The sequence below is a fragment of the Megascapheus bottae genome, chromosome 29 (genome assembly GCF_031878675.1).
Source record: "Megascapheus bottae isolate mThoBot1 chromosome 29, mThoBot2.hap1, whole genome shotgun sequence".
In the NCBI taxonomy this organism is placed as follows: Eukaryota; Metazoa; Chordata; class Mammalia; order Rodentia; family Geomyidae; genus Megascapheus; species Megascapheus bottae.
Genome location: NC_143537.1, coordinates 11,188,311 through 11,256,184, shown reverse-complemented (window position 1 = coordinate 11,256,184; position 67,874 = coordinate 11,188,311). Strand labels below are relative to the sequence as shown.

The 67,874-nt window shown below is 43.1% G+C and overlaps 1 protein-coding gene and 2 pseudogenes across 2 annotated transcripts; all 3 read right to left on the bottom strand.

Annotated features, from left to right (window-relative positions):
• Positions 1–30,247: 30,247 nt before the first annotated feature.
• LOC150044746 (uncharacterized) lies at positions 30,248–34,371 on the bottom strand (annotated as a pseudogene).
• Positions 34,372–54,480: 20,109 nt separating this feature from the next.
• On the bottom strand, positions 54,481–57,720 carry LOC150044745 (uncharacterized). 2 transcript variants are annotated; one of them, XM_090320970.1, is made up of 4 exons: positions 57,591–57,720; positions 56,657–56,698; positions 55,539–55,714; positions 54,481–55,218 (listed from the first exon to the last, which is right to left on the bottom strand). In XM_090320970.1, exons 1-4 carry the CDS (start codon positions 57,620–57,622, stop codon positions 54,548–54,550), a joined length of 921 nt encoding a protein of 306 aa, XP_090177096.1. In that variant the 5' UTR covers positions 57,623–57,720; the 3' UTR covers positions 54,481–54,547. The 2 variants fall into 2 exon arrangements, with proteins under 2 accessions (XP_090177096.1, XP_090177095.1); XM_090320969.1 differs by having other exon boundaries at positions 54,483–55,218; positions 55,494–55,714.
• A 4,705-nt stretch (positions 57,721–62,425) lies between these two features.
• LOC150044744 (uncharacterized) lies at positions 62,426–65,515 on the bottom strand (annotated as a pseudogene).
• Between the last annotated feature and the right edge of the window lie 2,359 nt (positions 65,516–67,874).

Sequence of the window (67,874 nt, the reverse complement as noted above, 5' to 3'; positions counted from 1 at the left end):
TGCCATGTAACTAGGGCTACGGTGGGAGCATCTTCACCCCTGTGCTGCCGTCTGAATGGTAGACCTCTGTCTACCATGGCATGGGGTGTTCTGTTGGCTGAGCAGGTGCCCTCACCCTAGATGGAGAGCAGCCACTGACTGTGGTAGTTCTGGAGAGATCTTTCCACATCCATCAGGCCACCCAGCATGGGAGCCATAACCACCCCTCACCCAGGAAGAGGCCAGTGGTTCTCCAGGGGCTGATACCACCCCCCCTCACTGCCATGGCTCTGGGTACACGTGACATTCCCTCCACAAGGAGCATGACAACACGAGGGATCAGGAAGCTGCTTATGGGCTTCAGATGATGGCCAGGCTGGCACCACAGATGGCCTCACTCTGTCACCACCTTCCCCTGCCTCCATCTTTCCTTCATCAAGCCTCTCTGCCTCCCACCTATTAACCCTGGAAATCAATGCACTGGGCTCTCATCATTCCTCTCATGTCTTCACCCACCTTGCCATGTGTCCATCCCTCTGTCACTTCCACCCCACACATCCCACCACCAGCCACCCTGTAGCTTATGACGATCCCACAGGAAGCTTTTGGTGAAGGGCTTGGGTCCACACAGCAGAGTCCCTATCACCCCCTCCAGCTTGGTCTACCACAGAATAGAAACAGCCAAGCAGGCACACACTGCAGCAGAGTTGCTCTGCTGCCATCCTGATTTCTTCATGGCCAGGACTTGGCTCTCTTCAGCCTCTCAGCTCAGTAACCAGAACATAGGGCTTTCACAGAACCATGGCTTCCCGTCCCAAGGGCCACAATGAGCTCAAGGTGATGCCACCCTCCCGCCCCCATCTCTATATACTTCTAACTGGAGGATGGGAGCTGAGGTTCTCTTCTGGGACCCAGCTCCTCTCTGTCTCCTGGGTCTTGGAAACTGCTCTCTGAACCCTTAGCCACTGACTCTTATCCTTCCAGGCCTTTCTACCATCCATTTACCTGACCAACATCAAGGCCAGACAGTTCCACACCATTTTTTTTTTTCACATCAACTTTGCCCCAATCTCACTGTTGCTAAGCCCTGTGCTTCCCAACCTCCACAGGATTTCTGAGCTCCTTGGAAGGCTGTTAGAAGCTTCTAATGTTCTCCCGCCCCTCTGGTTTCCCCCTCCCTAGAGCCTGGGTACCATTCTTGCACTCTTGCTCAAGGAAAGTGCTCCACCAGGGCAGCCATAGCTCCACTTCTGGAATTTTCTGAGTAGTAAATTGGAGAGAAGAGTCTCACAGATATTCCTGCCCTGGCTAGCATTGAACCACAATCCTCAGATTCCAACCTCCCCATTAGCTAGGATGGCAGGCGTGAACCATGGGTGTTCACCTGTTGTCAATCACTTATGTCATCAAGAGTTTGTAGAACTGTTCTTAGCAGTTACTCTTTAGTAACCAGCTGGCAAAACGTTTGAAGTTTTCCCGATTGGCTCTCTAGTGGCAACTTTGTGTTCAACAGGGGGAGATATGGTAGCATTAGGGTTGAGTTCCACTCTCAGGAGTATCTGCAGCTCAAGCAATAGGGGTTTAAGTCTAGCTGAGCCCCACCCCAGTCTTCTGAGTCTTGTTCTTGCCTAGGGAAGAATGCTTCCTCCGGGCTGGACATTCACAGTGCCCTTAAAACAACTCTACAGAAAATTGGTGGGTTTATGGTCTCTTTTGTCTGGACAGGGAGAAAAGGCAGAATACTACACTGAGCTGAGTGTTGACATTGAAGCCTGCGCCATGGTCCCAGGATTTGACCCCATCCACTAGGATGGTCATGCAGATTTCTATCCTTTGCTCATCATGGTGACCCTGTGGTTAACAAGTCACTGCTGGGGCTTCCAGTTCACCACATACAGAACCCATACTCCATCACTTTTCTTCTTTTTTTTTTTTGCCAGTCCTGGGCTTGGGCTCAGGGCCTGAGCACTGTCCTTGGACTTTCTCAAGGCTAGAGCTCTACCACTTGAGCCTCAGCACCACTTCTGGCTTTTTGCTATGTATGTGGTACCAAGGAATCGAACCCGGGTCTTCGTGCATGCTAGACAAGCACTCTACCACTAGGCCAAACTCCCGGCCTCCATCACTTTTCTTAGGACTGATGACTTTTAAATATTCTCTAGCTTAAAATTTCTAGTTCCTTCTCTCTTTCCTTTCCATCTTTCCCTTCCTCCCTCCTACCTTCCCTTTTTTTCCTTCCTTCCTTCTTTTCCTTTCCTTCCTTCTTGTCCTGGCCTTGAACTCAAGACCTGGAGCTGTCTCTTAGCTTTCTTTGCTCAAGATAGCACTCTAGCCCTTGAGCCACAGCTCTACTTCAATCTTTGTTCTTGCTGTAACCTGGAAGTAAGAGTCTCATGCATTTTCCCCCTGTTGGTTTTACACCACAATTCTCAGATCTCAGCTTCCTGAGGATGCCTAGGATTACAAGCATTATCTAGTCATGACAAATTGCTGATTTCTTTTGACATACTTTGTTCTTTCAGGTGAGCCACCACCCACTCATGCCAGAGCATTGCAGCATCCCAGCATTCCTCTTGTCTCCAGTCTTATTGCATCCATCTCACAATGGCCGTCTAAAACAACCCGCAGCATGTTTGAAGTCCCAAGGAACGTTCTCAATGCCATGAGAAGCCCCCTTAACCTCTGCCTCAGATATGCCCAGCCCCAATCCCACTGCCACATGAGCATTTGTTTAGGAGAAATCTGCTGAGCACACCATCTTCTTTTCCTCACCATTCAAATCTCATCTTTGGAGTCATTTCTCCCAGACAAAGAGGAACATGACCCATGGTTCGACAGCAGCTCCAGCTTCATACTCCCAGCCACCAACACCCTCCACTCCCCTGCCAGACACCTGAACTCAAGAACAATGTTTTCACTACCCCTGACTCTTATCAACAGTAGGCTATAATGTGCAAATGTTTTAACTTATACAGTGCAATAAATTAATTTTACTAAATGGAATAAACACGTGACATTAAGCTTCAGAATCTTTGCACCTGACCTTTTAGTGGATAACAGACTCACCCGCATTTCTGTAGCTAACAGAAATTTTAGCATTATTTCAGCATTCCTGGTATCCAAGTTTGGATGTGCTAACACTGCTTTCAATGGGGCACTTCAATCCCACCATCCCACAACAATCAATGTCATCTGCCATTCACTAAACATCTCTATGTTAAGTGGTTCTAGGAAAAAGACTTATGTGCCAACTCCATGCTGGCTTGACCTTTGCCATCTTCAAACCTGGAGCAAGTGGTGCTACTATCTCCATACCACCAGGGGCTAAAACAATAGCCATTTCCTTTTGTCTACTACCCCAGGAGGACCTTTAGCTTGAGACAAAATTATGGAGACTATCTCTACCAGCATTTCAGTGAGATGTGCCTACATGGATAAAGCTAAAAATCTCACAAAAGGTGAGGTTGTTGGGCCAGTGCTGGGGCTTGAACTCAGGGCCTGGGCCCTAAGCATTTGTACTCAAGACTAGCCCTCTACCACTTGAGCCCAAGTTCCATTTCCAGCTGTTTTTTTTTTTTGGTAGTAAGAATCTATCATACTTTCCTGTTCCAGGTGACTTGGAACCTCCATACTCAGATCTCAGCCTCCTGACCAGCCTGGATTAAAGGTGTGGGTCAGCCATGTCCCACACCTGAAGACTTCTGCCAGCACATTTTTCTCCAAAAAGCAGAAGAGGAAGTTGAGGAAGGGTTGAGCTCATCCTGGCCTGCGTATAAAAGAGAGCATCAGGGCCTGAACTTCATTCCCTGTTGTAGGCTGCTGGAGGAAAAGGAGGCAAATAGGCACAGGCTGGCAGCAGATGCCACAGAACAACTTGTGACCAAGACTCCTAGAGCAGACCTCAGAATCGATGACAGAGAAGGAGCCACCCAGTAACAGAGGCAGTGGTGACAACTGAAACTGCAAGTTTGAGCCTTTGCTGCTAGTATACAGGGCCACCCATGTCTCAATGAGAAAGCTGAGATTTTGATGGAGAAGGTGAAATTAAACATTATGTATCGTGCAAGAAGCCAGACTATATGGGGTCTTTTATTATTCCACGTGAAATTTTGGATTGCCTCTTCTTTAAAGAATGACATTGGGATATTGATGAGTATTGCATTGAATTTGTAGATAGCCCTTGGCAAGATTGCCATTTTCACGATATTACTTCTTCCAATCCAGGAGCATAGCTTTTTCCATTTCCTCAGTTCTGCTTTAATTTCCTTTTCCAGGGTTTTAAAGTTTTCATTAAAAAGATCCTTTACATTCTTAATTCCTAGGTACTTTATTTTCTTTGAAGCTATTGCAAAATGAGTTGCTTTCCTGATTGTGGCCTGGTTCCTCTCGTTTGTTGGCATATAGGAAGGCAGTTGACTTTTAAGGGTTAATTTTTTTGAACTCTTTAAAAATTTTTGATTAATAGAAGGTTTACATTATAATTTGGTTATTTGAAATTGGATAGGGAAGGGGGAAAACAAGATGAGGGGTGGGGGTGGGAAATGGGGACCAAGACATGAGAAAGGCTATTAATGTATGTGAATTAATATACCTTCTATCTGCAAATACAATGTAACCCTTCTATTAATTACAATAAAATATATGAAAAAAGAAGGGTTACATTATATTCATCAGATAGAAGGAACATAACTTCACAAACATTGATACCCTTTCTCATGACATGCTCCCCATTTCCCTCCCACCCTCCTCCCACTTATCTTGATTTCCCCCTTCCCTATCCAATTTCAAATAACCAATTAAGCACATATAAAATATATCAGATAACAAGGTGAAATATTGTAACAATATGAGATAACCAAGGAATGGCAAGAGATGAGAAATAACATAGTACATTAAGAACAACACTCATTCATTATATGGCTTTTGTTTCCTTATCCTGGAGGTCCTTACATTTAGTGTCATACTATTTGGCCTAATGTCTCTACATTTTGTTCTATTGTAAAAATCTGCTAGGAGAGCCCAAGGTTTCTACTGATTATGACAAATGAGGGAGACTATTGGGCCTATGTTCCTTTGAGCCTGGCTTACTTCACTTAATATGATTTTTTCTAAGTCTTTCCATTTCCTTACAAATGGGGCGATGTCGTTCTTTCTCATTTGTTGGCATATAGAAAGGTAGTTGACTTTTGAGGGTTAATTTTATACCCTGCTACCTTGCCAAAGTTTTGAATCAGCTCAAGCAGCATGGGAGTGGAATCTATAGGGTTCTTTGAATACAGAATTCTGTCATCTGCAAAGAGGGAAAGTATCACTTCCTCTTTCCCTTTTCCACCTCACTCCAGTTAGAATGGCCATGATCAAGAAATCTAGTAACAGATCCTGGAGGGGATGTGGCCAGCAGGGATCACTACTACACTGCTGGTGGGAGTGCAAACTCTTTCAACCACTATGGAAAGCACTATGGCAGTGCCTCTAAAAGACTAAACATAGTGCTCCCCTATGACCTAGAAATTCCACTACTAGGCATTTACGCAATCCTCCAGAAATAAGGACATACTAAATCCACTAGGTCTACAATGTTCATTGCAGCACTATTTACCATAGCAAAGATATGGAACCAATCCAGATGCCCCTCAGTTGATGAGTGGATCAACAAGATGTATTTATACACAATGGAATTCTGCGCTTCTGTCAGAAAGAATGAGAAAGATGAGAAATAGGGGTGGGGTAGCAAAATGGGGACCAAGACATGAGAAAGGGTATCAATGTTTGTGAGTTGATGCACCTTCTGTCTAGTAAATATAACCTTTCTATTAATTACAATAAAAATATATAAAAAATGAAGCCAGACTATGCCACCATGGAATCTTCAGATGAGGATGATGAATTTCAGTTTATTAAGAAAGCCAAAGAACATGAAGCGGAATCAGAGCAACAGGAGGAGTCATCTAGGGACACTCATCTGTGTTGCTTACAACACTATCAGAGAAGAAGTGGAAGAGACTGGCTCAACATGGAAAAACAAAGGGAACCCGAAGTGTTAGGAGAAAGTAGAAGGAGATGAGTGGCAGATTGAACAAGTGAGCAGTCAAGAAGAGGAAATAGAAATGCATGTTTTATTTTGTGCGATTGCTCAATATCTTTCTGTACGTTAGCTTAATGTATTAAGACAAGACTGTCTTCATGACAAATAAACATGCAAACTGGCTTTGTATATGCAATCATTGCATAATGAAAACATGGAACATAATACTGTATGTACCTGTACTTCAAATACCTACCACATTTCTCCCTATATCTAGTTGTCTCTCTCATACCCTTGTACTTTTTTTTTTGCCAGTCCTGGAGCTTGAACTTAGGCCTTGAGTCTGTCCTTGGACTTTCTCAAGGCCAGAACTCTACCACTTGAGCCACCGCACCACTTCCAGCTTTTTCTATGTATGTGGCACTGAGTACTCAAATCTGGGTCTTTGTGTGTGCTAGGAAAACACTCCACTAGTAGGTTAAACGTCCAGTTCACATCCATTGGATTTCCACAATCATCTTCTAACTAGCTGCTGTTCCTCGTCTTTTCTAATTTTTTTTAGGGGGGAGGGGGTCATGGGACTTGATCTTGGCCTGGGCCCTGTCACTGAGGTTTTCAGCTCAAGGCTATCACCCTATTCTAGGCCTGGGGGTTGTCCCTGAAGTCTTTAGCTCAAGGAACCACCCTTCATCCAAGCCCCACTTCCCATTTTCTAGAGGTTAACTGGGGATAAGATTCTCAGGTCCTTTTGGGCCTGGGCTGGCTTTGAACCTTGATCCTCATCTCAGCCTGTTGAGTTGCCAGGATTACAGGTGTGAGCCACCACACCTGGCCATGCTTCTAATTTTTACACTACTGTAAGTTTAACAAATGTATGTCTTAGTTGTGTTTGGGTACAAAATTCTGAAGGGAACTATTTAAGGAATAATTAGTGGTGGTAGAAAGATATTCATCCTCCTGTTAACTTCATCTCCAGAACAGTGAGAAAACACAGGTCCTTCACTTTATGAATACTGGTGTTTTATTAAAACTCTTTCAGCAGAACAAAAGAACAGGCTAAGAGTCACCAAGTCACAAGTGACTCACCATCAGTGAGTGTTTAAATATAAAGGAAGCACTGAAGTCATTTTGGACTTACTCATCCAAAACCAAATACTTAAGACTCTTGTCTTTACCCACCAAAGAAACCAGGAGTAGAGCTGGAGCTCAAGTGGCAAGCATAAGCATTGAGCAAAGATGGTAAAGGAGTGCTTCTGCTGCAACTTCAAGCTAAACGACTTGTGTACACAGACATAGAGATACACCCCCCCCCACAACATATCCCCAAAAGTGTGTCCTTACATGTTTTCTGAATGTTTCATAAATAACTTGAGGCAAAAGGTGATGAGAAACATTTTCCTATTGTGCAAATTTTGCAATAAACAAGGAGTAGTATCTTCCACCCTACCTTCCATTCAAAAATTGAATTTGAAATAGTAAGTCATTTGTGTTTTAATGCATGAACCACACACAGCAGACTTTAAGGGAGCAGCGGAGAAATTGATGCTCTCAGGTCCTTGGTGCAAATTATGATGGTCTTTCCCCATCCATCACTCCCGAGACCATCGTGGAGATTATCTTAGTCCAGTCTCAGTGGGCCAGAGCTCTTATTACTGAGTTAATAAAATTAACTTCACAAACCATTCCCTATTATAAAGGCCACAAGTCAGCAACTTCACTCTCTAATTACTTGTAAAGCCGGAAGTAATTAATGCCCATCGTTTGTGTCTACTTCCTTTGGATAATATTCAGGGAATTCACCAGTAAACACAATGAGAAATGTTGGCTCAGTAAGTGCCCAAGCTGACTTACCTCTGCCATGAAGGATTTCTCTGTACTGTTTAGTAGTTTCTCTCTCCTTCCTCTCTCTCTCTCTTGCTCTCCCTCCCTCCCACTCTCTCTCTCTCCCACTCTCTCATCCTCAGGCTTGAACTCAGGGCCTGAGCTTCTTTTGCTCAAGGTTATCACTCTACCAATTGAGCTGCAGTGATGCTTTTGGCTTGCCCCCCCCTTTTTTTTTGGCCAGTCCTGGGTTTAAGCTCAGGGCCTGAGCACTGTCCTTGTACTTTCTCAAGGCTAGAGCTCTACCACTTGAGCCTCAGCACCACTCGCGGCTTTTTTCTCTGTATGTGGTACCGAGGAATCGAATCTGGTCTTCCTGCATGCTAGGCAAGTACACTACCACTAGGCCAAACTCCTGGCCCTGGCTTGTTCTTTTTATGTAGTACTGAGGAACTGAACCCAGTCCTTCATCCTTGCTAGGTAAGCACTCTACCACTAAGCCACAGTCAGCTCTTATAGAGGTTTCTGACAAAGGTTTTCCTATATAATATTTATTTCTTTTGTGAGTGCTCTTAACGCTTGCTGAAGGTTGACTTCTATTTTGAAGACTTCGCCTAATGCTTACATATACATAGGTTCTATATATAGCTAAATGCTTTTCATTACTCAGAATTTCTCTCTTGTGTATGTTCTAAAATGTACCAAAGACTGACTTCTGGTTAAAAGTCATAGCACATTTGTTGTATTCATTACTTTTCTTTTCTTCCATGTGAATCAGGTTTGTGATGAACATAGAGGTATGCCTTCCAGGCCACATTTGTAATATTCATACGTCCACATTTGTAATATTTATATGTCTTTTTTTCCTATGTACATTCTACACTTAGCCATGCCTTTGTGATGGACTTTTAACATTTCTTATATTCATACGGTTTTTATTCTGTGTGTGTGGTCTCATGCAAACTCAAGTATGACTTCTTGAAAATCTTTCCCTTTTATTTTATTCATAGGATTTTCTCTTGTGGTTGTTTAGTGACAAAGCCTGAGTTGTGACATCTGGGTTAAAGAATGAACATTTGCTACATTCATTAAGAGTTTTTTGGTTTTTTTTTTTTGCCAGTGGTGGGCTTGATCTTAGGGCCTAACCATTGTCCTTGGACTTTCCTCAAGGGTAGAGCTCTACCACTTGAGCCTCAGCACCATTTCTGGCTTTTTTTTCTATGTATGTGGTACTGAGGAATCGAACCTGGGTCTTTGTGCATTCTAGGCAAGCACTCTACCACTACGCCAAACTCCCGGTCCCTCATTAAGGATTTTTATCTTGTGTTGGTTCTGTGATAGAAGCTGAGTTTTCTTCAAAGACTAAAAAGTCTTTCCCATTTATTACATTGCTAAGGCTTCTCATTTGAAGGAAAGAAAAAAAAGTGAGAGACATATGGAGGGAAGAGGGACTGATAAAAGAAAAAGAGACAGAGAAAAACAGATGCAAAAATAAGAAGAGAAATGAAGAAAGCTAGTGAGCAAGAAACAGACAATGAAGACAGGAATTAGAGAAAACAATCATGTGAAGACACCTTACAAAAAAAGAGGGATTTCTAGAAAGAACACAAACAACACAAACTGCATAATCAAATATAGCCTAAAGTTTACATAAGACCAAGACCACAAAACAGTCCAAGAAGCACTCCTAGAGAGTAAATACTTATAGCTTACTCAGTACCCTGGAACATTAGAAGGTATGTGTGACCACCCTATTTTAGCAACACCACTAAGACTTTATTAAGATAATATAAGGTTAATCATGAGGATGGGATTTCTGACCAGTTACTAGCATATCTTCACATGCAATGAGATGTCATCTCCTAGGTGTTACTGAATCATATAAAAAATGTGACTTTTTCTTTTTTTTTCCCAGTCCAGGGCTTGAGATCAGGGTCTGAACACAGTCCTTGGACTTTGTCAAGCCTAGAACTCTACCACTTGAGCCTCAGCACGACTACCGACTTTTTTTTTCTATGTATGTGGTACCGAGGAATCGAACCTGGGTCTTCGTGCATGCTAGGCAAGCACTCTACCACTTGGCCATACTCCTGGCCATGACTTTTTCTTACAGCAAAAATAAAAACTATGAAGAAATTGAGGCAAATCTGCACTCAGAAAGTGCAGATTTGAAAGTTTGCTAAACTATTTTTATGTGACTTATGCACATGTTCCTAAAGCTGAATGTTTTTCAACAGAAATATAAATCTTGAACACCATTGGATTAATAAAATGAAATGTAAAACAAAGTGAGAAAAAGCAACTCACCAGAGATCCTTTCATTCTTTCTTGCTGTTGGGAATGAACACAAGATTCTGGAAGCATGGCTGGAAGAGAAGGCAAATGAGGTAGTCAGGAAAGAACCTGTGTGATTTTACCCCAGATTTTCCTGCTCAATACATTATACACCTTGGGTGTGGTGGCTCACGCCTATAATCCTAGCTACTCAGGAAGCTGAGATCTGAGGATCAGGTTGAAAGCCAGCCAGGACAGAAAGAACCTGAGATTTCGCTTCAAGAAAATGGGAAGTGGGGCTTGGCTCAAGGGTAGGGTAGTAACGTTGAGCTGAAGATCTCAGGGACAGTGCCCAGGCCGAGTTCAAGCCCTAGGATCCTCCCCCCCCACACAAGAAAATGATAAAGAAATAAATAAACCAACTAACATGATGCAAGGGTTAGAAAAGCAAAAAAACTTCTCTCTCTCCTTCCCTCCTTCCCTTCCTCTCTTTCTCTTTTTTGGCAGATATGGGGCCTGGACTCTGAGCTCTTCAGCTCAAGGCTACTTACCCTACCACTGGAGCCACAGCAGCACTTCCTGTTTCCTAGGAGTTAAGAATCTCACAGTCTTTAGTGTCTGGCCTGGCTTTGAGCTGAACTCCTTAGATCTCAGCCTCCTGAGTAGCTAGGATTACAGGTGTGAGCCACTATGCTGGCTAAGCATTATTTCTTCTTTTTGCCAGTCTTGGACTTGATGTCAGGGCTTAAGCACTGTCCTTGGGCTTTTCTCAAGGCTAATGCTCCACCACCTGGGCTGTAGCACCATTTCTGGCTTTTCTATGTAAGTGGTAACAAGGAATCAAACCCAGATCTTCGTGTATGCTAGACAGCACTCCCTATCACTAGGCCAAACTACTGTCCCCACAGAAAGCTTTCTTATGTGAGCAGAATCTTTTATGTTTCAAATAACACCTTAAACTCTTCACCTAGGACCAATCCACACTCCATTAATTGGTAAGCATTATAAAAGCAATTCATTTCTAGGTTAAACATGGATATCCTCCTGGACATATAGCACCTAATAAAGACACAATATAAAATAGTTCATCAGCTGAAGGCTACCACCCTACCCCTGGGCCTGAACGCTGTCCTTGAGCTCTTTAGCTCAAGGATACCACCCTACCCTTGAGTCAAGCCTCATTTTCCATTTTCTAGAGGTTAATTGGAGATAAGAGTCTCAAGGTCCTTTTGTACCCAGGCTGGCTTTGAACCTCGATCCTCAGATTTCTCAGCCTCCTCAGTAGTTACTATTACAGTCGTGAACTACTGTTCCTGTCTTATTTCAGGTTGTTTAATTAGAAACAGAATCTGTATTTAGAAGTCAGTATTGTGTGCCAGGAGTTTGGCTTAGTGGTACAGTGCTTGCCTGGCAGGCACATAGACCCCTGTTTCATTCCTCAGTAACACATAGAAAAAGCCAGAAGTGGTGCTTTGGCTAAAATGGTAGAGTTTTAGCCTTGAGAAAGCCCAAGGACAGTGCTCAGGTCCTAAATTCAAGCCCCAGGACTGGCAAAAAAAAAGTTGGTATTGTAACTGGGCTTTGGTGGCTCCTGGTTCTAATCTTACCTACTCAGAGGTCTGAGAGACTCAATTCACCAATAAATAATCACAAATACCTAGAAGAGAACATGTGTGTTAAGTGGTACTTCATTAGTCTTGAACAAACATGGTCAGTACCCAGACCAGACCATGAGCTCAAGAATGAGGAGTAGCACACAAAAAAGGGCATTAGAATGTATTTAAATTATACATATTTATTATTATTATTATTATTATTGCCAATCTTGTGGCTTGGACTCAGGGCATGAGTACTTTGGGCATTCCTCAAGGCTACCATTTTACCTCTTGAGCCACAGCACCAATTCTGGCTTTTTCTGTGTATGTGGTACCGAGGAATTGAACTCAGGTCTTCATGAATGCTAGGCAAGCATTCTACCACTAGGCTATCCTTCTAAATTATATTTTATCCATTGTTTTAGAATCCATGTTTAGTCACTCTCATTTTAAGTGATGTAAAACAGGCTCATAATTCTAATGGAGAAATTGTAATTTGTCAAGAACAGAAGAATAAAGTGGGAAAGGTCCATGTTAGTAACATTTTAAGTTGCAAAAGCCACAGGGAGTGCAGAAGATAAAATAGGATAAACACATATTTCCATAAGACATTTTAAAGCAGTGTTTATGCGGGGCTGGGAGTTTGGCCTAGTGCTTGCCTAGCATGCATGAAGACCCGGGTTCGATTCCTCGGTACCACATACATAGAAAAAAGCCGGAAGTGCTGCTGAGGCTCAAGTGGTAGAGCTCTAGCCTTGAGAAAGTCCAAGGACAGTGCTCAGGCCCTGAGCTCAAGCCCAGGACTGGCAAAAAAAAAAAAGCAGTGTTTATGCTTCACTGACATCAACTCCAAATAAAATTTCCTAAGTGAAATAATACTTCTTTCAGCAGATTGTGACAGAACAGTAACAGTAGCTAAAACTTCAGGATAGGTAACATCTACAAATCATACTACGTTGACCAAGATACATTACCACAGCAAAAGTATTCTATAATTTTTATTACACAGCCAAAGATCCCTGACCAACACTTTCTCAACTGTCAGAACGAGCCAACATATTGGAGCTAGCCACAGCAACTCTATAGATGGGTCATTTGGGATAAGTCTGAGAGATCACATACTAGAAATGATAGTGGGAAGAAGCTGAATAATTTGTGAGACTAGAATTAGTCTTAGTACATAGACAGATACTTTGTTTGGACAGTTATCCCTGCACTCCAAATCATGACCTCATGTCCTTGCTAATATTTAGGCTGTGGCTTATTCCTCAGGCCAGCTCATTTTCTTTCTAAAAGTTGTTCTAAACCTTCAAACGTCACCAAGTGATTGAGACTGTTGGAGAAGAATACCACGTGAATCTTGTACTCTGGGAAGCAGAACCAATTATTGTTTAAGGCAAGGAAAGCTAGAAACAGCTTCCTCTTCCTGTGCTTTTCTGCCTCTGCTATTTTTTGGTGTTGTTTTGTGTTGTTGTGTTTTCTTGTTGTATTGTTTTGTGCTGTTGGTGCTGTGGCTTGAACTCAGAGCTTGGGCACTGACTGAGCATAGCTCACAGACCATTAATAATTTCTTCAACTAACTAGTGAAAAGTTTCCTTACAGGGGTTTCTTGGAGCATGGTACCTCACCGCCATCAACTCCATTGCACTTCAAGGGGACCTCACACTTGTCTTCCCAGACCTTATCCATTAGACTGTGGAAGAGAGCCTTTGTCTTCCTTCATTATATGTGAGATTCCATGCTTTGCTCTTAAAGGTTTATTGTGATGTTACATACAACATAATTGGAAGGAGAGAGTAGGGAATTTTTCATGCCTGCTATTCAGTCATCCAGGGTATGGGTTCTGCCTATTTAGTGGACTTAAGCTATTCCTCATGAAAATGGAGATTGTAGGGCATAATTGGATGTACAGACTTCAAGTTGAGAGCACCTAAAATAACATAGAGGAAAATAGAAAAATGACTTTTTGGAAAAGTAAATTCCTCAGTAGCAAGGAGAGAAGATCAGGTAAAAGCTGGGGTGCTTCCAAGACCAGCTGTGCAGTCTAGTTTTCATTGTCCAATGTTACATTATTTATACATTTATTTCTAAATGTTTTATTTTTATTCTAGTATAAATAGAATTGACTCCATACATTATTTTTTAAATTGTTCATTGCTCACATAAGTTCAATTATTACTATATTACTATTATTATTATTATTATTATTATTTTTGCCAGTCCTTGGTTTGGGTTCAGGGCATGAGGACTGTCCTTGGGTTTTCTCAAGCTCTACCATTTGAGCCACAGCAGCACTTCTGGCTTTTTTCTATGTATGTGGGACCAAAGAATCGATCCTGGGTCTTCATGCATGCTAGGCAAGCACTCTACCCCTAGGCCAAACTCGCAACCCCAATTATTTTTTACATGAACATCATATCCTCTAACTTCACTGAACTTATTGATTATAATAATGTTGTAGGGAAGACCACCAGAAGATGGCATAGGAGAAAGATCAGACTGGAAAGTTTTAGGAAGGACATAGAAAGGCTCCTATTTCAGGGAGTAGACACCCCATCTCTGCCTCTTCTGGCCAGGAGAGTTCCTTGAGGGCCTCAGTTTCCTAGTCTTTACAAAGGAAGCAGAGGCCAGCACCTCTTTCCCAGGGCCTATGGAGAATTAAGTAGATGAGAACTAAGGCAGAGTAGGGGCTCTGTAGGTGGAATCTCACCTTCAGCACCAGCCAAGGACTGAGTGAAAAAACTCAGTTTCACCTCCTTGCTCTTAGCAGGTTCCCACATTCCTAGCAGCTTCCACTTTACTCAACTCTTAGAACCAGTTCTTTCCTTCCCACTCCTCCCTCTCTTCCTTTCTCTCTTTATGTCAGTCATGGGCTTGAACACAGGGTCTGGCCCTGTCCATGAGTTTCTTGATCAAGGCTAGATCTCTACCAGTTTAAGCCGTGTAGCTTTACCTCTGGATTTCTGACTAGAATTAGAGGTGTGAGCCACTGAAGTCCAGATCGTTCTCCCACTCCACTTCCTTCCTTTCCATCCTTTCTCTTCCTTCCTTCCTTCCTTCTCTCCTTCCATCCATCATTCCCCCTCAACCTCCTTGTAATAAGGTTTTAGTGAAAGACAGCTGCTGAGATTTTTCAGAACATATTCTGCGCTGATGGATTCTGAGACCCCTTTTCTTTCTTTGTCTTTTTTTTTTTTATGGGTCATGGGCCTTGAACTTGGCCTGGGAACTGTCCCTGAGCTCTGGAGCTCAAGGATGCTGCTCTACCTTTGTGCCAAGCCCCCCTTCCCATTTTCTAGAGGTTAACTGGAGAAAAAAATTTCAGGTCCTTTGGTGCCTTGGTTATCTCATATTGTTACAGCATTTCACTTTGTTATCTAATATAAATTGGGTAGGGGAGGGGGAAAACAAGATGAGGGGTGGGGGGAGGGAAATGGGGACCAAGACATGAGAAAGGGTAGCAATGTATGTGAAGTAATGCACCTTCTATCTGGTGAATATAATGTAACCCTCAACTAATTACAATAAAAAATATATGAAAAAAAAGTCTCAGGTCCTTTGATGTCCGGGCTGCCTTTGAACCCTTATCTTCAGATCTCAGCTTCCTGAGTAGCTAGGATTACAGGTGTGAGCCACGGCACCCAGCTGAGATTAATATTTCTAAATTTTCTCTTTCCACAGAGATTGCTGCTTAGTACAACACATTTTATTAAAAAGCCTGGCTCTTTCTTTCATTTTGTGCTAGCACTAGGGCATGAAATCAGGGCCTGGATGCTATTCCTGAGCTATTTTGTTCAAGACTGGAATCTGGAATTCTAACTCTTGAGTCACAGCTTCACTTCAAACTTTTTTGAAGTTAATCAGAGATGCAAATCTCATAGTCTTCCTGCCCAGGCTGGCTTTAAACCGCAATCCTCAGATGTCAGCCTCCTGAGCAGCAAGGACGACAGGTGTCAGCCACCAACACCTGGCCTAGATTCTTTCCTTCTTTTCTTTCTTTCCTTTTTTTTTCTTTTTTGCCAGTCCGGGGCTTGAGCTCAGGGCCTGAGCACTGTCCTTGGGCTTTCCTCAAGGCTAGTGTTCTACCCTGAGCCACCACACCACTTCTGGCTTTTTCTATGTATGTAGTGCCCAGGAATCGAACCTGAGTCTTTGTGCATCCTAGGCAGGCACTCTAACACTAGGCCAAACTCCCTTCACTCTTTCTTTCTTTCTTTCTTTCTCTCTCTCTTTCTTTCTTTCTTTCTTTCTTTCTTTCTCTCTCTCTCTCTTTCTTTCTTTCTTTCTTTCTTTCTTTCTTTCTTTCTTTCTTTCTTTCTTTCTTTCTTTCTTTCTTTCTTTCTTTCTTTCTTTCTTTCTTTGCCAGTCTTGGGCATAAGCTCAGGGTCTGAGCACTGTCCATGGACTTTCTCAAGAGTAAAGCTCTACCACTTGAACCTCAGCACCACGTCCAGCTTTTTTCTATGTATGAGGTACCAAGGAATCAAACCCGGGTCTTCCTGAATGTTAAGCAAGCACACTACCACTAGGCCAAACTCCTGGCCATGGCCTAGTTTCTTTTCAAAAACTTTAATCAAGCTGGGAGTTTGGCCTAGTGATAGAGTGCTTGCCCAGCATGCAGAAGACCCGGGTTCAATTCCTCAGTACCACATACATAGAAAAAGCCAGAAGGGGTTCAGTGGCTCAAGTGGTAGAGCTCTAGCCTTGAGAAAGCCCAAAGACAGTGCTCAGGCCCAGAGTTCAACCCCAGGACTGGCCAAAGAAAACCCCAACACTGCCATCACAGGCAGGGTTAGATAGTGCTGTACTGAAGCACCAGCCAGGCACTGTGAAGAGGGTATACATGCCTCAACTGGCCTAGGGTTATTTAAACCAGTTCACACTGAGTAAACTAAGTTTCACATAAAACAGATTTACCTAGAAGGGTTGAGAATCTATGCCTTAATGTCAATGACTATAATTTTAGCTACAGAAAAACCTGTGACTTAAGGACTAGAGTTCAAAGCCAGCCTGGACAGTAAGATCAGCGAGACTCCAATAAACCACTAAGGAGCCAGAAATGGTAGAGTGTACCAACCTTGACAATGAAAACTTAAGGACAGCACCCAGACTATGAGTTCAAGCCCTACCATATCAACAACACATAAGACAGACACAGACACACCCCCAGAATCCCTCCAGCCTGTTTGTCTCTTGGGAATCATGTGTTGCATATTACATAGACAGAGGAAATGATTCAGGTCCTAGGCCACTAGTGTGTGTGCCCCAGTGATAGAACTTGAATTTAGAGCCTGGGTACTGTCGGTGACCTTTTGTTCAAGGCTAGCAGTCTACCACATGAGCCACAGATCAGATCTGCATCTTCTTTTTTTTTTGGTGGGTCATGGGGCTTGAACTCAGCCAGGATGCTGTGCCTAGGATCTTCAGCACAAGGCTACCGCCCTACTCCTGGACCTGGGAGTTGTCCCTGTGCACTTCAGCTCCAGACTATCACCCTACCCTTGATCCAAGTCCACTTCTCTTTTCTGCAGGTTAACTGGAGATAAGAGTATCAGGTGCTTTTATGCCCCAGATTGCTTTGAATTTGAATGCTTGGATCTCAGCCTCCTGAATAGCTAGGATTACAGGCAGGAGCCACAGGTCTGGCTAGCATCTAGCTTTTTAGGAGATAAGCATCTCAAGGACTTTCCTACCTTGGAATGGCATTGACCCCTAATCTTCAAACTGCTAACCTACCAAGTACCTAGGGTCACACGCATGAGCCACTGGCTCCTTGTAGCAAGGTTTTAGTGAAAGACAGCGGTGAGATTTTCAGTACCTATTCTGTGCTGACAGACTCTGACACCCCTAAAGTGCCAGCAGAGAAGGGTTCTGCCAGGATGAGTCAGTACCAGTCTAGGATCACTGTAGCAATCACAGTTAATCTCTAGAAAATGGGATGTGGGGCTTGGCTCAAGAGTAGGTTGGTAGTCTTGAGCTGAAGAGCTCAGGGATAGTGCCCAGGCCACATCAAGCCCAAGACCCACAAAAAGAAAAAAAATGATAGCCAGGCACAATGGCTCACATCTGTAATCCTGGCTACTCAGGAGGCTGAGATCTGAAGATGAAGGTTCAAAGCCAGCCTGGGCACTAATGGCTCTTCTCTCCATTAATCATAGTCTACAGATAGAGAAATTAAGGTCTAGAGACAGAGATGGTTGATGATGAACACACGCAGCAAATCAACAAAGTGCTGAGGTGACAGTCCTGGCATCCAGACCCCTTGAGGAAAGAAATTTCAAGAAAGAAATACACACATAAGATATAGAGGGTAGAAAGGTTAGGCTGGCTATCAGGATTTGAACCTGGGGTTTAGGAAAGAAGTGTTCTAATGTTCTTCAGTTTCTGAACAGTAAAGATTTACCATAAAGCTGGGTGTGGGGGCTCACGCCTGTAATCCTAGATACTCAGGAGGTTGAGGTTGAGATCTGTGGATCAGGTTCAAAACCAGGCTCAGGCACAGACTGTGAGACTCTCATCTCTAATTAAGCACTAGAAAACAGGAAGTGGGATTGTGGCTCCAGGGGTACGATGGTAGCCTTGAGTTGAAGAGCTCAGGGACAACCCCAGGCTCAGGGGTAGGGTGGTAGCCTTGAGCTGAAGAGCTCAGGGACAGCACTCAGGCCCAGATCTCAAGCCCCATGATTCACAAAAATATACATATATAAAAATGAAGCTGACTCCTGCTGGCAGTTTGCAGCAACTAGGTAGAATTGCTACTCCCCTACTGATTAGCTCTGTGACAAAGAACCCTCTGTGCTCTACATACCAAAACAGATAACAGCCTGATACTGAGGAGCAAAGAAAACCATCAATCTCAAAGTCAGCCTCTTTCCTTGAGGACAGCCAATACTCAGTCAAGTATAACCTGATACACAACCCCATAAACAAATCTGAAATGTCCCACTATATAAAGCAATTCCAGCATGCCATATACTTGCTACAAGATGAGAGATTTGGAGTGATGTGATGGAGCAGGAAAATGCTAGTCCAAGCCAGGTGCCAGTGGTTCACACAAGGGACTGAGATCTGAGAATCCTAGTTCTAAGCCTGACCAGGCAGTTAATGCTATAAGACTTTTATCTCCAATGAACCACCAAAAAGCCAGAAGTTGGGTGCCAGCCATGAGTGAAAATTTCTAAAGGGCAGCACACAGGTCCTGAGCTCAAGACCCAGGATCTGAATACTCATACACACATGAAGGAAGAAAATACTAATTTAGTACAAATGCATGTACACATGTGCAGGTTTATGAATGAGTTTCAAAGAGGCACAATTCTGACCATGATCATGTATGTGATTATGGTCAGTTTGTAGCACAAGAAATACAAAGACCAGGCTTCAATTCCTCACTACCACATACATAGAAAAATGCTGGCAGTGGTGCTGGGGCTCAAGTGGTAGAGCTCTAGCCTTGAGAAAGCCCAAGGACAGTGTTCAGGCCCTCAGTTCAAGGCCCAGAAGTGGCAACAAAATAAAACCAACCATGTCCCATCAGTTCAGAGAGGGGAACGAAGGCATGGGGCATTCTACCCTCAGGCAACTGAAACTGGAACGTCTTGGGGGATCCCACCACTCAGACACCACTGTACTCCTGGAAAGTCAAAAGTGACAAGTTCCTGAAGAACCAGAAATTCATCTTTCACTCCAGCCAGGGGATCTGAAGTTCCAAGAAGATCATAGCACTCACTCCCCAAGGAATCCACAGGACTCGACACAGAAATAGTAAGGGGAAAGCTGCAGAGGGTCAGGGGAGCAGGTAATTTTCAAAGGAGACTGCCTGAGAAGAAATACGAGGATCGGCAGGTGGGGGTGATGGTGGGGAACAGAGGTGAAGAGGGAACCAGCCCTACCCAGGGCATCACACGCTGGATACAGACATGCAGACCCCGTTCTTCCCAGAATGAGAGTACTTGAGCAGGTCAGGGGACAGGAGTGGGCAACAGAACAAGGAAGACTGGAAAGAAAGTCTGGAAATTTGAAGCAAGAGTTCTGGATGGGGTATCAAGGGCCCTGGGTTCTAATTCTAACTCAGTCGAGTGGATAAATCTCTGCCCTAGGTGCCTCAATTTACCCCATCTGGCATTAATAATAACAACAATAGTAATAGTAATGGGAAGAAGCGCTGACCCTTGCAGAGTCGTCTTTGAGGACACAGACACGAGGCGGGGAAGAATGAGCTGCAGGTTTGCAGTAAAACCATTGTCGGGGAGGAGGATGGAGCATCCCTGGCCCCCCCACCCCAAGTCACTCACCTGTCTGGCCAGGGGGACCAGCGTGGCCCCTGATCCCAGTGGGGCTGCTGCTCATGGTGCAGAGCCCACAGCCCCACGTAGGACGGGAAAACCAGGGCCACCAGTCCCAGAGCCACCCCTGCTGAAGCTGCTTCTCCTTCTGCTGCTTCACGGCGGCCGGCCTCGCCTTTTCTTGCTGCAGGGTGGAGCCGGTCCACAACCGTGGGCCGAGGGGCGTCGAGGAAAGTGGAGGCGGCCCAGCCCTGGCTCTGACTCCCAGGCACTTCCAGCTCACTTCTGCTGCTCACTTCCGGGAATTGGACGCTACCACCAATTCGCTGCTGGGGGGGGGGGGAGAATGCGGAGTCACCGCTGCCAACGCCAATGTTGGGCACCGTGGAGCCAATGTGCTCGAGGTTCCTTCTTCTCCACTTCCTAAGTTATGCTTTCGCCTTCTTGTGGAAGGTTCCAGTTCATCTGGGTGTGACTCGGGGACTCCAACATCCGATCTTCCACCTCCTGCTCGGCGATGGTGCATCCCGCGCCTCCCCAGCTGAGCCCAGGTGAGAAAGTGCCCTGGTTGGGTTGTTGGGAGGAATGGGTGCTCTCTGGGCTCAGGCGAGCCTGGTGCTGCTTTTGTTGGGACAGCTCCCAGGCCCAGAGTTCAAGCCCCATTAGTGACACACACACACATACACAAAGTAGTCTCTACTTGACTTTGTTAATGGGGTAGTTAACGCTTAGCCTCTTGCATTTCTTGACTTCTTTGTACAATCCGGGTATTAGGTCTTTAATTATCTACAAGTGCAAAAGGCTCCTGTCAATCTACAGGGTATCTTTTTCTTCATATAGTTTTATTGTAATTATTAGAAGGATTACATTACATTCACCGATAGAAGGTGCTTGGTGTTGATACCCTGTCTCATGTCTTGGTCCCCATTTCCCTCCCCCACCCCCATCCCTTCCCTATCCGACTTCAAATTACCAGGTGAAATACTATCATAATATGAGATAACCAAGGGATAGCAAAAGAGATGAGAGATAACATAGTACATTAAAGACAACCATCACTCATTATATGGCTTTTGTTTCTATATCCTGGAGGTTTCTTCATTTATCATATTCTATATGGCCTTATGTATCTAGGTTTTGTTCTATTGCAAATCTCTGCTAGGAGAGCACATGGTTTCTACTGATTAGGACAAATGAGGGAAACCTTTGAACCTATGTTCCTTTGAGTCTGGCTTACTTCACTTAATATGATTTTTTCTAAGTCTTTACATTTCCTTACAAATGGGGCAGTGTCATTCTTTCTGACAGCAGCATAGAATTCCATTGTGTATAAATACCAGGTCTTGTTGATCTACTCATCCACTGAGGGGCATCTGGGCTGGTTCCATATCTTTGCTCTGGTAAATGAACATCGTTGTGCTAGTGAACTCTAGACCTGGGTGCTATCCCTGAGCTCGTCAGCTTAAGGCTAGTGCTCTCCCAATTTGAGCCATAGCACCACTTCTGGTATTTTAGTGGTTAATAAGAGATAAAGAGTCTCATGGACTTTGCCCAGGCTGGCTTTGAACTATGATCCTCTGATCTCAGGCTCCTGAGTAGCTAGGATTCCAGAGATGAGTCTTCAGCACGTGGCAGAAAATATTCTTGTGATGTACAAAAACCCACAACTAATATGGAAACCTTGTTTTAAAATGATTCCTATTGTGTTTCCCAACACAATCTAACTGAAGTCTACAGAGTACAAGAAAACACACATAGCCATTTAATTTTTTTACTTTTTTATTATAATTAATGGGTTACATTATATTCACCAGAGAGAATATAATACTTCACAAGCCTTGATATCCCTACTTAATTTTTGTTTTTTAACTTTTATAAATCTACATTTTGGGTCTCTCTCTCTCTCTCTCTCTCTCTCTCTCTCTCTCTCTCTCTCTCTGTTTTGCGGATGTGGGACTTGAATTTTGAGCCTGGGCAATGTCCCTGGGCTCTTCAGCCATTTCTGGTTTTCTGGTGCTTATTAGAAGGAACAGTTTCATGGAGTTTAGTGCCTGGGCTGGCTTTGAACTGTGATCTCTGTGATCCTCAGATCTCAGCCTTCTGAGATCACCTCCAGCTTTTTTTTGTATATGTGATACAGAGAAATTGAACCCAGGGCTTTGTGCATGCTTGGCAAGCAAACTACCACTAGCCCACACTCCAGCCTTGAATAGGACTTTCTTTTGTTTTCTTTGTCAGCCATGGGGCTTGAGCTCAGGGCTTGAGCACCATCCTTGGACTTTCTTAAGGCTAGAGCTCTACCACTTGAGCCTCAGCACCACTTCCGGCTTTTTTCTATGTATGTGGTACTGAGGAATCGAACCCGGTCTTCATGCATGCTAGGCAAGCACTTTAACCACTAGGCCAAACTCCCGGCCCTGTCCTAGGGCTTTCTAAAGGATAGCACTCTACCACTTGAGCCGGCAAACTCCTGGCCCAAACAGGCCACTCTTGAGGCTAGAATTATGGAGATGTGCCATGATACTGGCATGTGTTTATCCATCTATGTAAATATCATTTCTTCTGTTGATGGTTTTCCTTCTCAGTGTACATATTTCCTACATATTTTGTCAAAAATTTCCTTCCCACTGGGGCTGTGAGTTTAGCCTAGTGGAAGAGTTCTTGCCTACCATGAACGCAGACCCCTGTTCGATTCCTCAGTACAATATACATAGAAAAGCCAAAAGTGGTGCTGTGGCACATGTGATAGAGCTTTAGCCTTAGAAAAGACAAAAACAAAAACAAGGACTGTGCTCAGGACTGGCAAAAAAAAAATTCTCCCCGATGTAGACTTTTAAAATTTTTATACTTCTTGATTTTGTTGTCAAGGTGATATACAAAGAGATTGCTGTTATATATGTAATGAGTACATTTCTTGTAAACACTGTTACCCCCTCCCTCCTTTTCTCCCTTTCCCTTCCCCCCAAAACCCCTCCCCCAAGTCATAACGTTCATTTATAACAAATATATTTGTATTTTAATTATTGAAAACAATAGTTTGAAACGTGTTGAAATAAATGATATAGGCTGATATCATTTATCAAAATGGATTATTTGACTCTAAAATAAACATTCTAGGTAACTTTTCTCATAAAATTGTACTAATGGTATAATACTAATAAAAATAAAAAGTAAAGAAATTTTAGTTATTAATTTCTTAAGTTTTACCTTTACCATTATATTATACTAAGCATATGCTTTATGGTATTCATGAAGACAGCATGAAATGTGATTATGTAAAAAAATTAAATGAGTAAAAAATAGTAAGGTTTGAAGCCAGGAGTTTGGCTTTGTGGCACAAACCCTGAACTGGCAAAAAAGAAGTAGGGTTAGATAAATTAGATCTATTTCAAAATATGCAGAAAATGGTATGAATTCTTATTTGGCTAGTCCTGGGGCTTGAACTGAGGAACCAGGAATTGTCCTTGTCCACTTTTTGTTCAAGGCTGGTGCTCTGACACTTGAGCCACAGTGGCTCATCTGGCTTTTTCTGTGTATGCAGTGCTGAGGAATTGACTCAAGGGCTTCTTGTATAGTAGGCAAGCACTCTACGACTAGGCCACACTCAAGGCCAAAGTAGATTTTTGATGCTACTGTGGAGTTTTAATTTTCTTAGATATTTGTACAAAGAACAATGGATACATAAACAGACTTGAACTCACATAACAGAGTCCCACATATTACTTCAGTTACTCTGGCATTTCTCCCAATTGACAGGCATCTGCTCTGTCCTTAAGCTTTGGTAGCCAACCTGTCTCTCCAAGGAGGACCGGCCTTGATTCCCTGCAATTCCATGCATTTCATAGTTCCCTGTATATCCAGTAAGGTTATCTTGTACAGGTCCAGGCCAGTTGGTTTTTTTTTTTTATTGTGTAAACTCTTGTAAAAGGTCTAATATTTTATTTTTTTAAATATTTTTATTGTGATTAATAGAAGGGTTACATTATATTCACCAGAAGAAGGTGCGTAATTTTACAAGCATTGATACCCTTTCTAATGACATAGTCCCCATTTCCCTCCCACCCTCCCACCCGTCTGGATTTTACCACACCCATGACCCATGTGTCTGGGGCATCAGATTGTAGGTTGAAAGTAAAACATAGTATAATAAGGACTGACGAACTGTACACCATAATATTAACAATGAGCATTTAATAGTTAGAAAAGGAAATACAATGAACACTTGACAACAATCATGAGAGCAAGATAAAGAGATATCTTTTTAGGAAGGGGACAGGGAAGCTCTAAATCCAGACTGGCCTCCAAGTTGCCTTCAGGCAGTAATTCTACCTCAGAGTCTTCAGAAGTGTCTCCCTCCTCAAGAGAAACAGAATGTCCTTCCTGAGTTAAGAGGGGGATGGATTCTAGGTTGTCGACTGGAGATTGGTTCTCCTGTGGTGAGACGGATGGGTCTGGATATTCTGTGAGGATCAATTCATTTTCCTCCAGTGAATCTAGCATTGAGACTGCACTTGCTCCTTCCCCCACACATAAGCTGGGGACATTTTCCATGAGCCCAGCATGTGGCTCTTTAGCCTGCACAGTAAGTGGAGTGTCGCTCTGACTCACGTGGACTGACTCTGGGTAGACTGTGAATTCTGGCTGCTCTTTCTCTTCCGCCAAAGTATCTGTGGGTTCAACTGTGTCACACATGGCGTTCAGAGCACAAGGTATATCCACCACAGGACTCCAAATCTGTTTGGTGTTTTCTACAGAAGGCCCATGCTTTCTGGAGTGCAGTGATGATTCTCCATGTCCATCAGTCACCAGCTCCACTGGTGGGTTTTTCATCTGGAGTTCAGGAGCAGCTCTTCTACGGTGACCCAAACCTAAGAATGGAAATAGGTACAGGATTCTTAGAGTGGACTCTGCAAGTGGAAGTGTCACTCAACTTCCATGAGGCTCTAATGGAGGAAGCTGTAGAATTGGAGTTTGGACTGAACAGTGAGGAGATGTAGGGTTTTTCTAATGAGTGCTTATGCCCGAGTCCTTTCAAACAGAGAACTGACATTACCTGGCCAACACCACCCATAAAGGGCATTTTGCCAAGCTGGGTACAAGTAAGGGCCAACCAGTACCTAGACCAGCTGGGCTTCCTACTCACAGGCTCTGAGGCGCCCACACCAGGACTTCTTTTTCTTGGTCTTACTGGTCGCGCATTCCTCCAGCTGGTCAAAAAGGATGTGTAAGCGGAAGAGCAGCTCCGAGGCCGGCATGTGGAGCTTCATGTAGAGCTTGAGTCGTGTCAGGGTGTGGCAGTTCTTGACCTCATAGAAATCACTGGGGTAGAAGTCCATCCACATCGTGAACATGGAACACACGATGCTGCGGGCACATTGGGGAGAAGGAAAGTGAGCCCCTTCTCTCTCCATCCTGAGTCTTCTACCAAAGCCCCTTTCTTGCAGGACTCTAATGCTGTGGCTATCCTGCAGAGATGTGCACTTGTGTGCTGGCAGGAGGAAAGAGACACCCGAGAACAGGATGACTTTTACACGCTGTTTCCAGAAGCTTCTGAGAGACAGTCCTCCAAAATGCTGTCATAGGCAAGGAGAAGGTTGTTTCCCCACAGGATCTGACTTTCTGCACACAGCCCTAGCTGTAATTCATGAGTGTCCACACTCACAATCACACCCACAACTCTGTTATGTATTTTTTTTGGCAGTCTTGGGACTTGGACTTACGGCACTGACCAGTGTCCTTGGGCTTTTTCCTCAAAGCTAGCACTCTGCCACTTGAGGCACAGCACTACTTCCAGCTTTTTATTTTTTTCTATGGATGTGCTACCTAGCAATCGAAACTGGGCCTTGGTGCATGCTAGGCAAGCACTCTACCACTAGGCCAAACCTTGGGGGCACTACAACTGTGTTATCTAACATCCACTTAAGTCCCAACCTCAAGACCTGATAGAAATCATAAGTGATGTGCAAACAAGAAACTTGTGCTTTGATTAGATGCCTCAAAAATACCCAATATTTTTAGGCAGGCTTGCTGGCTCATGACTGCAAGTCTAACTACTCAAGAGTTTGAGATCTGAGGAAGGAGGGTCACAGCCAGCTTAGGCACAAAAGACTGTGGGAACTTTATCTCCGATTATCCACCAGAAAATCCTGAATTAATGCTATGGTTCAAGGGATAGAGTGATAGCTTTGAGATGAAGAGCTCATTGACATCACCCAGGCCCAGAGTTTAAGTCTCATGACCAATAAAAAAATTATACCCAGTTTTACATGACAAATCTTTTATTTCTGTGTAAGTCCACTTACTTCTTTACTTGCTCATCTTCCTCCCAACTACGGTGGATGGATCTGTAGCGATGGAAGGAGAGAAGGAAGTCAACTCTATGGTTTTCCAATATGGAGCGAACATGACAAGTACAGGGCTAGCTAAATCCCAGGCAGGAATATAAAACTACCCAAGTGACATATGTCTATACAGTTCCATGAAAATTCTGCTAAGAGGCCTCTATGCATCTGTCCAAAGTGCATCTCTAAAGAAGTAAACGCTCTAATTAAATAAATGCTCTAAATAAAGAAGTCAATGCTCATGCCTCTAATCTTAGCCACTCAGTAGGCTGAGATCTGAGGATCACAGTTGGAAGCCACTCTAGTGAGTAAAAGTCTAGAAGCACTTGTCTTCAATTAAGCAGCAAAAAGCCAGAACTTGACCTACAACTCAAATGGTACAGTGCTGATTTTTGAACACCAAAGGGATGACACTCAGGGCCTGAGTTCAAGTGGCAGGACTGGACTACACACCAACATGTAAGTGCTTTGAGGTTCTAACAGGCAAAGCTAACATAATCCCTACCTGATGACTCAGAAGTGATTCAGCCCCCAGCCTTTCCTCTGTCTCCAGTACTTCACAGGCCTCGGCCATTGCTACTGAAACCTTATTTCCTACTGGCAAATGGGATTTCATAGGACCTCACTGAGGTGGGGGCTGCAACTGGGTGCCACTCACTCATGCCTGTCATCCATCTTGTCAGTAACCACACTGCTGAGACTCCAGTAGCTTGTGAGGGAAATGAAATGGCATGGTGGCCCAGTCTTAATAAAGTAGTCAGCTTGTGCACTTGTATCATGCTAAGCTCCCCTGTGGACCCCCCCAGTGAATCAAACAGGCTCAGAGAAGGGCCACGTATTCCAAGGCTGGTCCAGGAGGGGCTGAGCAAGCCTGGGTTTGGAGGGGGAACACTCACTTTTTCAAGAGAATATCCAGCAACTGCTCCATTGTCCCCCACTGTCTGAAATTGTGCAGGAAATTTCCCACATAAAAGAGATCACCTTTCTTGTAGGCAGGGATCAGCGTTATCAGCAGCGTCTCCAACAGGCCTTCCTCCAGGATCCATACGTTACAAGGCTCATTCAGAGTCTGAGCTGACTCATGGTCACACTATGGTGGCAAAAACAATGGATCATTCAAACAGAAATGGGAGCACACTTCACACTGAGGAATTGGGAGAGAGTAGATTGAAAATGACACAAACTGTCATCTCAGTATAGACACTTGAAAGCACACAAGGTTGTAGTGTGTGGGGAGGATGGTGGGGTCAAATGGGTTTCCTCTCAGGAATATACCTCATCTGAGTTGCCCTGGATTTTCCTGGCTTTCTTCCTAGAGAAAGACCTGATATACTGGATTTGTAGCTTGGCACTGATCCAGCATCTACATCTTCTAGCGAGGCATCCATATCTCTCATGCCTGAGACTCGAGTCTCCTGACCTTTGGCAACAGCACAGCAACATCTTTCTAGTTCCTGAGCCACAGGCCAAGGGAGCTGGCTTGAGCTGGTTGTCAGTTACTGTGGCTTGGTTACCAGGGTTCCATATTCTGTTCCATTGTGAGGAAGGTAGGGTCACCTTTCAGGGCCCAATGACTAAAGCTCCTTGCTCACAGAAGACCTCCCCAAAGACATACTGGAGGCTGAATCTTCCCTCCCACCTCACAAGATACATGTGGATGTAGTAAACAGCATGCCTTGTTTGTAAAATCCCAACGTCTTTAACTAAGCCTAGGTACTAGCCTGGTCTCAGGCTCAAGGAGCCTTTGTTAGGTAAGATCCAACCTTAACTGTCACTATTCCCCTCATCCTGCACAAGCCATTTTGCTTCACAGTGCCTTCTCAGCATTTTGCCTCTGGCACATTTTTTTTTTCCCAGTCCTAGGCTTGAGCTCAGGGCCTGAGCACTGTCCTTGGATTTTCTCAAGGCTAGAGCTCTACCACTTGAGCCTCAGCACCACTTCCGGCTTTTTTTTTTCCATGTATGTGGTCCCGAGGAATGGAACCCGGGTCTTCATGCATGCTAGGCAAGCACTTTAACCACTAGGCCAAACTCCCGGTCCTGTCCTAGGGCTTTCTAAAGGATAGCTATTCATACACAGCATTTGCCTCTGTAGTCTTCACTCTGCATCTTGTGACCTATTCCTTTCCCTCAACATAGACAAGAAAAACAGATTTCATAACTTGCTATGCTTTTGTCCAATCTCTGGATATTAATTCAAGATACAATATTGCCTGAGATATTGTGTGTGCATGTGTGTGTATGTGTGCCAGTGTGTGCATGCACAGGTGTGTATAGGATTTAGGGCTTACTTCAGGGCCTATGTGATAACCCTGAGCATCTTTTCGTCAAAGGTATTGGTCTTTCACTTCTAGCTTATTGTAGCTAATTGGAGTTGAGAGAGTCACAGAATTTCTTGCCCTGTGCATTGGAACTGAATTCTCATATGCCCAGTGCTGGGTTCTCATACTGTTAATTGTAGCTATAGAGTAGGCTGAGATCTGAGGATCCTGGTTAGAAGCCAGCCCTGGAAAAAATGTCACTGATAGAGATCTTTATCTTAAGCACAAAAAAAAGCCAAAAGTGGAACTGTGATTCAGTTCTTCTTGTACCAGTCATGAGAAAAAATAGTAATTGGCAGCACCTGGTCCTTGAGAGGAATCCTTAGTACTGGATTAGAAAAAGAAAATAATGAAAAAATTAAAACTTGCTGGGGAATTCATAAGGATAAAGGTGCCTGTGAATTATCTTGTCCTTTCAGATTCCCCCAACAGCTTATGTCTATCTATATTTTGTCAAAGTTTTGTAAAGATATTTACACATATTCTATCTTAAACAGAGATACCCATCCACAGAAACACACACAAGCTCACATGAACTATACTACCAACCCATATGTGTCTGGCTATGTATGCATGTATAGCCACATATATTAATCTGTCTCTCTATACAAATATATAAATGCATAAAGAATATGTATTTAGATAAACAGATAGGATACGTAGATAGATATGTCTCAGGGATTTCGAGATTCTGTGTAAGACTTCTGAGTGCAACTTACCATTCTATTGTTTGTCAAGTTAGAGTCCCTCTATCTTTTGGCCACCTCCTTGTCATTTGCAACTATTTTTTTCCAGCCCTGCGGTTTGAACGTTGGGCCTGGGTGCTGTCACTTAGCTTCTTTCACTCAAGGCAAGTGCTCTATCACTTGAGGCACAGCACCCATTCCAGATGTTTTTCAGTAGTTCATTGCAGATAAGTGTCTCATGGAGTTTCTGTCCTGGGCTGGCTTTGAACTGTGATCCTAGGGTCTCAGACTGCTGAGTAGCTAGGATGACAGGCGTGAGCTACCAGCACCTGGTTTCTTTGCTTCTTTTACCCTTCTTTTTTTGGCCCTACCGGTCATGGTATCTACATTCCTATGTTTTCTCCACCTGCCCACATCCAGGGGTCTGACAGATGCTTATTCATGTCCACTTATTCATGTCCTCCTCTGTCTTGGCTGACAGTTAAGAAATGCACTCACTTGTCTGGATGCCAAACACAAATCCACGAGACTGTTTCTCAGTCTGGAAGGTCCCATCAGATTTCTATCCCCACTGAGCGTAATATACTATGTTATCTCTCATCTCTTTTGCTATCCCTTGGATATCTCATATTGTTACAGTGTTTCCCCTTGTTATCTGATATATTGTGTATATATATATGCATATTTAGTTATTTGAAACAGGATAGGGAAGGGGGAAAACAAGATGATGGATAGGGATGGGGGGAGGAAAATGGGGACCAAGACATGAGAAAGGGTATCAACCTTTGGGAGGTAATGCACCTTCTGTCTGGTGAATATTATAGAACCCTTCTATTAATTACAGTAAAAATATATGAAAAAAAAGAAACCAGACTATGCCCCCATGGAATCCTCAGATGAGGATGATGAAGTTCAGTTCATTAAGAAAGCCAAAGAACACGAAGCAGAGTCAGAGCAACAGGAGGAGTCATATCTGTGTTGCTTACAAAACTATCAGAGAAGAAGTGGAAGAGACAGGCTCCAAATGCAAAAGCAAAGGGAACCTGAAGTGTCAGGAGAATGTAGAAGGAGATGCGTGGCGGATTGAACAAGTGAGCAGTCAAGAAGAGGAAATAGAAATGCATGATTCTTTTGTGCAATTGCTCGGTATCTTTCAGTATGTTAGCTTAACGTCTTATCATCCATAACCATCCACGAGACTGTCCTCATGACAAAGAAACATGCAATCTGGCTTTGTATATGCAGTCATTGCAGAATGAGAACATGGAACATAATACTGTACTTCAAATACCTACCCCATTTCTCCCTGTATCTAGTTGTCTCTCTCATCCCTTGGATTTTTTTTTAGCCAGACCTGGAGCTTGAACTTAGGGCCTGAGTCTGTCCTTGGACTTTCTCATGGCCAGAACTCTACCACTTGAGCCACCGCTCCACTTCCAGCTTTTTCTATGTATGTGGCACTGAGTACTCAAATCTGGGTCTTTGTGCATGCTAGGAAAACACTCCACTAGTAGGTTAAACGTCCAGTTCACATCCATTGGATTTCCACAATCATCTTCTAACTAGCTGCTGTTCTTCATCTTTTCTATGTTTCTAATTTTTTTTAGGGGGGAAGGGGGTCATGGGACTTGATCTTGGCCTGGGCCCTGTCACTGAGTTTTTCAGCTCAAGGCTATCACCCTATTCTAGGCCTGGGGGTTGTCCCTGAGGTCTTTAGCTCAAGGAACCACCCTTCATCCAAGCCCTACTTCCCATTTTCTACAGGTTAACTGGGGATAAGATTCTCAGGTCCTTTTGTGCCTGGGCTGGCTTTGAACCTTGATCCTCATCTCAGCCTGTTGAGTTGCCCGGATTACAGGTGTGAGCCACCACACCTGGTCATGCTTCTAATTTTTACACTACTGTAAGTTTAACAAATGTATGTCTTAGTTGTGTTTGGGTACAAAATTCTGAAGGGAGCTCTTTAAGGAATAATTAGTGGTGGTAGAAAGATATTCATCCTCCTGTTAACTTCATCTCCAGAACAGTGAGAAAACACAGGTCCTTCACTTTATGAATACTGGTGTTTTATTAAAACTCTTTCAGCAGAACAAAAGAACAGGCTAAGAGTCACCAAGTCACAAGTGACTCACCATCAGTGAGTGTTTAAATATAAAGGAAGCACTGAAGTCATTTTGGACTTACTCATCCAAAACCAAATTCTTAAGACTCTTGTCTTTACCCACCAAAGAAAGCAGGAGTAGAGCTGGGGCTCAAGTGGCAAGCATAAGCATTGAGCAAAGATGCTAAAGGAGTGCTTCTGCTGCAACTTCAAGCTAAACGACTTGTGTACACAGACATAGAGATACACACCCCCCCACACAACATATCCCCAAAAGTGTGTCCTTACATGTTTTCTGAATGTTTCATAAATAACTTGAGGCAAATGTGATGAGAAACATTTTCCTATTGTGCAAATTTTGCAATAAACAAGGAGTAGTATCTTCCACCCTACCTTCCATTCAAAAATTGAATTTGAAATAGCAAGTCATTTGGTTTTTAATGCATGGACCACACACAGCAGACTTTAAGGGAGCAGCGGAGAAATTGATGCTCAGGTCCTTGGTGCAAATTATGATGGTCTTTCCCCATCCATCACTCCTGAGACCATCGTGGAGATTACCTTAGTCCAGTCTCAGTGGGCCAGAGCTCTTATTACTGAGTTAATAAAATTAACTTCACAAATCATTCCCTATTATAAAGGCCACAAGTCAGCAACTTCACTCTCTAATTACTTGTAAAGCCGGAAGTAATTAATGCCCATCGTTTGTGTCTACTTCCTTTGGATAATATTCAGGGAATTCACCAGTAAACACAATGAGAAATGTTGGCTCAGTAAGTACCCAAGCTGACTTACCTCTGCCATGAAGGATTTCTCTGTACTGTTTAGTAGTTTCTCTCTCCTTCCTCTCTCTCTCTCTTGCTCTCCCTCCCTCCCACTCTCTCTCTCTCCCACTCTCTCTCATCCTCAGGCTTGAACTCAGGGCCTGAGCTTCTTTTGCTCAAGGTTATCACTCTACCACTTGAGCTGCAGTGATGCTTTTGGCTTGCCCCCCCTTTTTTTTGCCAGTCCTGGGTTTAAGCTCAGGGCCTGAGCACTGTCCTTGGACTTTCTCAAGGCTAGAGCTCTACCACTTGAGCCTCAGCACCACTTGCGGCTTTTTTCTCTGTATGTGGTACCAAGGAATCAAATCTGGTCTTCGTGCATGCTAGGCAAGTACGCTACCACTAGGCCAAACTCCTGGCCCTGGCTTGTTCTTTTTATGTAGTACTGAGGAACTGAACCCAGTCCTTCATCCTTGCTAGGTAAGCACTCTACCTCTAAGCTACAGTCAGCTCTTATAGAGGTTTCTGACAAAGGTTTTCCTATATAATATTTATTTCTTTTGTGAGTGCTCTTAATGCTTGCTGAAGGTTGACTTCTGTTTTGAAGACTTCCCCTAATGCTTACATATACATAGGTTCTATATATAGCTAAATGCTTTTCATTACTCAGAATTTCTCTCTTGTGTATGTTCTAAAATGTACCAAAGACTGACTTCTGGTTAAAAGTCATAGCACTTTGTTATATTCATTACTTTTCTTTTCTTCTATGTGAATCAGGTTTGTGATGAACATAGAGGTATGCCTTCCAGGCCACATTTGTAATATTCATACATCCACATTTGTAATATTCATATGTCTTTTTCTCCTATGTACATTCTACACTTAGCCATGCCTTCGTGATGGACTTTTAACATTTCTTATATTCATAGGGTTTCTATTCTGTGTGTGTGGTCTCATGCAAACTCAAGTATGACTTCTTGAAAATCTTTCCCTTTTATTTCATTCATAGGATTTTCTCTTGTGGTTGTTTAGTGACAAAGCCTGAGTTGTGACTTCTGGGTTAAAGAATGAACATTTGCTACATTCATTAAGGGTTTGTTTTTTTTTTTTGCCAGTCCTGGGCTTGAGCTCAGGGCCTGACCACTGTCCTTGGACTTTCCTCAAGGCTAGAGCTCTACCACTTGAGCCTCAGCACCATTTCTGGCTTTTTTTTCTATGTATGTGGTACCGAGGAATCGAACCTGTGTCTTTGTGCATTCTAGGCAAGCACTCTACCACTAGGCCAAACTCCCGGCCCCTCATTAAGGGTTTTTATCTTGTGTTGGTTCTGTGATAGAAGCTGAGTTTTCTTCAAAGACTAAAAAGTCTTTCCCATTTATTACATTGCTAAGGCTTCTCATGTGTGTGAACTCTCTTATGCTTCCTGAGGGGTGAATACTGCGTGAAGGACTTCCCACTTTGGTTACATTCATAAGGTTCCTCATATGTGTGAATTGTTATGCCTCCCGAGATACAACTTCCACCTGAAGGTCTTACCACATTTGTTGCAATCATAAGGTTTCTCTCCAGTATGTGCACTCTGATGCAAATTGAGGGAAGACTTCCATCTGAAAGACTTTCCACATTGGTTACATTCATAAGGTTTCTCTCCTGTGTGAATTCTTGTATGCATGTCGAGGTTTGACTTCCACCCAAAGGACTTCCCACATCTGTTACACACGTAAGGTTTCTCTCCTGTGTGTGTTTTCTGATGATCATGGAGTTTTGCCTTCCGGATGAAAGACTTCCCACATTTGTTACATTCATAATGTTTCTCTCCTGTGTGTGTTCTCTGATGCAAATTCAGGGAAGACTTCTGTCTGAAAGATTTTCCACATTGGTTACATTCATAAGGTTTCCCTCCTATGTGTGTTCTCTGATGCAAATTCAGGGAAGACTTCTGTCTGAAAGATTTTCCACATTCGTTACATTCATAAGGTTTCTCTCCTGTGTGTGTTCTATGATGCAAATTCAGGGGAGACTTCTGTCTGAAAGATTTTCCACATTGGTTACATTCATAAGGTTTCTCTTGTGTGTGAGTTCTCTGATGCCTGCTGAGAGTTGACTTCTGGGTAGAAATTTTCTTATGTTCCTCATATTTGTAAGGATTCTCTTCTGTTGGAGATTGAGGTTGGAACATCAGGTCTGACTTCTCAGAAATTAAATTTTCACACTTGATATACTTATCATATATCTCAGGATATTTGCTCTGAGGTACTATAAGGCGTATTTCATTCCTGAAAGATTTGTCACATTCACTACATGTACGAGGAGTCTCTCCTCTCTATATTTTCAACTGTGTAGTGATGGTCGGTGTTAAGTACAATATTTTTCGACACACAGTACATTCAGCATTTTTCCTCCCTCCCTGGAGAATTTCTTGGGCAGGGAGAACAGAATTATGGTATTGCAGCTCTTTTGGACTGTCACAATTTTGACTAAAAGGCTCTGAATATCTGAGGGATTGTTCAACAACAGGAGACATGCGAGACCTATATGCAGCATGCATCTCCTCATGCTCAGGAGAGAGAAGAGTGTTGTGACACTTAATGAACTCCTCAGTCCTCATCCCCAAGGTGTTCCCATTATTACTAATCAGCTCTGGCTTATGTGTGGAGCTCAAATTAAAAGTTGTTGCTAATCTCATGTTTTCCTCTGCTTCGATACTCCTTGCAACTGCTACTTCACAAAGACATTCCTGTGGCCTTTCCTGGCAGGTCTTAAACACATTTTCCATTACTTGGATATCTAAAATGAGTCATAGAAAAAAAGACACAAACATACATGAGATCCAAATACTCCTTAATGTAAAGGTAAGGACTTTACTTTCCCATCCTAAGTCTTAGATATTTTAAAATATAAAAGTGGAAATTTATTTGTGAGAAATACATGCATTTCTCCCTAACTTATTAAGAAAATGATATTTTACAATGACAATAATATTTTTCTGTGTTTTAGTTTTCTTTTTTTTTTTTGCCAGTCCTAGGCTTGAACTCAGGGCCTGAGCACTGTCCTTGGACTTTCTCAAGGCTAGAGCTCTACCACTTGAGCCTCAGCACCACTTCTGGCTTTTTTCTATGTATGTGGTACCGAGGAATCGAACCCGGGTCTTCATGCATGCTAGGCAAGCACTTTAACCATTAGGCCAAACTCCCGGCCCTAGTTTTCTTTTTATATCACAGGAAATATTTATTCAAATTATCCAACTATGTATTGCTACAGTTTTAAGCTGAGCACTGCCTACAGTATACCTGCAGCTGTTTTTTTTTCAAATACTGTTTTGTTTATACATTGGGGAATAGCTGCCTTTTATTTTTGAGAAATAATTTACATATTGTGCTGCTTTGCTTCTCTTTTAAACTTTTTTTTTTGTGTGGTTCATAGGCCTGGGCCCTGTCCCTGAACTCTTCTGTGGAAGGCTACAGCCCCTATCCTTGAGCTACTGCCCCACTTCCTGTTTTCTTGAGGTTAACTGGAGATAAGAGTCTCAGGTCCTTTTGTGCCCAGGCGGGCTTTGAACCTTGATCCTCAGATCCTGAGTAGCAGCTAGGATTACCTTACCCAGCTTCAATGCTGCTTTGCTTCTTAACCATTAAGTGAGGAACAAGAATATTTTCTAGATTCAGAGACCACAAGAGTGGTTTATATGCCTGTTTGCCTTTGATCTACGCAAGAATGGTTCTTGAGAGTAAGGACTTACACCCACATCCCTTCAGTTATAACTTATCACTAAAGTCTCAATTTAGGTATTTGGGAGTTTTGAAATTTGTTTCTTTCCATTTGAAGTCTCATCAAAATTCCTTTTCTGACACTCCTGTCCCTCAGAACCATGGAAGACCAGAAATACTCCAGCTCATTGGCTAGTTAATTTTCTTCTCTAGACTAAAACTTTGTTGTTGTTTTTTTCTTCCATCCAGTACTATGATTGACCTTAGGACCTGACCACTGTTTTGGGTTTTCTCAAGGCTAGAACCCTACCAATTAAGTCACTACTTCTGGCTTTTTCTATGTATGTGGTACTGAGGAATAGAACCCTGTCTTTGTCCATCTAGGCAATCAAGGTTTGGTTCTCAATCCCAGTCTTGCTTACCAGCAAAAAGCTATTATCCTTACCAGAGAATAAAGCTCTGACTTATTCCTTGTTTCCTCATACCTTTATAATCTTAGTTTCAAAGAAAATGAAATCTCATTTCTACATTTCTTTCCTTCTTTATTTTTTATCAGACATGGGACTTGAACTCTGGACCTGGGTGTTGTCCTTGAGCTCTTCAGCTCAGGGGTACTGCCCTACCTCTTGAGCCACAGCCCCTCTTGCCATTTTCTAGTGGTTCATTGGAGAGAAGACTCTAAGGTCCTGTTGTGATCGGTCTGGCTTTGAACATTAACCCTCAGATCTCAGCCTCCTAAGTAGCTAGGATTACAGGCATGAGCCACCAGCTCCCAGCTTTCTCATTTTATTTTGTTTCACAGTGATTTCCACAGAGAAATCTACCTTTAATTCTACTGCCACATAGAATTCATTATATCACCATATGATTTTTAGGGCCGGGAGTTTGGCCTAGCATGCACAAAACCTGGTTCAGTTCCTAGGAACCACATACAAAGAAAAAAACCCAGAAGTGGTGCTATGGCTCAAGTGGTAAAGAGCTATCCTTGAGAAAACCCAAGAGCATGCTTCAGGCCCTGAGCCCAAGCCTAGGACTGGCAAAAAAAAAAAAAGATCCTTGATTCATTCACAAAGAATCCCCTAGGTTCCACACACAGGACTTAGAACACTATTGCTCAGTACATCACAACATGAATTTACCAAGTGGGCTCAGGCTCCAACATCATTATGTAGATGCATTAACTCACCTGTGATATTCTTGTCAGAGGAATTTCCTATCCATGGTTCTGCACCTTGCTCTAGCTTGACAATCAAAACAGGTTTGGGAACACAGGGCCCTGTATATTAGAAATAGTGGACAATTATTGAATATGCTGGGTCATCATTGCTGTAAGATCTCAGACATCCCGCTCACAAGGTAGCTATTCAATCTTTTTTTCTCATTTATCACTGGCTTCATGGTTGATTTTTTCCCAGCTCTGGATTCATTTTGTATGGCATAAACTTAGCTCTTTTGCTCAAGGCTAGAAATCTACCAGTTTGAGTCCCAGCTCCATTGACATGCATGCGTCTTCATGCATGCTAGGCAAGCACTCTACCACAAGGCCAAACTCTCGGCCCTCCACTAACATTTTTTGAGGGGTTAATTGGAGTTAGAGAGTTTCATGGGAACTTTTCTGCCATTGCTGGTTTCAAATTAGAATTCTCAGATTTCTTCCTCCTGAGTGTCTTAGATTACAGGCATGAAATAAAGCACCTAGTGCCAGTTTCCATTATAAACTCACTGTTTAGTTACTTGTAGATCATATTTCCAATAATGATATATATTCTATTCTAGACTGTTTATCCACTTACAATTACTTTGTAAGTTTGGAATGTTGTCTCCATTAGTGGGAACATAACTTAGAACTTTTGTCAAAGTGCTGATTAGGTATCCTGAAGAATGAGAACAAAAGTACCTTAGGTTTTCTTTAGAAAGAAATGATACTTCTCAAGGCCTGGAATCTTACATTTAAATAGCATTGAAAGTTTGATAAATATTCATGTATCTATAAAATAACAAGTCACTTGACCTTGCAAGTTAACTTGACTTTTGCTCACCTAATGACACCAGGTTGCTGTAGGTCTCCAGCATTACATCTCTGTACAGGGTCCTCTGAGCATTGTCCAGATCCTGCCACTCCTCCCAGCTGAAATCCACAGCTACATCATCAAATGACACCAGCTTCTGTAATGGCACATGTCCATCAAGTCGTTATCCCTGAGTTATAAGCACACCATGTCTGGAATTTTATTCTTCTACATGAATGCTTTAGACTTACATAAAATATTGACCTGAATTGCTTAGGGATGGTACCTAGACCCAGAGTTCTTGGGCATTCCTCAAGGCAGGCACTCTACCACATGAGCCAGAGCACCTCTTCTGGCTTTTTCTTTTTCTGTTTTTGTGGGTCCTGGGGATTGAACTCTGGGCCTGGGCGCTGTCCCTGAGCTCTTCAACTCAAGGCTACTGCTCTATCCCTTGAGCCACAGAGCCACTTCCCATTTTCTGTTGATTGATTGGAGATAAGAGCCTCACAGTTTTTAGTGCCCAGGCTGGCTCTGAACCGTGATTCTCAGATCTCAGCCTCCAGAGTAGCTAGGATTATAAGTGTGAGCCACTGCGCTTGGCAATTCGGGCTTTCTCTGTGTATGTGGTCCTGAGGAATTGAACCTGGGTCTGCACGCATAGTAGGCAAGCACTGTACCACTAGGCCACACTCATGGCCCTGCTGTTGGTGTTTAAAGCTAGGTAAGGTGAAGTTCACATCTGGATTTTCTCTGGGCTCTAGTTTACAGACTCAAAGGAATAAGTGAACAAGTGTCTCTCCCAAACTCTTTTGTGGCTCTGATTGTAGTATTAATATAGATGCTTTATGGTTTTTTTTTTGCCACTCCTGGGCTTGAGCTCAGGGCCTAAGCCCTGTCCTTGGACTTTCTCAAGGCTAGAGCTCTACCACTTGAGCCTCAGCACCACTTCCGGCTTTTTTCTATGTATGTGGTACCAAGGAATCGAACCCGGGTCTTCATGCATGCTAGGCAAGCACTTTAACCACTAGGGCAAACTCCCGGCCCCTAGATGCTTAATGTTTTACATGTATCCATGGTAACCTTCCCTGTGTGAACTGGAGCAAATATACTTGCTTGTGTACTCAAGTGCCAGTAAGTCTGGGGAGCCCTGGCCACCCCACCCCATGTCCCTGTCTCTCTATCTGCTTATGTCTTTGTATTTTCCTAATGTTCTTTGGCACTGCAATCTTGTTGAATTATCTAGGGTTACATTTAAAACAATTTTCCTACATTGTTGATAAGAAAAGTATCAATTTGCAGGGTGTGATGGCTCATGCCTGTCATCCTAGCTACTCTGGAGGCTGAGATCTGAGGATCTCGGTTCAAAGCTGGTTTAAAGCACATTGAAATCCAGCCCAAATCTAGCCAGGCACTGAAGTCAATGAGACCCTCATCTCCAATTAACCACTTAGAAAACCAGAAGTGGCTCTGTTGCTCAATGGGTAGGGTGGCAGTCTTGAACTGAAGAGCTCAAGGACAGCATCCAGGCGCACAGTTCAAGACCCACAATGCAGAAGAAAAAAAGAGAAAAATATCAATTCGAAGAGTCACGTCAGCAAAGGCAATTTGATCAGGAAATCAGGAAGGAAATTTAGCTCCCAGACAGATCATTTGAAGGAAAGAAAAAAAGTGAGAGACATATGGAGGGAAGAGGGACTGAGTAAAAGAAAAAGAGACAGAGAAAAACAGATGCAAAAATAAGAAGAGAAATGAAGAAAGCTAGTGAGCAAGAAACAGACAATGAAGACAGGAATTAGAGAAAACAATCATGTGAAGACACCTTACAAAAAAAGAGGGATTTCTAGAAAGAACACAAACAACACAAACTGCATAATGAAATATAGCCTAAATTTCACATAAGACCAAGACCACAAAACAGTCCAAAAGCACTCCTAGAGAGTAAATACTTATAGCTTACTCAGTTCCCTGGAACATTAGAAGGTATGTGTGACCACCCTATTTTAGCAACACCAGTAAGACTTCATTAAGATAATATAAGGTTAATCATGAGGATGGGATTTCTGACCAGTTACTAGCATATCTTCACATGCAATGAGATGTCATCTCCTAGGTGTTACTGAATCATATAAGAAATGTGACTTTTTCTTTTTTTTTTCCCAGTCCAGGGCTTGAGATCAGGGTCTGAACACAGTCCTTGGACTTTGTCAAGCCTAGAACTCTACCACTTGAGCCTCAGCACGACTACCGACTTTTTTTTTCTATGTATGTGGTACCGAGGAATCGAACCTGGGTCTCCGTGCATGCTAGGCAAGCACTCTACCACTTGGCCAAACTCCCGGCCATGACTTTTTCTTACAGCAAAAATAAAAACTATGAGGAAATTGGGGCAAATCTGCACTCAGAAAGTTTGCTAAACTATTTTTATGTGACTTATGCACATGTTCCTAAAGCTGAATGTTTTTCAACAGAAATATAAATCTTGAACACCATTGGATTAATAAAATGAAATGTAAAACAAAGTGAGAAAAAGCAACTCACCAGAGATCCTTTCATTCTTTCTTGCTGTTGGGAATGAACACAAGATTCTGGAAGCATGGCTGGAAGAGAAGGCAAATGAGGTAGTCAGGAAAGAACCTGTGTGATTTTACCCCAGATTTTCCTGCTCAAAACATTATACAAATTGGGTGTGGTGGCTCATGCCTATAATCCTAGCTACTCAGGAAGCTGAGATCTGAGGATCAGGTTGAAAGCCAGCCAGGACAGAAAGAACCTGAGATTTCGCTTCAAGAAAATGGGAAGTGGGGCTTGGCTCAAGGGTAGGGTAGTAACGTTGAGCTGAAGATCTCAGGGACAGTGCCCAGGCCGAGTTCAAGCCCTAGGATCCTCCCCCCCCTACACAAAAGAAAATGATAAAGAAATAAATAAACCAACTAACATGATGCAAAGGTTAGAAAAGCAAAAAAACTTTCTCTCCGTCCCTCCCTCTCTTTCTCTTTTTTGTCAGACTTGGGGCCTGGACTCTGAGCTCTTCAGCTCAAGGCTACTTACCCTACCACTGGAGCCACAGCAGCACTTCCTGTTTCCTAGGAGTTAAGAGTCTCACAGTCTTTAGTGTCTGGCCTGGCTTTGAGCTGAATTCCTCAGCTCTCAGCCTCCTGAGTAGCTAGGATTACAGGTGTGAGCCACTATGCTGGCTAAGCATTATTTTTTCTTTTTCCAGTCTTGGACTTGATGTCAGGGCTTAAGCACTGTCCTTGGGCTTTTCTCAAGGCTAATGCTCCACCACCTGGGCTGTAGCACCATTTCTGGCTTTTCTATGTAAGTGGTAACAAGGAATCAAACCCAGATCTTCGTGTATGCTAGACAGCACTCCCTATCACTAGGCCAAACTACTGTCCCCACAGAAAGCTTTCTTATGTGAGCAGAATCTTTTATGTTTCAAATAACACCTTAAACTCTTCACCTAGGACCAATCCACACTCCATTAATTGGTAAGCATTATAAAAGCAATTCATTTCTAGGTTAAACATGGATATCCTCCTGGACATATAGCACCTAATAAAGACACAATATAAAATATCCCAACCAACCATCCTCAGCCAAGGATGAAAAATATTGGATTTGGGTTTTTGTTATTGTTTGTTTTGCTTTTCAGTCAACCATGGGACTTGAACTCCAGGCCTGGGTGCTGTCCCTGAGTTCATCAGCTAAAGGCTACCACCCTACCCCTGGGCCTGAAGACTGTCCTTGAGCTCTTTAGCTCAAGGATACCACCCTACCCTTGAGTCAAGCCTCATTTTCCATTTTCTAGAGGTTAATTGGAGATAAGAGTCTCAAGGTCCTTTTGTACCCAGGCTGGCTTTGAACCACGATCCTCAGATTTCTCAGCCTCCTCAGTAGTTACTATTACAGTCGTGAACTACTGTTCCTGTCTTATTTCAGGTTGTTTAATTAGAAACAGAATCTGTATTTAGAAGTCAGTATTGTGTGCCAGGAGTTTGGCTTAGTGGTACAGTGCTTGCCTGGCAGGCACATAGACCCCTGTTTCATTCCTCAGTAACACATAGAAAAAGCCAGAAGTGGTGCTTTGGCTAAAATGGTAGAGTTTTAGCCTTGAGAAAGCCCAAGGACAGTGCTCAGGTCCTAAATTCAAGCCCCAGGACTGGCAAAAAAAAAGTTGGTATTGTAACTGGGCTTTGGTGGCTCCTGGTTCTAATCTTACCTACTCAGAGGTCTGAGAGACTCAATTCACCAATAAATAATCACAAATACCTAGAAGAGAACATGTGTGTTAAGTGGTACTTCATTAGTCTTGAACAATCATGGTCAGTACCCAGACTAGACCATGAGCTCAAGAATGAGGAGTAGCACACAAAAAAGGGCATTAGAATGTATTTAAATTATATATATTTATTATTATTATTATTATTATTATTATTATTATTATTGCCAATCTTGTGGCTTGGACTCAGGGCATGATTACTTTGGGCATTCCTCAAGGCTACCATTTTACCTCTTGAGCCACAGCACCAATTCTGGCTTTTTCTGTGTATGTGGTACCGAGGAATTGAACTCAGGTCTTCATGAATGCTAGGCAAGCATTCTACCACTAGGCTATCCTTCTAAATTATATTTTATCCATTGTTTTAGAATCCATGTTTAGTCACTCTCATTTTAAGTGATGTAAAACAGGCTCATAATTCTAATGGAGAAATTGTAATTTGTCAAGAACAGAAGAATAAAGTGGGAAAGGTCCATGTTAGTAACATTTTAAGTTGCAAAAGCCACAGGGAGTGCAGAAGATAAAATAGGATAAACACATATTTCCATAAGACATTTTAAAGCAGTGTTTATGCGGGGCTGGGAGTTTGGCCTAGTGCTTGCCTAGCATGCATGAAGACCCGGGTTCGATTCCTCGGTACCACATACATAGAAAAAAGCCGGAAGTGCTGCTGAGGCTCAAGTGGTAGAGCTCTAGCCTTGAGAAAGTCCAAGGACAGTGCTCAGGCCCTGAGCTCAAGCCCAGGACTGGCAAAAAAAAAAAGCAGTGTTTATGCTTCACTGACATCAACTCCAAATAAAATTTCCTAAGTGAAATAATACTTCTTTCAGCAGATTGTGACAGAACAGTAACAGTAGCTAAAACTTCAGGATAGGTAACATCTACAAATCATACTACGTTGACCAAGATACATTACCACAGCAAAAGTATTCTATAATTTTTATTACACAGCCAAAGATCCCTGACCAACACTTTCTCAACTGTCAGAACGAGCCAACACACTGGAGCTAGCCACAGCAACTCTATAGATGGGTCATTTGGGATAAGTCTGAGAGATCACATACTAGAAATGATAGTGGGAAGAAGCTGAATAATTTGTGAGACTAGAATTAGTCTTAGTACATAGACAGATACTTTGTTTGGACAGTTATCCCTGCACTCCAAATCATGACCTCATGTCCTTGCTAATATTTAGGCTGTGGCTTATTCCTCAGGCCAGCTCATTTTCTTTCTAAAAGTTGTTCTAAACCTTCAAACGTCACCAAGTGATTGAGAGTGTTGGAGAAGAATACCACGTGAATCTTGTACTCTGGGAAGCAGAACCAATTATTGTTTACGGCAAGGAAAGCTAGAAACAGCTTCCTCTTCCTGTGCTTTTCTGCCTCTGCTATTTTTTGGTGTTGTTTTGTGTTGTTGTGTTTTCTTGTTGTATTGTTTTGTGCTGTTGGTGCTGTGGCTTGAACTCAGAGCTTGGGCACTGACTGAGCATAGCTCACAGACCATTAATAATTTCTTCAACTAACTAGTGAAAAGTTTCCTTACAGGGGTTTCTTGGAGCATGGTACCTCACCGCCATCAACTCCATTGCACTTCAAGGGGACCTCACACTTGTCTTCCCAGACCTTATCCATTAGACTGTGGAAGAGAGCCTTTGTCTTCCTTCATTATATGTGAGATTCCATGCTTTGCTCTTAAAGGTTTATTGTGATGTTACATACAACATAATTGGAAGGAGAGAGTAGGGAATTTTTCATGCCTGCTATTCAGTCATCCAGGGTATGGGTTCTGCCTATTTAGTGGACTTAAGCTATTCCTCATGAAAATGGAGATTGTAGGGCATAATTGGATGTACAGACTTCAAGTTGAGAGCACCTAAAATAACATAGAGGAAAATAGAAAAATGACTTTTTGGAAAAGTAAATTCCTCAGTAGCAAGGAGAGAAGATCAGGTAAAAGCTGGGGTGCTTCCAAGACCAGCTGTGCAGTCTAGTTTTCATTGTCCAATGTTACATTATTTATACATTTATTTCTAAATGTTTTATTTTTATTCTAGTATAAATAGAATTGACTCCATACATTATTTTTTAAATTGTTCATTGCTCACATAAGTTCAATTATTACTATATTACTATTATTATTATTATTATTATTATTATTATTATTATTATTTTTGCCAGTCCTTGGTTTGGGTTCAGGGCATGAGGACTGTCCTTGGGTTTTCTCAAGCTCTACCATTTGAGCCACAGCAGCACTTCTGGCTTTTTTCTATGTATGTGGGACCAAAGAATCGATCCTGGGTCTTCATGCATGCTAGGCAAGCAGTCTACCCCTAGGCCAAACTCGCAACCCCAATTATTTTTTACATGAACATCATATCCTCTAACTTCACTGAACTTATTGATTATAATAATGTTGTAGGGAAGACCACCAGAAGATGGCATAGGAGAAAGATCAGACTGGAAAGTTTTAGGAAGGACATAGAAAGGCTCCTATTTCAGGGAGTAGACACCCCATCTCTGCCTCTTCTGGCCAGGAGAGTTCCTTGAGGGCCTCAGTTTCCTAGTCTTTACAAAGGAAGCAGAGGCCAGCACCTCTTTCCCAGGGCCTATGGAGAATTAAGTAGATGAGAACTAAGGCAGAGTAGGGGCTCTGTAGGTGGAATCTCACCTTCAGCACCAGCCAAGGACTGAGTGAAAAAACTCAGTTTCACCTCCTTGCTCTTAGCAGGTTCCCACATTCCTAGCAGCTTCCACTTTACTCAACTCTTAGAACCAGTTCTTTCCTTCCCACTCCTCCCTCTCTTCCTTTCTCTCTTTATGTCAGTCATGGGCTTGAACACAGGGTCTGGCCCTGTCCATGAGTTTCTTGATCAAGGCTAGATCTCTACCAGTTTAAGCCGTGTAGCTTTACCTCTGGATTTCTGACTAGAATTAGAGGTGTGAGCCACTGAAGTCCAGATCGTTCTCCCACTCCACTTCCTTCCTTTCCATCCTTTCTCTTCCTTCCTTCCTTCCTTCTCTCCTTCCACCCATCATTCCCCCTCAACCTCCTTGTAATAAGGTTTTAGTGAAAGACAGCTGCTGAGATTTTTCAGAACATATTCTGCGCTGATGGATTCTGAGACCCCTTTTCTTTCTTTTTCTTTTTTTTTTTATGGGTCATGGGCCTTGAACTTGGCCTGGGAACTGTCCCTGAGCTCTGGAGCTCAAGGATGCTGCTCTACCTTTGTGCCAAGCCCCCCTTCCCATTTTCTAGAGGTTAACTGGAGAAAAAAATCTCAGGTCCTTTGGTGCCTTGGTTATCTCATATTGTTACAGCATTTCACTTTGTTATCTAATATAAATTGGGTAGGGGAGGGGGAAAACAAGATGAGGGGTGGGGGGAGGGAAATGGGGACCAAGACATGAGAAAGGGTAGCAATGTATGTGAAGTAATGCACCTTCTATCTGGTGAATATAATGTAACCCTCAACTAATTACAATAAAAAATATATGAAAAAAAAGTCTCAGGTCCTTTGATGTCCGGGCTGCCTTTGAACCCTTATCTTCAGATCTCAGCTTCCTGAGTAGCTAGGATTACAGGTGTGAGCCACGGCACCCAGCTGAGATTAATATTTCTAAATTTTCTCTTTCCACAGAGATTGCTGCTTAGTACAACACATTTTATTAAAAAGCCTGGCTCTTTCTTTCATTTTGTGCTAGCACTAGGGCATGAAATCAGGGCCTGGATGCTATTCCTGAGCTATTTTGTTCAAGACTGGAATCTGGAATTCTAACTCTTGAGTCACAGCTTCACTTCAAACTTTTTTGAAGTTAATCAGAGATGCAAATCTCATAGTCTTCCTGCCCAGGCTGGCTTTAAACCGCAATCCTCAGATGTCAGCCTCCTGAGCAGCAAGGACGACAGGTGTCAGCCACCAACACCTGGCCTAGATTCTTTCCTTCTTTTCTTTCTTTCCTTTTTTTTTCTTTTTTGCCAGTCCGGGGCTTGAGCTCAGGGCCTGAGCACTGTCCTTGGGCTTTCCTCAAGGCTAGTGTTCTACCCTGAGCCACCACACCACTTCTGGCTTTTTCTATGTATGTAGTGCCCAGGAATCGAACCTGAGTCTTTGTGCATCCTAGGCAGGCACTCTAACACTAGGCCAAACTCCCTTCACTCCTTCCTTCCTTTCTTTCTTTCTTTCTTTCTTTCTTTCTTTCTTTCTTTCTTTCTTTCTTTCTTTCTTTGCCAGTCTTGGGCATAAGGTCAGGGTCTGAGCACTGTCCATGGACTTTCTGAAGGGTAAAGCTCTACCACTTGAACCTCAGCACCACGTCCAGCTTTTTTCTATGTATGAGGTACCAAGGAATCAAACCCGGGTCTTCCTGAATGTTAAGCAAGCACACTACCACTAGGCCAAACTCCTGGCCATGGCCTAGTTTCTTTTCAAAAACTTTAATCAAGCTGGGAGTTTGGCCTAGTGATAGAGTGCTTGCCCAGCATGCAGAAGACCCGGGTTCAATTCCTCAGTACCACATACATAGAAAAAGCCAGAAGGGGTTCAGTGGCTCAAGTGGTAGAGCTCTAGCCTTGAGAAAGCCCAAAGACAGTGCTCAGGCCCAGAGTTCAACCCCAGGACTGGCCAAAGAAAACCCCAACACTGCCATCACAGGCAGGGTTAGATAGTGCTGTACTGAAGCACCAGCCAGGCACTGTGAAGAGGGTATACATGCCTCAACTGGCCTAGGGTTATTTAAACCAGTTCACACTGAGTAAACTAAGTTTCACATAAAACAGATTTACCTAGAAGGGTTGAGAATCTATGCCTTAATGTCAATGACTATAATTTTAGCTACAGAAAAACCTGTGACTTAAGGACTAGAGTTCAAAGCCAGCCTGGACAGTAAGATCAGCGAGACTCCAATAAACCACTAAGGAGCCAGAAATGGTAGAGTGTACCAACCTTGACAATGAAAGCTTAAGGACAGCACCCAGACTATGAGTTCAAGCCCTACCATATCAACAACACATAAGACAGACACAGACACACCCCCAGAATCCCTCCAGCCTGTTTGTCTCTTGGGAATCATGTGTTGCATATTACATAGACAGAGGAAATGATTCAGGTCCTAGGCCACTAGTGTGTATGCCCCAGTGATAGAACTTGAATTTAGAGCCTGGGTACTGTCGGTGACCTTTTGTTCAAGGCTAGCAGTCTACCACATGAGCCACAGATCAGATCTGCATCTTCTTTTTTTTTGGTGGGTCATGGGGCTTGAACTCAGCCAGGATGCTGTGCCTAGGATCTTCAGCACAAGGCTACCGCCCTACTCCTGGACCTGGGAGTTGTTCCTGTGCACTTCAGCTCCAGACTATCACCCTCCCCTTGATCCAAGTCCACTTCTGTTTTCTGCAGGTTAACTGGAGATAAGAGTATCAGGTGCTTTTATGCCCCAGATTGCTTTGAATTTGAATGCTTGGATCTCAGCCTCCTGAATAGCTAGGATTACAGGCAGGAGCCACAGGTCTGGCTAGCATCTAGCTTTTTAGGAGATAAGCATCTCAAGGACTTTCCTACCTTGGAATGGCATTGACCCCTAATCTTCAAACTGCTAACCTACCAAGTACCTAGGGTCACACGCATGAGCCACTGGCTCCTTGTAGCAAGGTTTTAGTGAAAGACAGCGGTGAGATTTTCAGTACCTATTCTGTGCTGACAGACTCTGAGACCCCTAAAGTGCCAGCAGAGAAGGGTTCTGCCAGGATGAGTCAGTACCAGTCTAGGATCACTGTAGCAATCACAGTTAATCTCTAGAAAATGGGATGTGGGGCTTGGCTCAAGAGTAGGTTGGTAGTCTTGAGCTGAAGAGCTCAGGGATAGTGCCCAGGCCACATCAAGCCCAAGACCCACAAAAAGAAAAAAAATGATAGCCAGGCACAATGGCTCACATCTGTAATCCTGGCTACTCAGGAGGCTGAGATCTGAAGATGAAGGTTCAAAGCCAGCCTGGGCACTAATGGCTCTTCTCTCCATTAATCATAGTCTACAGATAGAGAAATTAAGGTCTAGAGACAGAGATGGTTGATGATGAACACACGCAGCAAATCAACAAAGTGCTGAGGTGACAGTCCTGGCATCCAGACCCCTTGAGGAAAGAAATTTCAAGAAAGAAATACACACATAAGATATAGAGGGTAGAAAGGTTAGGCTGGCTATCAGGATTTGAACCTGGGGTTTAGGAAAGAAGTGTTCTAATGTTCTTCAGTTTCTGAACAGTAAAGATTTACCATAAAGCTGGGTGTGGGGGCTCACGCCTGTAATCCTAGATACTCAGGAGGTTGAGGTTGAGATCTGTGGATCAGGTTCAAAACCAGGCTCAGGCACAGACTGTGAGACTCTCATCTCTAATTAAGCACTAGAAAACAGGAAGTGGGATTGTGGCTCCAGGGGTACGATGGTATCCTTGAGTTGAAGAGCTCAGGGACAACCCCAGGCTCAGGGGTAGGGTGGTAGCCTTGAGCTGAAGAGCTCACGGACAGCACCCAGGCCCAGATCTCAAGCCCCATGATTCACAAAAATATACATATATAAAAATGAAGCTGACTCCTGCTGGCAGTTTGCAGCAACTAGGTAGAATTGCTACTCCCCTACTGATTAGCTCTGTGACAAAGAACCCTCTGTGCTCTACATACCAAAACAGATAACAGCCTGATACTGAGGAGCAAAGAAAACCATCAATCTCAAAGTCAGCCTCTTTCCTTGAGGACAGCCAATACTCAGTCAAGTATAACCTGATACACAACCCCATAAACAAATCTGAAATGTCCCACTATATAAAGCAATTCCAGCATGCCATATACTTGCTACAAGATGAGAGATTTGGAGTGATGTGATGGAGCAGGAAAATGCTAGTCCAAGCCAGGTGCCAGTGGTTCACACAAGGGACTGAGATCTGAGAATCCTAGTTCTAAGCCTGACCAGGCAGTTAATGCTATAAGACTTTTATCTCCAATGAACCACCAAAAAGCCAGAAGTTGGGTGCCAGCCATGAGTGAAAATTTCTAAAGGGCAGCACACAGGTCCTGAGCTCAAGACCCAGGATCTGAATACTCATACACACATGAAGGAAGAAAATACTAATTTAGTACAAATGCATGTACACATGTGCAGGTTTATGAATGAGTTTCAAAGAGGCACAATTCTGACCATGATCATGTATGTGATTATGGTCAGTTTGTAGCACAAGAAATACAAAGACCGGGCTTCAATTCCTCACTACCACATACATAGAAAAATGCTGGCAGTGGTGCTGGGGCTCAAGTGGTAGAGCTCTAGCCTTGAGAAAGCCCAAGGACAGTGTTCAGGCCCTCAGTTCAAGGCCCAGAAGTGGCAACAAAATAAAACCAACCATGTCCCATCAGTTCAGAGAGGGGAACGAAGGCATGGGGCATTCTACCCTCAGGGAACTGAAACTGGAACGTCTTGGGGGATCCCACCACTCGGACACCACTGTACTCCTGGAAAGTCAAAAGTGACAAGTTCCTGAAGAACCAGAAATTCATCTTTCACTCCAGCCAGGGGATCTGAAGTTCCAAGAAGATCATAGCACTCACTCCCCAAGGAATCCACAGGACTCGACACAGAAATAGTAAGGGGAAAGCTGCAGAGGGTCAGGGGAGCAGGTAATTTTCAAAGGAGACTGCCTGAGAAGAAATACCAGGATCGGCAGGTGGGGGTGATGGTGGGGAACAGAGGTGAAGAGGGAACCAGCCCTACCCAGGGCATCACACGCTGGATACAGACATGCAGACCCCGTTCTTCCCAGAATGAGAGTACTTGAGCAGGTCAGGGGACAGGAGTGGGCAACAGAACAAGGAAGACTGGAAAGAAAGTCTGGAAATTGGAAGCAAGAGTTCTGGATGGGGTATCAAGGGCCCTGGGTTCTAATTCTAACTCAGTCGAGTGGATAAATCTCTGCCCTAGGTGCCTCAATTTACCCCATCTGGCATTAATAATAACAACAATAGTAATAGTAATGGGAAGAAGCGCTGACCCTTGCAGAGTCGTCTTTGAGGACAAAGACACGAGGCGGGGAAGAATGAGCTGCAGGTTTGCAGTAAAACCATTGTCCGGGAGGAGGATGGAGCATCCCTGGCCCCCCCACCCCAAGTCACTCACCTGTCTGGCCAGGGGGACCAGCGTGGCCCCTGATCCCAGTGGGGCTGCTGCTCATGGTGCAGAGCCCACAGCCCCACGTAGGACGGGAAAACCAGGGCCACCAGTCCCAGAGCCACCGCCTGCTGAAGCTGCTTCTCCTTCTGCTGCTTCACGGCGGCCGGCCTTGCCTTTTCTTGCTGCAGGGTGGAGCCGGTCCACAACCGTGGGCCGAGGGGCGTCGAGGAAAGTGGAGGCGGCCCAGCCCTGGCTCTGACTCCCAGGCACTTCCAGCTCACTTCTGCTGCTCACTTCCGGGAATTGGACGCTACCACCAACTCGCTGCTGGGGGGGGGGAGAATGCGGAGTCACCGCTGCCAACGCCAATGTTGGGCACCGTGGAGCCAATGTGCTCGAGGTTCCTTCTTCTCCACTTCCTAAGTTATGCTTTCGCCTTCTTGTGGAAGGTTCCAGTTCATCTGGGTGTGACTCGGGGACTCCAACATCCGATCTTCCACCTCCTGCTCGGCGATGGTGCATCCCGCGCCTCCCCAGCTGAGCCCAGGTGAGAAAGTGCCCTCTTTGGGTTGTTGTGAGGAATGGGTGCTCTCTGGGCTCAGGCGAGCCTGGTGCTGCTTTTGTTGGGACAGCTCCCAGGCCCAGAGTTCAAGCCCATGAGTGACACACACACACATACACAAAGTAGTCTCTACTTGACTTTGTTAATGGGGTAGTTAACGCTTAGCCTCTTGCATTTCTTGACTTCTTTGTACAATCCGGGTATTAGGTCTTTAATTATCTACAAGTGCAAAAGGCTCCTGTCAATCTACAGGGTATCTTTTTCTTCATATAGTTTTATTGTAATTATTAGAAGGATTACATTACATTCACCGATAGAAGGTGCTTGGTGTTGATACCCTGTCTCATGTCTTGGTCCCCATTTCCCTCCCCCACCCCCATCCCTTCCCTATCCGACTTCAAATTACCAGGTGAAATACTATCATAATATGAGATAACCAAGGGATAGCAAAAGAGATGAGAGATAACATAGTACATTAAAGACAACCATCACTCATTATATGGCTTTTGTTTCTATATCCTGGAGGTTTCTTCATTTATCATATTCTATATGGCCTTATGTATCTAGGTTTTGTTCTATTGCAAATCTCTGCTAGGAGAGCACATGGTTTCTACTGATTAGGACAAATGAGGGAAACCTTTGAGCCTATGTTCCTTTGAGTCTGGCTTACTTCACTTAATATGATTTTTTCTAAGTCTTTACATTTCCTTACAAATGGGGCAGTGTCATTCTTTCTGACAGCAGCATAGAATTCCATTGTGTATAAATACCAGGTCTTGTTGATCTACTCATCCACTGAGGGGCATCTGGGCTGGTTCCATATCTTTGCTCTGGTAAATGAACATCGTTGTGCTAGTGAACTCTAGACCTGGGTGCTATCCCTGAGCTCGTCAGCTTAAGGCTAGTGCTCTCCCAATTTGAGCCATAGCACCACTTCTGGTATTTTAGTGGTTAATAAGAGATAAAGAGTCTCATGGACTTTGCCCAGGCTGGCTTTGAACTATGATCCTCTGATCTCAGGCTCCTGAGTAGCTAGGATTCCAGAGATGAGTCTTCAGCACGTGGCAGAAAATATTCTTGTGATGTACAAAAACCCACAACTAATATGGAAACCTTGTTTTAAAATGATTCCTATTGTGTTTCCCAACACAATCTAACTGAAGTCTACAGAGTACAAGAAAACACACATAGCCATTTAATTTTTTTACTTTTTTATTATAATTAATGGGTTACATTATATTCACCAGAGAGAATATAATACTTCACAAGCCTTGATATCCCTACTTAATTTTTGTTTTTTAACTTTTATAAATCTACATTTTGGGTCTCTCTCTCTCTCTCTCTCTCTCTCTCTCTCTCTCTCTCTCTCTGTTTTGCGGATGTGGGACTTGAATTTTGAGCCTGGGCAATGTCCCTGGGCTCTTCAGCTCAAGGCTACAACCACAGTGCCATTTCTGGTTTTCTGGTGCTTATTAGAAGTAACAGTTTCATGGAGTTTAGTGCCTGGGCTGGCTTTGAACTGTGATCTCTGTGATCCTCTGATCTAAGCCTTCTGAGATCACCTCCAGCTTTTTATTGTATATGTGATACAGAGAAATTGAACCCAGGGCTTTGTGCAAGCTTGGCAAGCAAACTACCACTAGCCCACACTCCAGCCTTGAATAGGACTTTCTTTTTTTTGTCAGCCATGGGGCTTGAGCTCAGGGCTTGAGCACCATCCTTGGACTTTGTTAAGGCTAGAGCTCTACCACTTGAGCCTCAGCACCACTTCCGGCTTTTTTCTATGTATGTGGTACTGAGGAATCGATCCCGGGTCTTCATGCATGCTAGGCAAGCACTTTAACCACTAGGACAAACTCCCGGCCCTGTCCTAGGGCTTTCTAAAGGATAGCACTCTACCACTTGAGCCGGCAAACTCCTGGCCCAAACAGGCCACTCTTGAGGCTAGAATTACGGAGATGTGCCATGATACTGGCATGTGTTTATCCATCTATGTAAATATCATTTCTTCTGTTGATGGTTTTGCTTCTCAGTGTACATATTTCCTACATATTTTGTCAAAAATTTCCTTCCCACTGGGGCTGTGAGTTTAGCCTAGTGGAAGAGTTCTTGCCTACCATGAACGCAGACCCCTGTTCGATTCCTCAGTACAATATACATAGAAAAGCCAAAAGTGGTGCTGTGGCACATGTGATAGAGCTTTAGACTTAAGAAAAGACAAAAACAAAAACAAGGACTGTGCTCAGGACTGGCAAAAAAAAATTCTCCCCAATGTATACTTTTAAAAGTTTTATACTTTTTTGCTTTTTGTTGTCAAGGTGATATACAAAGAGATTGCTGTTATATATGTAATGAGTACATTTCTTGTAAACACTGTTACCCCCTCCCTCCTTTTCTCCCTTTCCCTTGCCCCCAAAACCCCTCCCCCAAGTCATAACGTTCATTTATAACAAATATATTTGTATTTTAATTATTGAAAACAATAGTTTGAAACGTGTTGAAATAAATGATATAGGCTGATATCATTTATCAAAATGGATTATTTGACTCTAAAATAAACATTCTAGGTAACTTTTCTCATAAAATTGTACTAATGGTATAATACTAATAAAAATAAAAAGTAAAGAAATTTTAGTTATTAATTTCTTAAGTTTTACCTTTACCATTATATTATACTAAGCATATGCTTTATGGTATTCATGAAGACAGCATGAAATGTGATTATGTAAAAAAATTAAATGAGTAAAAAATAGTAAGGTTTGAAGCCAGGAGTTTGGCTTTGTGGCACAAACCCTGAACTGGCAAAAAAGAAGTAGGGTTAGATAAATTAGATCTATTTCAAAATATGCAGAAAATGGTATGAATTCTTATTTGGCTAGTCCCGGGGCTTGAACTGAGGAACCAGGAATTGTCCTTGTCCACTTTTTGTTCAAGGCTGGTGCTCTGACACTTGAGCCACAGTGGCTCATCTGGCTTTTTCTGTGTATGCAGTGCTGAGGAATTGACTCAAGGGCTTCTTGTATAGTAGGCAAGCACTCTACGACTAGGCCACACTCAAGGCCAAAGTAGATTTTTGATGCTACTGTGGAGTTTTAATTTTCTTAGATATTTGTACAAAGAACAATGGATACATAAACAGACTTGAACTCACATAACAGAGTCCCACATATTACTTCAGTTACTCTGGCATTTCTCCCAATTGACAGGCATCTGCTCTGTCCTTAAGCTTTGGTAGCCAACCTGTCTCTCCAAGGAGGACCGGCCTTGATTCCCTGCAATTCCATGCATTTCATAGTTCCCTGTATATCCAGTAAGGTTATCTTGTACAGGTCCAGGCCAGTTGGTTTTTTTTATTGTGTAAACTCTTGTAAAAGGTCTAATATTTTATTTTTTTAAATATTTTTATTGTGCTTAATAGAAGGGTTACATTATATTCACCAGAAGAAGGTGCGTAATTTTACAAACATTGATACCCTTTCTAATGACATAGTCCCCATTTCCCTCCCACCCTCCCACCCGTCTGGATTTTACCACACCCATGACCCATGTGTCTGGGGCATCAGATTGTAGGTTGAAAGTAAAACATAGTATAATAAGGACTGACGAACTGTACACCATAATATTAACAATGAGCATTTAATAGTTAGAAAAGGAAATACAATGAACACTTGACAACAATCATGAGAGCAAGATAAAGAGATATCTTTTTAGGAAGGGGACAGGGAAGCTCTAAATCCAGACTGGCCTCCAAGTTGCCTTCAGGCAGTAATTCTACCTCAGAGTCTTCAGAAGTGTCTCCCTCCTCAAGAGAAACAGAATGTCCTTCCTGAGTTAAGAGGGGGATGGATTCTAGGTTGTCGACTGGAGATTGGTTCTCCTGTGGTGAGACAGATGGGTCTGGATATTCTGTGAGGATCAATTCATTTTCCTCCAGTGAATCTAGCATTGAGACTGCACTTGCTCCTTCCCCCACACATAAGCTGGGGACATTTTCCATGAGCCCAGCATGTGGCTCTTTAGCCTGCACAGTAAGTGGAGTGTCGCTCTGACTCACGTGGACTGACTCTGGGTAGACTGTGAATTCTGGCTGCTCTTTCTCTTCCGCCAAAGTATCTGTGGGTTCAACTGTGTCACACATGGCGTTCAGAGCACAAGGTATATCCACCACAGGACTCCAAATCTGTTTGGTGTTTTCTACAGAAGGCCCATGCTTTCTGGAGTGCAGTGATGATTCTCCATGTCCATCAGTCACCAGCTCCACTGGTGGGTTTTTCATCTGGAGTTCAGGAGAAGCTCTTCTACGGTGACCCAAACCTAAGAATGGAAATAGGTACAGGATTCTTAGAGTGGACTCTGCAAGTGGAAGTGTCACTCAACTTCCATGAGGCTCTAATGGAGGAAGCTGTAGAATTGGAGTTTGGACTGAACAGTGAGGAGATGTAGGGTTTTTCTAATGAGTGCTTATGCCCGAGTCCTTTCAAACAGAGAACTGACATTACCTGGCCAACACCACCCATAAAGGGCATTTTGCCAAGCTGGGTACAAGTAAGGGCCCACCAGTACCTAGACCAGCTGGGCTTCCTACTCACAGGCTCTGAGGCGCCCACACCAGGACTTCTTTTTCTTGGTCTTACTGGTCGCGCATTCCTCCAGCTGGTCAAAAAGGATGTGTAAGCGGAAGAGCAGCTCCGAGGCCGGCATGTGGAGCCTCATGTAGAGCTTGAGTCGTGTCAGGGTGTGGCAGTTCTTGACCTCATAGAAATCACTGGGGTAGAAGTCCATCCACATCGTGAACATGGAACACACGATGCTGCGGGCACATTGGGGAGAAGGAAAGTGAGCCCCTTCTCTCTCCATCCTGAGTCTTCTACCAAAGCCCCTTTCTTGCAGGACTCTAATGCTGTGGCTATCCTGCAGAGATGTGCACTTGTGTGCTGGCAGGAGGAAAGAGACACCCGAGAACAGGATGACTTTTACACGCTGTTTCCAGAAGCTTCTGAGAGACAGTCCTCCAAAATGCTCACTGTCATAGGCAAGGAGAAGGTTGTTTCCCCACAGGATCTGACTTTCTGCACACAGCCCTAGCTGTAATTCATGAGTGTCCACACTCACAATCACACCCACAACTCTGTTATGTATTTTTTTTGGCAGTCTTGGGACTTGAACTTACGGCACTGACCAGTGTCCTTGGGCTTTTTCCTCAAAGCTAGCACTCTGCCACTTGAGGCACAGCACTACTTCCAGCTTTTTATTTTTTTCTATGGATGTGCTACCTAGCAATCGAAACTGGGCCTTGGTGCATGCTAGGCAAGCACTCTACCACTAGGCCAAACCTTGGGGGCCCTCAAACTGTGTTATCTAACATCCACTTAAGTCCCAACCTCAAGACCTGATAGAAATCATAAGTGATGTGCAAACAAGAAACTTGTGCTTTGATTAGATGCCTCAAAAATACCCAATATTTTTAGGCAGGCTTGCTGGCTCATGACTGCAAGTCTAACTACTCAAGAGTTTGAGATCTGAGGAAGGAGGGTCACAGCTAGCTTAGGCACAAAAGACTGTGGGAACTTTATCTCCAATTATCCACCAGAAAATCCTGAATTAATGCTATGGTTCAAGGGATAGAGTGATAGCTTTGAGATGAAGAGCTCATTGACACCACCCAGGCCCAGAGTTTAAGTCTCATGACCAATAAAAAAATTATACCCAGTTTTACATGACAAATCTTTTATTTCTGTGTAAGTCCACTTACTTCTTTACTTGCTCATCTTCCTCCCAACTACGGTGGATGGATCTGTAGCGATGGAAGGAGAGAAGGAAGTCAACTCTATGGTTTTCCAATATGGAGCGAACATGACAAGTACAGGGCTAGCTAAATCCCAGGCAGGAATATAAAACTACCCAAGTGACGTATGTCTATACAGTTCCATGAAAATTCTGCTAAGAGGCCTCTATGCATCTGTCCAAAGTGCACCTCTAAATAAGTAAATGCTCTAATTAAATAAATGCTCTAAATAAAGAAGTCAATGCTCATGCCTCTAATCTTAGCCACTCAGTAGGCTGAGATCTGAGGATCACAGTTGGAAGTCACTCTAGTGAGTAAAAGTCTAGAAGCACTTGTCTTCAATTAAGCAGCAAAAAGCCAGAACTTGACCTATAACTCAAATGGTACAGTGCTGATTTTTGAACACCAAAGGGATGACACTCAGGGCCTGAGTTCAAGTGGCAGGACTGGACTACACACCAACATGTAAGTGCTTTGAGGTTCTAACAGGCAAAGCTAACATAATCCCTACCTGATGACTCAGAAGTGATTCAGCCCCCAGCCTTTCCTCTGTCTCCAGTACTTCACAGGCCTCGGCCATTGCTACTGAAACCTTATTTCCTACTGGAAAATGGGATTTCATAGGACCTCACTGAGGTGGGGGCTGCAACTGGGTGCCACTCACTCATGCCTGTCATCTATCTTGTCAGTAAGCACACTGCTGAGACTCCAGTAGCTTGTGAGGGAAATGAAATGGCATGGTGGCCCAGTCTTAATAAAGTAGTCAGCTTGTGCACTTGTATCATGCTAAGCTCCCCTGTGAACACCCCAGTGAATCAAACAGGCTCAGAGAAGGGCCACGTATTCCAAGGCTGGTCCAGGAGGGGCTGAGCAAGCCTGGGTTTGGAGGGGGAACACTCACTTTTTCAAGAGAATATCCAGCAACTGCTCCATTGTCCCCCACTGTCTGAAATTGTGCAGGAAATTTCCCACATAAAAGAGATCACCTTTCTTGTAGGCAGGGATCAGCGTTATCAGCAGCGTCTCCAACAGGCCTTCTTCCAGGATCCATACGTTACAAGGCTCATTCAGAGTCTGAGCTGACTCATGGTCACACTATGGTGGCAAAAACAATGGATCATTCAAACAGAAATGGGAGCACACTTCACACTGAGGAATTGGGAGAGAGTAGATTGAAAATGACACAAACTGTCATCTCAGTATAGACACTTGAAAGCACACAAGGTTGTAGTGTGTGGGGAGGATGGTGGGGTCAAATGGGTTTCCTCTCAGGAATATACCTCATCTGAGTTGCCCTGGATTTTCCTGGCTTTCTTCCTAGAGAAAGACCTGATATACTGGATTTGTAGCTTGGCACTGATCCAGCATCTACATCTTCTAGCGAGGCATCCATATCTCTCATGCCTGAGACTCGAGTCTCCTGACCTTTGGCAACAGCACAGCAACATCTTTCTAGTTCCTGAGCCACAGGCCAAGGGAGCTGGCTTGAGCTGGTTGTCAGTTACTGTGGCTTGGTTACCAGGGTTCCATATTCTGTTCCATTGTGAGGAAGGTAGGGTCACCTTTCAGGGCCCAATGACTAAAGCTCCTTGCTCACAGAAGACCTCCCCAAAGACATACTGGAGGCTGAATCTTCCCTCCCACCTCACAAGATACATGTGGATGTAGTAAACAGCATGCCTTGTTTGTAAAATCCCAACGTCTTTAACTAAGCCTAGGTACTAGCCTGGTCTCAGGCTCAAGGAGCCTTTGTTAGGTAAGATCCAACCTTAACTGTCACTATTCCCCTCATCCTGCACAAGCCATTTTGCTTCACAGTGCCTTCTCAGCATTTTGCCTCTGGCACATTTTTTTTTTTTTTTGCCAGTCCTAGGCTTGAGCTCAGGGCCTGAGCACTGTCCTTGGATTTTCTCAAGGCTAGAGCTCTACCACTTGAGCCTCAGCACCACTTCCGGCTTTTTTTTTTCCATGTATGTGGTCCCGAGGAATGGAACCCGGGTCTTCATGCATGCTAGGCAAGCACTTTAACCACTAGGCCAAACTCCCGGCCCTGTCCTAGGGCCTTCTAAAGGATAGCTATTCATACACAGCATTTGCCTCTGTAGTCTTCACTCTGCATCTTGTGACCTATTCCTTTCCCTCAACATAGACAAGAAAAACAGATTTCATAACTTGCTATGCTTTTGTCCAATCTCTGGATATTAATTCAAGATACAATATTGCCTGAGATATTGTGTGTGCATGTGTGTGTATGTGTGCCAGTGTGTGCATGCACAGGTGTGTATAGGATTTAGGGCTTACTTCAGGGCCTATGTGATAACCCTGAGCATCTTTTCGTCAAAGGTATTGGTCTTTCACTTCTAGCTCATTGTAGCTAATTGGAGTTGAGAGAGTCACAGAATTTCTTGCCCTGTGCATTGGAACTGAATTCTCATATGCCCAGTGCTGGGTTCTCATACTGTTAATTGTAGCTATAGAGTAGGCTGAGATCTGAGGATCCTGGTTAGAAGCCAGCCCTGGAAAAAAAGTCACTGATAGAGATCTTTATCTTAAGCACAAAAAAAAGCCAAAAGTGGAACTGTGATTCAGTTCTTCTTGTACCAGTCATGAGAAAAAAATAGTAATTGGCAGCACCTGGTCCTTGAGAGGAATCCTTAGTACTGGATTAGAAAAAGAAAATAATGAAAAAATTAAAACTTGCTGGGGAATTTATAAGGATAAAGGTGCCTGTGAATTATCTTGTCCTTTCAGATTCCCCCAACAGCTTATGTCTATCTACATTTTGTCAAAGTTTTGTAAAGATATTTACACATATTCTATCTTAAACAGAGATACCCATCCACAGAAACACACACAAACTCACATGAACTATACTACCAACCCATATGTGTCTGGCTATGTATGCATGTATAGCCACATGTATTAATCTGTCTCTCTATACAAATATATAAATGCATAAAGAATATGTATTTAGATAAACAGATAGGATACGTAGATAGATATGTCTCAGGGATTTCGAGATTCTGTGTAAGACTTCTGAGTGCAACTTACCATTCTATTGTTTGTCAAGTTAGAGTCCCTCTATCTTTTGGCCACCTCCTTGTCATTTGCAACTTTTTTTTTCCAGCCCTGCGGTTTGAACGTTGGGCCTGGGTGCTGTCACTTAGCTTCTTTCACTCAAGGCAAGTGCTCTATCACTTGAGGCACAGCACCCATTCCAGATGTTTTTCAGTAGTTCATTGCAGATAAGTGTCTCATGGAGTTTCTGTCCTAGGCTGGCTTTGAACTGTGATCCTAGGGTCTCAGACTGCTGAGTAGCTAGGATGACAGGCGTGAGCTACCAGCACCTGGTTTCTTTGCTTCTTTTACCCTTCTTTTTTTGGCCCTACCAGTCATGGTATCTACATTCCTATGTTTTCTCCACCTGCCCACATCCAGGGGTCTGACAGATGCTTATTCATGTCCACTTATTCATGTCCTCCTCTGTCTTGGCTGACAGTTAAGAAATGCACTCACTTGTCTGGATGCCAAACACAAATCCACGAGACTGTTTCTCAGTCTGGAAGGTCCCATCAGATTTCTATCCCCACTGAGCGTAATATACTATGTTATCTCTCATCTCTTTTGCTATCCCTTGGATATCTCATATTGTTACAGTGTTTCCCCTTGTTATCTGATATATTGTGTATATATATGCATATTTAGTTATTTGAAACAGGATAGGGAAGGGGGAAAACAAGATGATGGATAGGGATGGGGGGAGGAAAATGGGGACCAAGACATGAGAAAGGGTATCAACCTTTGGGAGGTAATGCACCTTCTGTCTGGTGAATATTATAGAACCCTTCTATTAATTACAGTAAAAATATATGAAAAAAAAAGAAACCAGACTATGCCCCCATGGAATCCTCAGATGAGGATGATGAAGTTCAGTTCATTAAGAAAGCCAAAGAACACGAAGCAGAGTCAGAGCAACAGGAGGAGTCATATCTGTGTTGCTTACAAAACTATCAGAGAAGAAGTGGAAGAGACAGGCTCCAAATGCAAAAGCAAAGGGAACCTGAAGTGTCAGGAGAATGTAGAAGGAGATGCGTGGTGGATTGAACAAGTGAGCAGTCAAGAAGAGGAAATAGAAATGCATGATTCTTTTGTGCAATTGCTCGGTATCTTTCAGTATGTTAGCTTAACGTCTTATCATCCATAACCATCCACGAGACTGTCCTCATGACAAAGAAACATGCAATCTGGCTTTGTATATGCAGTCATTGCAGAATGAGAACATGGAACATAATACTGTACTTCAAATACCTACCCCATTTCTCCCTGTATCTAGTTGTCTCTCTCATCCCTTGGATTTTTTTTTAGCCAGACCTGGAGCTTGAACTTAGGGCCTGAGTCTGTCCTTGGACTTTCTCATGGCCAGAACTCTACCACTTGAGCCACCGCTCCACTTCCAGCTTTTTCTATGTATGTGGCACTGAGTACTCAAATCTGGGTCTTTGTGCATGCTAGGAAAACACTCCACTAGTAGGTTAAACATCCAGTTCACATCCATTGGATTTCCACAATCATCTTCTAACTAGCTGCTGTTCCTCATCTTTTCCATGTTTCTAATTTTTATTGGGGAGGGAGGAGGGGGGTCATGGGACTTGATTTTGGCCTGGGCCCTGTCACTGAGGATTTCAGCTCAAGGCTATCACCCTAACCTAGGCCTGGGGGTTGTCCCTGAGGTCTTCAGCTCAAGGAACAACCCTTCATCCAAGCCCCACTTCCCATTTTCTAGAGGTTAACTGGGGATAAGATTTTCAGGTCCTTTTGTGCCTGGGCTGGCTTTGAGCCTTGATCCTCATCTCAGCCTGCTGAGTTGCCACCACGCCCAGCCATGCTTTTAATTTTTTCACTACTGTAAGTTTAACAAATCTATCTCTTAGTTGTTTTGTGGTACAAAATTCTGAAGGGACCTAGTTAAAAGAATAATTATTGGTGGTAGAAAGATATTCATCCTCTTGTTAACTTCACATCCATAACAGTGAGAAAACACAGGTCCTTCACTTTATGAATACTGGTGTTTTATTAAAACTTTCAGCAGAACAAAAGAACAGGCTAAGTGTCACTAAATCACAAGTGACTCACCATCAGTGAGTGTTTAAATATAAAGGAAGCACTGAAGTCATTTTGGACTTACTCATCCAAAACCAAATACTTAAGACTCTTGTCTTTACCCACCAAAGAAACCAGGAGTAAAGCTGGGGCTCAAGTGGGAATCATTAGCATTGAGCAAAGATGCTAAAGGAGTGCTTCTGCTGCAACTTCAAGCTAAACGACTTGTGTACACAGACATAGAGATACAAACACCCCCCCACACACAATATATCCCCAAAAGTGTGTACTTACATGTTTTCTGAATGTTTCATAAATAACTTGAAGCAAAAGGTGATGAGAAACATTTTCCTATTGTGCAAATTTTTCAATAAACAAGGAGTAGTATCTTCCACCCTACCTTCCATTCAAAAATTGAATTTGAAATAGTAAGTCATTTGGTTTTTAATGCATGGACCATACACAGCAGACTTTAAGGGAGCAGTGGAGAAATTGATGCTCTCAGGTCCTTGGTGCAAATTATGATGGTCTTTCCCCATCCATCACCACTAGGCCAACTACCACTAGGCCAAACTCCCGGCCCGTCATTAAGGGTTTTTATCTTGTGTTGGTTCTGTGACAGAAGCTGAGTTTTCTTCAAAGACTAAAAAGTCTTTCCCATTTATTGCATTGCTAAGGCTTCTCATGTGTGTGAACTCTCTTATGCTTCCTGAGGGGTGAATACTGCGTGAAGGACTTCCCACTTTGGTTACATTCATAAGGTTCCTCATATGTGTGAATTCTGTTATGCCTCCCGAGATGCGACTTCCACCTGAAGGTCTTACCACATTTGTTGCAATCATAAGGTTTCTCTCCAGTATGTGCACTCTGATGCAAATTGAGGGAAGACTTCCATCTGAAAGACTTTCCACATTGGTTACATTCATAAGGTTTCTCTCCTGTGTGAATTCTTGTATGCATGCCGAGGTTGGACTTCCATCCGAAGGACTTCCCACATCTGTTACACACGTAAGGTTTCTCTCCTGTGTGTGTTTTCTGATGAACATGGAGTTTTGCCTTCCGGATGAAAGACTTCCCACATTTGTTACATTCATAATGTTTCTCTCCTGTGTGTGTTCTCTGATGCAAACTCAGGGAAGACTTTTGTCTGAAAGATTTTCCACATTGGTTACATTCATAAGGTTTCCCTCCTATGTGTGTTCTCTGATGCAAACTCAGGGAAGACTTCTGTCTGAAAGATTTTCCACATTTGTTACATTCATAAGGTTTCTCTCCTGTGTGTGTTCTACGATGCAAATTCAGGTAATACTTCAGTCTGAAAGATTTTGTACATTGGTTACATTCATAAGGTTTCTCTCCTGTGTGTGTTCTCTGATGCAAATTCAGGGAAGACTTCTGTCTGAAAGATTTTACACATTGGTTACATTCATAAGGTTTCTCTTCTGTGTGAGTTGTCATATGTCTGTTGAGGACTGACTTCCATGTGAAGGACTTTCCACATTTGTTACATTCATAAGGTTTCTCTCTTGTGTATGTTCTCTGGTGCAAAGTGAGGTATGACTTCAGTCTGAAAGACTTCCCACATTTATTACATTCATAAGATTTCTCTTCTGTGTGAGTTCTCTGATGCCTGCTGAGAGTTGACTTCTGGGTAGAAATTTTCTTATGTTCCTCATATTTGTAAGGATTCTCTTCTGTTGGAGATTGAGGTTAGAACATCAGGTCTGACTTCTCAGAAATTAAATTTTCACACTTGATATACTTATCAGATATCTCAGGATATTTGCTCTGAGGTACTATAAGGCGTATTTCATTCCTGAAAGATTTGTCACATTCACTACATGTACGAGGAGTCTCTCCTCTCTATATTTTCAACTGTGTAGTGATGGTCGGTGTTAAGTAGAATATTTTTCGACACACAGTACATTCAGCATTTTTCCTCCCTCCCTGGAGAATTTCTTGGGCAGGGAGAACAGAATTATGGTATTGCAGCTCTTTTGGACTGTCACAATTTTGACTAAAAGGCTCTGAATATCTGAGGGATTGTTCAACAACAGGAGACATGCGAGACCTATATGCAGCATGCATCTCCTCACGCTCAGGAGAGAGAAGAGTGTTGTGACACTTAATGAACTCCTCAGTCCTCATCCCCAAGGTGTTCCCATTATTACTAATCAGCTCTGGCTTATGTGTGGAGCTCAAATTAAAAGTTGTTGCTAATCTCATGTTTTCCTCTGCTTCGATACTCCTTGCAACTGCTACTTCACAAAGACATTCCTGTGGCCTTTCCTGGCAGGTCTTAAACACATTTTCCATTACTTGGATATCTAAAATGAGTCATAGAAAAAAAGACACAAACCTACATGAGATCCAAATACTCCTTAATGTAAAGGTAAGGACTTTACTTTCCCATCCTAAGTCTTAGATATTTTAAAATATAGAAGTGGAAATTTATTTGTGAGAAATACATGCATTTCTCCCCAACTTATTAAGAAAATGATATTTTACAATGACAATAATATTTTTCTGTGTTTTAGTTTTCTTTTTTTTTTGCCAGTCCTAGGCTTGAGCTTAGGTCCTGAGCACTGTCCTTGGACTTTCTCAAGGCTAGAGCTCTACCACTTGAGCCTCAGAACCACTTCTGGCTTTTTTCTATGTATGTGGTACCGAGGAATCGAACCCGGGTCTTCATGCATGCTAGGCAAGCACTTTAACCACTAGGCCAAACTCCCGGCCCTAGTTTTCTTTTTATATCACAGGAAATATTTATTCAAATTATCCAACTATGTATTGCTACAGTTTTAAGCTGAGCACTGCCTACAGTATACCTGCAGCTGTTTTTTTTCAAATACTGTTTTGTTTATACATTGGGGAATAGCTGCCTTTTATTTTTGAGAAATAATTTACATATTGTGCTGCTTTGCTTCTCTTTTAAACTTTTTTTTTGTGTGGTTCATAGGCCTGGGCCCTGTCCCTGAACTCTTCTGTGGAAGGCTACAGCCCCTATCCTTGAGCTACTGCCCCACTTCCTGTTTTCTTGAGGTTAACTGGAGATAAGAGTCTCAGGTCCTTTTGTGCCCAGGCGGGCTTTGAACCTTGATCCTCAGATCCTGAGTAGCAGCTAGGATTACCTTACCCAGCTTCAATGCTGCTTTGCTTCTTAACCATTAAGTGAGGAACAAGAATATTTTCTAGATTCAGAGACCACAAGAGTGGTTTATATGCCTGTTTGCCTTTGATCTACGCAAGAATGGTTCTTGAGAGTAAGGACTTACACCCACATCCCTTCAGTTATAACTTATCACTAAAGTCTCAATTTAGGTATTTGGGAGTTTTGAAATTTGTTTCTTTCCATTTGAAGTCTCATCAAAATTCCTTTTCTGACACTCCTGTCCCTCAGAACCATGGAACACCAGAAATACTCCAGCTCATTGGCTAGTTAATTTCTTCTCTAGACTAAAACTTTGTTGTTGTTTTTTTCTTCCATCCAGTACTATGATTGACCTTAGGACCTGACCACTGTCTTTGGGTTTTCTCAAGACTAGAACCCTATCAATTAAGTCACTACTTCTGGCTTTTTCTATGTATGTGGTACTGAGGAATAGAACCCTGTCTTTGTCCATCTAGGCAATCAAGGTTTGGTTCTCAATCCCAGTCTTGCTTACCAGCAAAAAGCTATTATCCTTACCAGAGAATAAAGCTCTGACGTATTCCTTGTTTCCTCATACCTTTATAGTCTTAGTTTCAAAGAAAATGAAATCTCATTTCTACATTTCTTTCTTTCTTTCTTTTTTTTTTATCAGACATGGGACTTGAACTCTGGACCTGGGTGTTGTCCCTGAGCTCTTCAGCTCAGGGGTACTGCCCTACCTCTTGAGCCACAGCCCCTCTTGCCATTTTCTAGTGGTTCATTGGAGAGAAGACTCTAAGGTCCTGTTGTGATCGGTCTGGCTTTGAACCTTGATCCTCAGATCTCAGCCTCCTAAGTAGCTAGGATTACAGGCATGAGCCACCAGCTCCCAGCTTTCTCATTTAATTTTGTTTCACAGTGATTTCCACAGAGAAATCTACCTTTAATTCTACTGCCACATAGAATTCATTATATCACCATATGATTTTTAGGGCCGGGAGTTTGGCCTAGCATGCACAAAGACCTGGTTCAGTTCCTTGGAACCACATACAAAGAAAAAAACCCAGAAGTGGTGCTATGGCTCAAGTGGTAAAGAGCTAGCCTTGAGAAAACCCAAGAGCATGCTTCAGGCCCTGAGCCCAAGCCTAGGACTGGCAAAAAAAAAAAGATCCTTGATTCATTCACAAAGAATCCCCTAGGTTCCACACACAGGACTTAGAACATTATTGCTCAGTACATCACAACATGAATTTACCAAGTGGGCTCAGGCTCCAACATCAATATGCAGATGCATTAACTCACCTGTGATATTCTTGTCAGAGGAATTTCCTATCCATGGTTCTGCACCTTGCTCTAGCTTGACAATCAAAACAGGTTTGGGAACACAGGGCCCTGTATATTAGAAATAGTGGACAATTATTGAATATGCTGGGTCATCATTGCTGTAAGATCTCAGACATCCCGCTCACAAGGTAGCTATTCAATCTTTTTTTCTCATTTCTCACTGGCTCCATGGTTGACTTTTCCCCAGCTCTGGATTCATTTTGTATGGCATAAACTTAGCTCTTTTGCTCAAGGCTAGAAATCTACCAGTTTGAGTCCCAGCTCCATTGACATGCATGCGTCTTCATGCATGCTAGGCAAGCACTCAACCACAAGGCCAAACTCTCGGCCCTCCACTAACATTTTTTGAGGGGTTAATTGGAGTTAGAGAGTTTCATGGGAACTTTTCTGCCATTGCTGGCTTCAAATTAGAATTCTCAGATTTCTTCCTCCTGAGTGTCTTAGATTACAGGCATGAAATAAAGCACCTAGTGCCAGTTTCCATTATAAACTCACTGTTTAGTTACTTGTAGATCATATTTCCAATAATGATATATATTCTATTCTAGACTGTTTATCCACTTACAATTTCTGTGTAAGTTTGGAATGTTGTCTCCATTAGTGGGAACATAATTTAGAACTTTTGTCAAAGTGCTGATTAGGTATCCTGAAGAATGAGAACAAAAGTACCTTAGGTTTTCTTTAGAAAGAAATGATACTTCTCAAGGCCTGGAATCTTACATTTAAATAGCATTGAAAGTTTGATAAATATTCATGTATCTATAAAATAACAAGTCACTTGACCTTGCAAGTTAACTTGACTTTTGCTCACCTAATGACACCAGGTTGCTGTAGGTCTCCAGCATTACATCTCTGTACAGGGTCCTCTGAGCATTGTCCAGATCCTGCCACTCCTCCCAGCTGAAATCCACAGCTACATCATCAAATGACACCAGCTTCTGTAATGGCACATGTCCATCAAGTCATTATCCCTGAGTTATAAGCACACCATGTCTGGAATTTTATTCTTCTACATGAATGCTTTAGACTTACATAAAATATTGACCTGAATTGCTTAGGGATGGTACCTAGACCCAGAGTTCTTGGGCATTCCTCAAGGCAGGCACTCTACCACATGAGCCAGAGCACCTCTTCTGGCTTTTTCTTTTTCTGTTTTTGTGGGTCCTGGGGATTGAACTCTGGGCCTGGGCACTGTCCCTGAGCTCTTCAACTCAAGGCTACTGCTCTATCCCTTGAGCCACAGAGCCACTTCCCATTTTCTGTTGATTGATTGGAGATAAGAGCCTCACAGTTTTTAGTGCCCAGGCTGGCTTTGAACCGTGATTCTCAGATCTCAGCCTCCTGAGTAGCTAGGATTACAAGTGTGAGCCACTGCGCTTGGCAATTCGGGCTTTCTCTGTGTATGTGGTCCTGAGGAATTGAACCTGGGTCTGCACGCATACTAGGCAAGCACTGTACCACTAGGCCACACTCATGGCCCTGCTGTTGGTCTTTAAGGCTAGGTAAGGTGAAGTTCACATCTGGACTTTCTCTGGGCTCTAGTTTACAGACTCAAAGAAATAAGTGAACAAGTGTCTCTCCCAAACTCTTTTGTGGCTCTGATTGTAGTAT

Excerpts from the sequence above, each read along its gene's own strand:
- LOC150044745 (XM_090320969.1), bottom strand. The coding sequence starts at position 57,622 with ATGGAGCAGTTGCTGGATATTCTCTTGAAAAA. Across the intron at positions 56,699-57,590 it reads CTGGATATTCTCTTGAAAAA|ATCCATCCACCGTAGTTGGG; the intron begins GTGAGTGTTCCC and ends CCATCGCTACAG. Across the intron at positions 55,219-55,493 it reads GTGTGGGCGCCTCAGAGCCT|GTTTGGGTCACCGTAGAAGA; the intron begins GTGAGTAGGAAG and ends TTCCATTCTTAG.